Here is a 61,197-nt window from a genome sequence, read left to right as displayed (position 1 = left end):
TATTACGGACACGAACCTGACATGTTGTCCTAATACTTGCATACAAGTGTGCACAATGTGCATTTAATAAAACTAAAAACCAGATAAAACAATAGCAAATAAGTGTCATGATTTTAAATAATAAGAGATAGAGATTGGAGGTAGATAAGGTTGTTAGAGAGACAGAGAGATACAGCGAAAATAAGTTTGTGAGATACAGAGAGGTTAAATATATACATAGAGATAAGAGAAATTTGGGGTTGCCATAAAATGTTATCAAATATGAATGTGAAATCAAAATAAAAAATTAAGATTAGTTATATTATGCATATTTTTCATTCCTAAATAATTCATGTTGATGATTGTATTACCGCAATAATTCTACGAATCAAATAATATTTCATCCATGGACAAATTTGATAGACCCAAAAAATCATCAACACTCTTTTTAACATGTTACAGACTAGCTCTATGTGTGCGTGTGTATTTGAGGTGGGTAAGTGTTATTTTCACTTTTTCTGTGTGTGCATCATTTTTTTTCTTAAAGAAAATTCCGGTCCGGTTTAAAGTTCGGAGTTTTCATATCTAGGTCTTAATGTCAAAGCCAAACCATGACAATTAATTAATTTGAGATGCCAAAGAAAATTAATAATACAAAATAGCCAATGTAGATGAAGGGTTAGAAACATAGTGATGGGCACTAAGAAGGATCATATTTGTAACCAGAGGGTATTATGGCAGTAGAAGTCTATGTTCATAATGGATAGGAGCGTAAAGATTCATACACAGGTTGGCGTGGAAGACGAGGAGAGAGATGCTGAGTGACTTCAACGTTCGTTCAGAGATTCTTCCGTATTTTGAGGTTGTGATAGTCACGTACCTTAAGAGTAGGGGAGGGAAGTCGTGTATATAGATTTCAAAAGTTTTTTTTTAAATAATATAAAAAAAATTTAATTATCAAAATAATTTAAGTTTGAATTTATTTATCAATTTGATGCAGAAATGATAAAATGTCATTTTGAATGACGTTTTATCATGCCACGTTACGGGGGAAAAAAAAAATAGAATAAAAATGCCATTCCAAACGATGTTTTTAAAAACGCCATATCATTTGGCGCTTTTAATTATTCTCCCCCAAAAAGAAAAAAAATAAAAAAAATAGTAAAAAATTTAAATTTTAAATTTTAAATTTATAAAAAAATAAAAATTATTATTTTGATAAAAAAAATTTATCATTTCAAATTAGTATTCTCATTTCAAATTATCTTTTAAAAAAATAAAAAAATAATTATAAAAAAAATTAAAAATATCATAAAAAAGTATTGAAAAGAAATAAAATTATAATTCAAAATATTAAAAAAATAAAAATTTTAATTTTAATTCAAATAAAAATCATCATTTCAAATTACAATCTCCTTTTGAAATTAATTTTTTTAAAAATATCATAAAAAAATTAAAAAATTATTAAAAAAATAAGAAAAAATAAAAATTATAATTTTGAATAAATTTTTAAAAATAAAAATTTTAATTTTAATTAAAATAAAAAATAAATTTAAATTATTTTTTTCATTTAATTTTAATTAAATTTTAATTTTAATTCAAATAAAAACCATCATTTCAAATTACTTTTCTCATTTCAAAATATCTTTTTAAAAAAATATCAGAAAAAAATTATTGAAAAAAAATAAAAATATTATAAAAAAATTTAAAAGAAATATAAATTATAATTCTAAATTTAAGGAACGCCCGGGGGGGTGGGTGGGGGTGGGGGCACAATATTTTTTTTTTCAACAACTCCGTACAAAAATCAATCACGGTGCATGCGGTGCCCATGATGCACAAAATATTCCTCTAAATTCAAGGTATGTGCAGCGGACAGTAAAATTTTTTTGAGAAATTATTTATGCATCGCATCCAGTAACACTGCTCTGGCTGATTGGATTGCACAATCATTATTTTTTAATATATATTTTATATTTATAATTTATATTTTTATTTAAAATTTTAAATAATAATTTTTTTAAAAAAAATTTATGATAATTTGTAATCATATATTATAATATTTTATGATTATGATATTTTATGATTAGATTATAATTTTTTATATAAAATATCATAATTTTTTAAAAAAATATTAAAAAAATATTTTAATTATTCAAAATTTATGATGCTTTTCAATACGTATTTAATGCATGTAGTTTTATTTTTTTATTTAAAATTTTGAACGATGAAAATATCTTTCTCTTTCTGAAAAAATTATGACATTATGTGATCTCGTGATATCGTACGATCAAATTATGACTTTTTACACAGGATGTCATAATTTTTCTTCTAAAAATTATAAAGAATGAAGAGCATTTTCATTATTAAAAATTTATAAAATTTTTAAATGATAAAAATATCCCTCCTTCCTTACGACATCCTGATTGGGCCACGTAACTATTACTTTCCAATACACATTTAATGTATGCAGTTCTACTTTTTTATTTAAAATTTTGAATAATAAAAATATCCATTCTCTTCTAAAAATATTATGATATCTTATAGTCAAATTATAATTTTCTATACAGAAAGTAATAATTTGACTGCAAGATGTCATAATATAGCCACTGGATGTCACAATTTTTTTCAGAAGAGAAGAAATATTTTCGTCATTCAAAAATTTAAATTAAAAAAAAATTATAAATATTAAATATATATTAGAAAATGATAGCTATATAGCTCAATCAGATGGGATGATATATTTTTTTTTATGCCGATTGTGGTATACAAAGAATTTTTTAAATTTTTTTAACCTATAAAATTTAAGTAATACGTGACAGGCAGTAGAAAACTCCCCCCTTTTTTTTTTTTTTATTGGGGGGGGGGGGGTGTTGGTGGCGGAGTTAATTTATTTGATTAGCTTCCGTGGGTTGAAACAATTCAAAAGATGTGATTATTTCAAAATTATAATCTCCTTTTCAATGCTTTTTATAATATTTTTAATTTTTTTTATAATTATTTTTTTAATTTTTTTAAAAGATAATTTGAAATGAGGATACTAATTTGAAATGATAATTTTTTTTATCAAAATAATAATTTTTATTTTTTTTATAAATTTAAAATTTTAATTTTAAATTTTTTACTATTTTTTTTATTTTTTTTCTTTTTGGGGGGAATAATTAAAAGCGCGAAATGATATGGCGTATTTAAAAACGCCGTTTGGAATGGCGTTTTTTTAGAATGACGTTTTTAAAAACATCCTTTCAAACGGCGTTTCTTTTTTTTTTTTTTTCCCACCTAATCCACGTGAAAAATGGGGCCTAGTCCACGTGAAAAATGGGGGGAATAGGAAGGTGACGCGGCATGATAAAATGCCATTCAAAATAATATTTTATCATTTCTGCATCAAATCGATAAATAAGTTCCAACTTAAATTATTTTGATAATTAAATTTTTTTTTTATATTATTTAGAAAAAAGCTCTAGATTTCAACCAGTAGTGTACGGTGGATTACCAAATTTAGGCTATAAAATATTTTAGATCCTCAAAAGAGGTAGTTTCCTTGTCCTAGGAGATGAAATGTTTTAGATTAAATTAAGATGATTACTTTCCTTGCAGAGGCAGCGGTCAACGAAGCCTTCTCCTCTGTTTTCTGTTTTCCTGCTTGATGACCCAAAACAAAAGCAAAACTAGCCTTTTTTATCATTTTCCACTACATGGCAGAAAAATATGGCAACTCAAAGGCCGAAGAGAGACAATGAACATATTCGTGATCCAAAGAACAATAATGTGGCTATGCACAACTTAGCAAATACCTGAGGCTTAGACTGGACCAAGTTTGTGTCTTAGCGAGTCCTATCAGAACTCTTGTAACACTGAAAATTACTACAACCAACCATAATATTAATGAGCAAAAAGAAAGAGAAAATGCATACAAAGGAAATCATGTATGCTTCCCAGAAAAAAGTGAGATCCTATATAAGAAAGAGTCGAGTACTTCACATTTGACAAGTTTTTTTTGACGGGATATATTTGACAAGTTGTGTACACTTTGAATAGCCTGTTTTAATGATACGTAAGAGAGAATGATACAGACAGATATATGCACACACCACAAAATTCTCCTGTATGAAGGCAGGGTGAGAATACAGCAAAAAACTAGCGCAGGCCGACAGGTGTAACACAGAGCAGATTACGAGTGGCTTGAGAGATGGAACTTCATCGAGTCCCCGATGGTGTGACAAATGAGGGTGCCGAGAAGGCAGGCTTCATACGATAATGCTGTGGACTTCAACTACCTTGAGCAGATGGAGTTCCTGATGCCTGATCAGGCCCTTGGTTCGAAGCCTTGGCCTTGAGAAGGTACGAGCGTGCCACTTCTAACATCAGACTCACCTCTTTCTTGTACTGTCCATAGAAAAAGAACAAAGACAACAAAGTATGAAACCAACTGTCATTTAGATGCATGCATAAAATGCTACATCATGTAATTAGGTTATTTTTCATACACCACACTACATGGTTTTATAAAACAATATGGTATATAACTACCCTAGAACATCAGAATCTCCAGTTAGGACTTATCACATTGAATTTGAATAGCATCATATAATAACAGACACATGGAAGTATCAAAAGCATTAACAAATCACAGCTACTTTGCCATTTGCTAATGTCCCCAGTAATATGATGAAGCATCATATTAAATTGTTAATCAAGGTTATGATTATTTCTGAATGCCTCCAAGTTAAGAGCATAAAAGGTCCAGCTAGCATATTCCGGTATTCTGAAGCACTTGTTAGCATGTACATGTGAAAAGATATGCAAGATAAAATGGCAATAAAGAATCAATAAATATAATGTTGGGACCAAGTGTGTTCAAGGATATGATATAGCATGTGCAACAGAAGAGAAGGCACAGAATGGGGCACACACAATAATAAAGAAAAAAAGTAAATAGTGAATTTTAAATAAAAGAAGGGTGGTCGACCCTCCCGATTTTCATAAAGAATAATAATAAACAAAAAAATTCTTGACATATGGTATTTGAAACGCTGGCTCCATCTGAAAATCAAGGAACGGCAACCAAGGCTTGGCCGATGAAGGAATTGCAACTGAGGCTTGGCTTATCATATAGTATCTGTCCCTTTGACATATATCCAGGTTTTTTGGAACTTAAGGTTGCAGAACAGCATTTGCTGCTTCAACTAGGGTGCAACATGGCCTCCTTCTGGGGGGGCTCGAGCCATCAGTGAGATATTATTCTGGAAGAGCTAGAATTCTAACCTTGTGTCAAGACCTACGGGCCAAGGGACAGTCTCAGGTAGACAGTTTCTATGGGGCATAGGCCTCCCAAAAGATAACGGAATAGGTAGAAAGAATCCCTTTTCGAACAAGAGACTAATGGAACGACCTGGGGACTCTGAAAGCGCTGTGAGGCTCAAAATGGCATGCTCCTAGCAGCAAGGGTAGTGTAAGGATGGCATAATTTGTATGAGATAGCTGTGCACAACAAGGAGATAAACCCTGAAGACTAGGGCCAAAATGAGCTAAATAGGAAGGTAAAGATGGGGCCACTTAACCTGATAAAAGAGTATTAAGATAATGCATAGCTATATCACGTGTTTGAATTCACTCATACCAGCCGTTTGACCTTACTGAGGTGTGGGCAGGTGGGCTTTTGTTGTATCCAGCATAATTGGCTTCAGTTGAATTTAAAAAAAAAAACAAAAAATAAAAAAAATTAAAAAAAAATAGGGGATGGCTACCATTTGAATAACCACAGCTTTAGGAATAAATGGTCGTGATTTCTTATGTATAAGAGAAGGCCTTCGCAGGCTGCACTATTTAGAAAGAATGGAGTTTTGTAAGCAACACTATGATTTCACATGTCAGAGAGTTGTGAGCTGATTCTATCAATAAAAAAATGGATGTCCTTAAAGGTCATATGCATTTACTCAAATACTCTATTTACATGTGACAAAATAAAACAGATTGCACAACTTCAAAACTAGTACACACAAAACAGATAGACAATGAACTGCTTTGTTGATGAACCCATCAATGCTAGTTATGAGAACAAAATAACTGTCATAAATAGGGATGGAAGAACGCCCATGTGTTGGTATAAAACAATAAATATACTGATATATTTGTCAGAAAATTGTGTTTATGGATCTTTTAAAAGAGATTTTGGAAAATCAAGGTATTAATGTGCATACATAAAAAAAATACTCAGGTATTTAAGGCAAAAGTGAAAGTATATTGAATTTTTTTGAAACAATTCAAGAAAGCTTTAAGACATCAGGAAGCATAGGGAAGAGTAGAAGTGAGGTGACGTCAACATGGCCACCTAAAGTGGAAAGTTCCTGCAACTTGAGCGACCATGTCTATGATCAGGTGTTCATGTTTGCTGGTGGAAGGTTCCTGCAACTTCAGTGCCATGACATGGGCAGGTGTTCATGTCTGCCCTGTTGAACAGGGTAAATCTACTACAGTCCACAACATATCTTATTCTGCTGGTACTCAAACACAACCAATGAGAATAGAACTAGCACAGAATATGTTGGAAGGAAAGTGGACAGGAGAAATGAAAATGCAAAAGAAAACCTCATCGACAGATTCAGTCTTTATCTTAGACTGCATAATGCACCATTTCTTAAAATGAGCACCTGCAAAATATCCGAATTTTGTTTGAATTCTTTGAATCAGAAGCAGATAATGCTAGCATAGAAATGAGCAAGACCAATGTCTAAAACTGGAAGAATACAGAAGCAGATAGACAACAAGGGAAAAGGGAGTAAAAGATTGAATAAATAACTCACCAGCTCTTATATCAAGCGTACAAGAAGACTCAGAGTTTGTTTTCAACGACCATCTGCAATGTACCTGGTGATTTTAATAACATCATTCTCCTGAAAAAAATAGTCTTCCACCTCATTTTACATATGTACAAAATTACAAAAAAACCTTATAATAGATCAAGATGAATAGAATGAATAGACAGAAAGCAGCCACACAAGTCTTCAAGCCATCTAGATGATGCAACACATAGTGGACATTACAGCTCAGTACAAATGCAAGTGAGCAGGATAAAAACTCATCAAAATCCATATAATTATACCGTTTGACGAAGAATAAAACAGAAATTTTTGTTTAATACCTCAAAGCAGGAACCGAATGGAACATCATGTGCCTGTTGCACAGTCTCAAAAACCTGATACATAGAAATATTGTGAATTAAATGAAAAATATGCATCAGAGGAGATTCCAGGAGCAAAAGGCAATGAAGAATTTCAACAAGTCACAATAATATAATGGAAAACATCTTCCACATCTGGTTTTTGAGTCAACAAATCACACTAAGGTTGTTTTATCTGATGAAAGAACTCACCAAGCTTGTTTTATCAGATGAAAGAACTGCATGCTGCCACTCCGTCATGGCTGTGTCTGGAGGACACATGGGACTATGACATAATGATCTGAAGGTTATTTTTCTGACTTGACCATCATATTCACCAGCAGCATGCCATTGGCCGAACTGTACAGAACACAAATGTGATGGTGATTATAAAGAACTAGGAATAAACTAATACTATGGTCTCATCTAAGCTATTCCACATAGAACATCACTTCCATTTCTCGTCTTTGGACAGATGAAAAGTGGCATCACTACTACTTTCCCCTTTTTATATTATAGTACTTTATTTATTTTTATTTTATAGAGCATTTTTATACTATATTTTATAGAGTACAGAGAAACCGATAATAATAGTACACAAACAAAACATAAACAAACATGCAACTAGCCATGAAATTGCCAGAGCATACAATAAAACAGGCGTTAGGAAGATGACATAACATATCCGTACATTTCTGTGTCAGCAGAGTGGCCCCCCTTGTGAGGGGCATCCCACATTGGAGTCATATAATCGTATACGATGTATTTGCCCACAGGACATGTGGAATGAGGGAAAAGATGATAACACCACCACTTTTCCACAATAGCACTACATAGAAAGCATCATTTCTGCTCAGAATATAAGGATACATGCCTTCATCTAACCAAAAGTCATCACCAATTGGGTTACAACACTGAATGGCAAGCTCAAGCAATTGCATGAAGCTTGCCATGCACATGCGCGCGCGCGCGCGCGCGCACACACAAGAACAAAAAGGAAACAAAGAAAAATTACAAGCCAATCATGTAACAGCAATCTATATCAATGAGAACACAGTCAAAAGCTAATGAACTTGAGACAGAAGACTTAAAGGACCATAATGAGAGTGATAATCATCACATGCCAACACATTACATTGAGATTTGTATCCTTTCGTGCACTCCGATATTCCTCAATAAACTTTGAGTCATCACTCAATAGCACATTAAAAAAGTGCTCAGCTGTGCATGGAAAATTATCCTGGGATAAGATTAGTGAACTAATTAGTTAAAAATTAATAAATTTCTGAAATCAAGCATCTCTTGTGGATGATGAGTCTGATGCATACGTTGAATATGCCAACTAGAACTTCTTCTTTGATGAAAGATTGGAACTTTCCTGTCTGGACAACATCATATTCTAGAATTTCAATCTGTTTTCTACTACCTCTGACAGAGCTACTGTGTGCACGTAATGCTGACTGTGCCGACTCCTGCATTTCCCAATGAATAAGTGTTAAAATTTCTCTGTTCAAGTACTACATATGTAAAGAATCTCAAATAAAAAAGAACTAAAAGTCAGAAGACACAATCATAGTTCAGGGCTCACAAATCTAAACCAATTGTGCAGGTACCATATGAAAAGCAAACAGAATATAACAGAATCTGCCAGATATAAAACTGATGCAGGAAATCTTGTTACAGGAGTGAGCACAGAGCATCTTTCAGAGACATGTTCAGGTTGACCTGGATATAACAAACCCGATCAACACAACAAGGCTGAAGGCAAGATCATGCCACTGGATTATTTCATTTCAGGATATCGAGACTTAACAGAATGAGGGTTAAAACCTAACTATGCATAAATACTGGTCTTTATTAATGGACCAATTGGGAAGAATGCAGGCATAACCAGGGAGAAAAAGGAGGTGCAATGATGTATCTGAATTCTAGAACATTCCCAATAAAATATCGGGTAAGAAATAAAGACCAGACCTATAAAAGATAATTAAAACCAAACTTGGATCATAAAAAGCAGCAACCTCTGTTGGAACCCAAAAGGAGAATATCCTCAAGCTTCTTAGATACATACATGTCATAGAACACAAATGAAATTTAATTTCAACAGTCAAAATTAAAGATAAATTTATTGAATAATACTGAAAGAAATTTATACATTGAATTAGAGCAATGACAGCAGGATCATTAAAGTTGCAATAAAATACTAATAGAAATTTATAAAGTGCATCAGAATAATAATTGCAAGAATATTTAAAATTAATATTGACATTCCAGTAAAAAGATTCAAAAGCTGATAATTATCTACCAGTTTTCCAAGCCATGACATAATATGGTAATATCAAGTAAAAAATAATCTAATTCATGATAAGAATTTAATGAAGTCTCTGTATATAGAGTATAATAAACACACCAACAAAGTAATTTAGTGCCTGCTACTTGGGAGAAAAAAAATAGTGGTCTAATAGTAATAGAAAGACAAAACACTAGACCAATTTCTAAGAACACCTGCTTCTCAGCTTCTAACATTGCACGGAAGTTCTTTGCTTGGCATTGCAAAATTCTCAGCGTATGATTTCTGTTCCAAAAAGACGCGAATTTGTACCTAACTCTTCCTGTAAAGCAGAATAGGAAAACACAATGCATTTAACATCTCAAACTGGATTGTGGAAGAATTTGTCCAAAGCAGAGTGCACTACCAGCTGTTTCAGCAGCTATTTTCATAAGACCATTTTTTTTTCAAAAAAAATGCATACTTGTTTATTTAAACACAGATTAGCTAGTGAATGAGAGTGATAAAAAGGACTAACATATATGCTATACATGGTTTCTTTTCTTTCACTCTGATCACAAAATTGATTAATTATTGAAATATATATTTCAAGTTATGCAAGGTTTTTGCACCACTATACATACTAGTTTGTGAACATTGATGCATGTGCAATCACACTAGAATGAATGAATTTTTAAAACAAACATTCACAGAAGAAAGAATTGAAATTTCCAAATGTGGCTATCAGAACTCTCACATCATTAAGAGGCTAAAAGAAAAGACATCTATGCATAAATAAGAGCATGCAATCAATGTGCGAACTCTAATTGTACTCAGATGCAAGTCCAAAATAAGGCACAATAATTGGAGGAAGATTGTTTTTGAATGCACAGACAAGAATTTCCAAGCCTGACGGTAGAATCAATATGCAAGCGTCTCACAGTAGTACTAGTACTAGTACAACACCTGTGATGCAAAGTAGCGAACCCCATATCTGATGGGCACATACCATCCAATGTGGGGTTGTGCACCTTAAGATATGGAATATTCATTTTCAGAAATTCATACTCCATGGTGTATTTCTTGTTCATACGGCCAACAGTTTATATATGTACACTAAATAAGTATTTTTCCTTAGTTATATGTCACATTATAGTTTGTACTTTGTACCTTGAATTTTAAGATTGTCACACACTTCTTCATGTGTGAGAAACAGTTATGCAATGTTAGTTTGTGTTAAAAATAATTTAAAATTATTAAGTGCAAATGGCAATTAGAATTTACTACAGGTATTGGGATAATTTATAATGCCAATCAAAGCATTTTTGGCTTGGCATGGCCCAGATTTGGTAGGCTTGAGCAGGAATTTCGGCCCACCTGACCAGGCTCAAGCCAAGAATTTCAAGCCCATGGAAATTTGGGCTGAGTCGGGCTCAAAACTAGACAGGCCTTGCACAAAAATTTATAAATACAATAAAATATATTACTTACATTTATAGTGTTACAAAATATATAAATATATTAGTTTTAAATATAAAAAAACATAATACAGAGCTACCTTTCCCTTTTCTAGTCCATCTCTTAATTTCCCCACCTCCTTCCACATCGGTCCATCTCCCTCAGTTCGACCTCCCACCTCCTCCCTCCTCTTCCTCACCCACTCTCTTTCCTCATGGATTTGGAGTATTAGAGATCCTGTTAAGTCTCAGCCTCTCTCTCTCCCACTCTCTCCCCACCTTAACGGAAACCAGGTGCTGCTCCTCCCCCTCCTCTAGGTATGTCATCTCTCTCTCTCTCTCTCTCCACCCATCTCCTTAGCCCACCTTAGTGGAAACCAGGTGCTGCTCCTCCCCCTCCTCTAGGTATGTTCTCTCTCTCTCTCTCTCTCTCTCCCCCCCCCCTTAGCCAATGGCCCATCCTTTTCTCTACCTTCCCACATCTCTCCATTGTGGCCATTGGACTCACCCAAGAATGTAGGCCCTAGGTTGGGAAAGGCCAAGTTCATTCTAGCATGTTGGCCTTTGATATAAACTTCAAACCAGGCTTGAACCCGACCTGACCAGATGAATGATCTAGTTCCAACCATAGATAAGGTATAACATGTTATGCATGCTATACTGACCCTTAACTGGCAGATGGATTTGGGGTGTGACATAACAACAAAAGGCAATACTTTGGTCCTTATTCAATGGTTTAAGCCAAGGCCCATAAAATTGGTACTAGGAAAAATACCAGTAAGTTACCAGTATGATCGATATGGTATGTTATGCACCTCATACTTAGACTAGCTCTCAACATCTTTTTTCACTCTTAACCATGGTATCGCCCAAAACCGTGTGGCACAGGTTGGTACAAGGTAGTATAGAGCAGTTCCGTATAGCTTAGACTAGTACAAACTGTTTCAGTTCACATACTAAACTGAACTCAATAGGATGTTGGTACATTGCAATAATACAGTCAATAGAGTTGGTACAGAAAAACCTTGGTTTAAACTCATGGAACATTAGTGATTTTGAACAAGTACTATGGTCGCATTATGTTATGGTTATGATTGTATAACTAAAAAAAAAAAAGCAAAAGAATCAGTATGGGATGGTTATTAACTTGAAGTGGGATGGTTATTGCTGCAATAGCATGGAAAAACTGATGATTGTTGTGAAATATGGGTGGCGATCAGGTCGGATCGGGTCAGATACAAAATAGATCAAAAGTTTGTCAACACAAACCTAGCCTATTTATTAAATAGGTCAAAAATCTAGACTTCAATCAGACTATTTCATTAACTATGTAACTTGTCCTAAACTATAATGGGTGGAATCAAGTTAGACCGGTTAAATGGTTAAGCATTCCCATCCCCATGGACAGCGGAATTGTCCCGAACTGCCCGCTTTAGAGCATGCCGAACTGCCCGCTTTAGAGCATGCCGAACTATACGAACGGTCGATTGAGAAGGGTCCAGCATCCGAAATGAGATACTAGCGAGGATGGGGGGAGGAGAAGGAAAGAGAGAAAAATAGAGAGAAGGGAGAGTGAAGGAGGGGGAAAGGCCAGGGAGGCCATCAAAGGGCCACCAAGGCTATCGGAGCTCTGCCCTCCTTTGGAGAGAGAGAGAGAGAGAGAGAGAGAGAGAGGAGGCGGGGAGGCCGACAATGGCTAAGGAGGCCCTCGGATGATAGGATCTCCCTCCCTGCCCTCCTTCGGATCAAAACAAGGGCGAGTCGCCCCTGTTTTGATCAACCTTTTATTTTTTTGCTGACGTCATTTAAGTGAAATAGCAAGTTACGAAATAGTAAGAAAGGATTAACATGAACAATCTAGCAAGTTGTGCACCATGTGTGTGGTGTCCGTAATGAAAGTCCTGATCGGATTGAAATAGCTAAGAATTGCTTCTTGCAGGCAACCTAAGGGAAGGAAAAAATAAAAAAGCCTTCTCTAGCGAATAACACTATATAATGTACTTAAGCATTTCTTTCCCTCAATTTCGCAAACACCTTATCTTAGCAATATTTCTTCAGCCAATTATTTTGTTAGGTCCACCACAAATTCTACGTTTCTAGGTTGAGTAGGTTCTACACTTGTTGTGGTGCACTAATTCCTTTTCATTAATCAAACTTCGACATATCTGTTTTAATAATTAAGTTTGTGAACTTTGAACCACCTATAGTAAATATTGTATTTTACCACAAAAAGCAACCAAGGATTTTTTGTTAATATTCGTGTTGTAGGATTTCCCTCCCATACTACTTTAGAAATAAAAATATATCATGCTTCTAGTGTGTTTTTTTCCCATTTTTTGAAATTACTAAAACATATCTACGGAGATAGAAAGTAATTTAAGAGGTAAAATTGATATATTTTGTGCAATTATTGCCGAATCATTTACAGTTTCCAGACATGTCCTCAAAAAACAACCAAACACCAACTTAATATCAAGAGAAAATTATTTGTTAATTGCAATTACCACTGTAATTCTATATAATGTAACAAACCTATTATAAGCATCTTATTATATGAGACGTAAAATAGGACATGGAAGCAGATTCACAATATTACATATAACACTGACCATCTGGGCTTCCAAGAGGAACACCATGCCCTCCAGCACCCATGCGAAGAATTATCATAATTGCAGGGTTGATAAATGCGTGTTGGCTTTGCCCTATCTGCATTGCGAATAAAAAATGCAAATTAATGCACTCATATCAATAAGCATATGATAAAATTTTGATACGAAACTAAGAAGTAAGCAGAAAGAACATAATCAACAAACCTCATGGATATCTCCTAAGGGAATAACCACCTATCAAATAAAATAAATTGCTATTAGTGAAGCAATCTATGGAAACCACTCTATGAATATATGACTACAACTCAATGCAAGTGATTTCTTTTTCTAGAAAAATTTTCCATCATTGGCAAGAAAACTTTTTTTCTGCCAAAACAATTTTAAAGAAATAAACAAGTACAGTGGAAACAAGCAAATAATTGATAAAGCATTAACAATCATTATAAAGTGTGCTGAAAAAGGGAAAGCCATTCTTCTAACCCATATGCGATAGCCTTTTAAGGACACCGTATAGTTACAATTAACTGATTTCATAACTTCATGAAAATATTTAAAGATGCAATTTCAGTGCTATTCAAAAAACATTGTTTTTATTAGTGTGACATTTCGATAAAAAAAAGAATATCGAATGCCACGACTTCTAGAAAAATATTTCGAATGCCATAACTTCTAAAATCAAATTTAAGATTAAAATAAGGAAAGCTTCATTACAGACCAGTATGAATGCACATTTTTTGTCAAAAGCAATGGATAAGTCATATTACTAGTTGCTAAGAGGCTTCATGAATATTTATTCACTTATTGTCATTCTCCATCATTTGTTTCTGACTCCTCAATAACCAAATCAGAAATGACAGGTTCATAAATATATATTTTTTTTAAAGTGCCATGAAGGATCTACTTGACAACAGCAAAACAGTCACTTGCATGGGTTAGAATTTTAAGTACACCAGAGACGTAGGATCATCATTATGACTTCAAGCAGAGTCCAAGATATACATCCCCATTAATTGTGGATCAGAACACAATGTCAAAGGAGGTCAGACTGGCTGCATGCATCAGTCCTGAAAGCATGAGGATCAGCATTTTGGTGCAACAGAGAGTTCAGATCATGAAATCAGGAAAGGATCATAGCATATTTCGTCCATGTCCAATCCTTAAGAACAACAACAACATGCTTTAGACCTATAATCATCATTCAGTTTCTGGTATTTCAAGCTGATCTAGCCAACACATTAGTTTCTCTTGCAGCCGAACATTTTGGAAAAAAGATGGAGCTATATTGTTGTGCAACTAAGGAAATTAGATTCTCGTAGTATTAGCTGCCAGGATGAGTTTTTACGCACCATTTTTGTGATGGGTCCCGTAGTGTTTTTAAAGGTGTCCTGACCTAGGTACATAGGCATAGGGGTGCAATTGGGATTGGGCTCACCCCCAACCTACCTACACAACCCGCTCACTTGGTGGGGCTGGAATGAGGTCTTATAAATTTAGGCTAGCCTTGGGCTCACAAATCCATCCTAACCGCAGGTTGGGTTGGGTTCAGGTTGAGCTTATATCCAACCATATTTGACCTTAATCTAATCCAAGGTTTGCGATCTCAAAATCCGGATCCATACCGGTATCATGTTGGTTTGGTGTTGGTATGCGGGGTGGGGGTCAATTCAAACATACTGAACCTTGTGCGGAGTATAGGCTTGGTATCGGTACAGTAAGGTATACTCAGTTTAGGGAGGCCTGCACCAGTACTACAAACCTTGATCCAACCCAAATCTGGCCAATTTGAACCAATCCAATATAGTTCATGTATATGCTTTCACTTCATACTTATGTTTCATATAAGTTAGTTATATATTGTCATATCTCTAGTCTTGTTAAATATGTGTAAATATACCATTGAAATTCAAGAACAGGTGAAGTCTCAGCCCAACAAATATCAATCCGGCAAAAATGTTACAAACCTATCCCCCATCCTAAAACTCCTACTCATTCCAATCTAAGGCAACTAACGTTCCCAACGTAACCCAACCTGGTAAAGCTTTTGTTGGTAGAGCTTTTGCTAGTAGAGCTTTTAATAAAAAGCAGTTTACTATTTTGTTACTACATTTATAAAGTGCTGTGAAACTTGAACATCTGTTTGGTAACTAAAATGAGAATGTGCTTTGAGTACAAGAAAATGACAACAAAGGACATTGCATAATGCTTTCAACTTTTTAATTCTTTCATACTATCAAGAATTGTTATTATAAACTATTCTTAATTTATAAATTATTTATGTTGAATAAAATTTTAAATCCCATGGGACGGAAGTGTCATAATATCTCTATGGAACAGGACGCCCCGCTGTCCCATCCTATCCCGTGCCAGTAGTTGTTCTGGTCATGCATCCGATAGATATCCTTCATATCTCTCTCTTTCTTCTTTTCTTTCTTTCTTTCTTTTTCTTTTCTTCTACCTTTCTATCTTTCCTTTTTTCTTTTTCTTATCCCTTCCTTTCTTTCTTTTTTTCCTTTTTCTTCTTCTTTCTTTTTTCTTTCTTCCTTCTGTCGTTTCTTTCTTTTTCTTTTCCCTTCCTTTCTTTCTTTCATTTTTCTTCTTCTTTCTTTTCAATTTTTACTTTTCATTTTCTTCTTCTTCTTTCCTATCACTTTTTACGTTTCAACTTCTTTTCTTTCTTTCTTTCCTCTTTCATCTTCTTTCCCTGCATGGATGGGTTTCAGAGTCCTGAATCTATCTTAATCCCATTTTCTCACAGGAATAAAATGGGATGGCTAGGACCGCTCTCCATCCCACCAGAACATAAAACCTTGTTTTAAATAGTATAATATTAAAATAGTATGATAATGTGGTATAATAATATAATATTACACCATTAAAATATGATTATTATGATATAATAATGATAGTACCAATGCATCATCAAAATATTAGTAAAACATAATATAATATAACGTAATGTAATGTAAATATAATGTATCTATCATCAGTTAATAATTATAATATATATTTATAAAGTATTACATTTATTATTATTATTGCATATATTTATGAAATATAAATGTGATATTATTATTTTAGTATATTATTATAATAGTATTATATTATAATATTATTCTTATATTAATATAATATGGTGAAAATATTGTTAATATACACTTTATATTTTTTATTTAACTCTAAATATTAGAATAACCAATGTAACAACTACAAAGTCTGGGGGTATTTTAGTCATACAAATGGCTTCCTAGCAAATTTCAGAAAGCACTTTTGGAAATACCAAATTGGAGTTTTTCCCAACTAGATGTTTTATAGCTTTTGGGAGGATCGGAAAGCTATTCCAGATTTTTTACCAAACACCGTCGTATCATCTAGAAGTGCTTTTAGCCCCTCCAAGAGCAATCCCAAATGGGGCCTTTAGCTTAAAATACATTTGGATTAAACAAATCCCAAACTGAGATCCGCTTGCCCTTGACCCAACCCACTAGAGTTTGCTGCCCTACCTATGAGCCTAGGCATTTTAATCAGCTAGCCCACCTAGACCTAAGCTACTTAGCATTCCCACCTTTCCCAAGTTCCCCATATTGCACGTTATCTCTTGTTGGCTGTTTGTCTTTTCGTTTCTTTCCAGTTACTAACCAGGAAACAATGTGCCACTGACCTAGCAACTATGGTAGGAGGCTTACCGACCCCATATGGTGCCATGAACAGCAGAAAGCAGCACAGATGACATGGTAGCCACTAGTTGTGCGAAGTATGTTATCCTTCTTTCTCCTGCTCCTTTTCTTCTAGTTCTCCTTCTTATTCCTCTTCTTCCTGTTGTTGTAGATGTCAATTCTAGTGCCCTATTTCTCCATCCCCCTTTTCTTGACTTTTCCCCTGTTTTCTGCTAGCTTCTCCTCCTGCTACATGCCAACTGCCCATCTAAATTATTTTTTGCTGTATTTCCTAAAAAAATGCAAGCAGGGACCTGTTCCTATGGTTTTTCCCCAATTTTCCCTTTTTCCCTGATCAATGCACTTTTCTAGCAATCCGACTCACACTAGCGACTGGCAGCCAGCTTCTCCTCCTAATCTTCATTCTTTTTCTCCTCCTCCAATCACTTACGCTTCTATCTGTAGTCTGTAGACAGAGATATGATGTTGAAAACAATCAAATTTTAGTTTCTATAGACATTTTGTTTTCATTATAGACTTAGAGTTTAGAACTTTTGGTTTTACTTTGCATTGCTGAAGAGGTATCCTATTTTGTGGCATGTATTTTCCGAACTACTCACTATGATTAATACTTCTAAATCTTTTTGAAAACCATGACTATGATCCATGCTCATTTTGTGTTGGGTCATTACAACTGACCATTTTGGGTTACATGGTTGGCTGATATTTGCTACCAGCTACAATATTATGTGCCTATGTTATGCTATCTCAAACTTATTATCAATGAAATCATGTCATCTATGTTTTCCATCAATATTTTATTATCTTTTCTAAAATTTGATGACATTTGGATTGTTTTGAAATTGAAAAACAGATTTCATGCACCATACATCCTGTGAAAGGGGTTTGTTTAAAAACATATTCCCTATACATAAGCATGGCTTGTATCTTTTGCAGCTTTCTAGGCTTTTCCTCCCTAGGTAGCCATCTAATTGGCTATGCACCCACCTAGGCCTTACAAGGGGTCCATCAGCTGGCCCTTCTTACGCTATTTCAAGTTTAACATATTCGTTTTTTCTCAGTCAAGGACTAAAATTTGGCAAGTGCAGGGTGTCAGCTAGTAGTAAATGGGTACTGTATGCTGGTTTCAAGAAGAAATTGAAGAGAAGAATGAAGTCAGCTTTCACCCCCCCCCCCTCCACAACAAAATCCCCTGACAATGTTATTTCTTTCATCTCCTAACTCTCCTATCCATCCCCATTTAATCTCTCACCCGAGTACTGTTTTCTCTCATGTGCTAATTTATTACATTTCTGCCATTTCTTTGTTTCTGATCATATTATAGAGATTGAAATTAGTTTTTTTAAACTTTCAACGAATTGGTACTCTTTCACCTCATAAGATCCACTCTTTTTTTCAGTGCTTAAATGCCAATGACATAAGTATACAAAACCTGGACTCACAATCAACAATTAACCACTATCATAGTCCCACATTGACTAATAGAAGGGATGCCACATGGGTTTATTAGCTTAGGCCAGTCCTCCTCTCAACAGCTTAAGTTTTTAAGCTGTGAGCCAGTGACAAATGGTATCAGAGCCAGACTCATTGTGCATTACCACCTTTATTAGTCATGTGGGCCCCTCATTGGGTGATTCCAAGGTTGTGGAGAACACATTAGGGTCAAGTAGCACTCAGGCCATGAGTGGACCCCTATCTCTCAACTAGGAGCCAAACGTGATGAGAGCATCACAAGATTGGGTAGAGGAGAGTATCTTTAGTCCTACATTGACTAATAAAATGGGTGCCACATGGGTTTATTAGCTTGGGCAAATCCTCCTCTCAAAAGCTTAAACATCTCCACTCACCTAGTCAACCCTAGATCCCTTTAGTGAGGACAGATGCTCCTATTAATACCTCATAATGTTTTCTGACCCTTAAACATTTGTAATCACTAAAACAATAAATTGTCTTGTTTCCTGCGATTGGGCAGCTAAGTGAATTCAGCACTCATACCTAGTTTACATAATCCTTTAGGTCCAACTACACATGCATAGGCCATCCCTAACTTGTCCTACGTCAATGAGATTTCTCTGTTGCATCCTCCAATTGACACCATTGCTGCTTCAAGTAGCAGTAACTCCTGCTTGATTTACTAATTTTTCAGTTTTAAGTTGCATAATTTTTTCCTGGTGTTACATTTTGAATATTTTATGTTACATCCCTCTCCATCATCTTTAGGCATTAGAGGAACCCCATATTCCTCTCCTAGAATCCAGGACAAAGCTGAAACAACATTATTCCTAAAGAAGCCATCTGTAATATGGAAAAAAGAATACCCTCGGTCCGAAGAGTTAATCCAGTTGGAATAAAAATTTCAGCCAAACAAAAATTGAAATAAGAATGTCTATTCCACTTTATCTTATTCTCAAATCAAATGCAGCGTTAGTGTTTCAAGACTACTTATTGCCATCCCACTCTTCGAGTGTTTCAAAATTTTCATGAAACCATGCTACCTTGAAGAGAAAACACTGAAGGCACATCTACAGTACATCAATCACAAACTTCAATTCAAATCAGAACTTCGTTAGCTATCTTGCAGGATATATGAAATAAAACTAAGAGTTATTCACAAAAGGATTGGCACAAGGTAGTTTTGGTCATCAATTTGACCAAACATCTTCAAAATTCACACAAAGCATATTCCTCTGCTAGCATGAAATAACCTTTCCATTGAACCCTAAAACCAACACAAACAATAATACTACATTCAAATAGTCATCCTTGTTGTCCTAATCTAACAACATATCCACATGAAACATATGGCAAGAGGCCTTAAATGCATAAAACAAATGAACTGATTTATATCCATAGTAAGAAAATAGTAAAACAAAGGATTAATGCTGAACATATAATTAGACTATTTACACTAAAAAAATTCACCTATTTCAAAGGAATTTCATATTGCTCTCCATAGATGATAATAAACTATAAAAAAATTTAAAGCAAGCAACTAATTTTACATTTAGATGAAAATAATATAAGGTAAAAATTAGAGGAACTTTCTCAATGTTGGTTTGTTGCGCTCATGCGAAATTTAGTTTTGCACTGGAAAACATTTCACATGATTCAGGAGACATAATAGTCTAACCTGCCAAATCCACAACCGAAAACTGTATGCCACCAAATATGTATGATATCAACATGAAGCAATTCTCACAAAAGAAAAAAAAAAAAAAAGAGAAAAATTTTAAAACTAAACTAATCGATAAACCAAATCAAATGTGATCAAGTTGACTCAACATGGGTCATCCCATAGTTATATAGATATTTGTTTTAAGATTAATACAAGAACAAATGCATCTGAAACAAGTAGTAAACCTTACAGATAGGTAGAAGAAGCTAACCTTTATTTGCTTAGAAAATACATTAGAATGGAAGCAAATGTGCCATGCAGAGACATACATGCGCCCATGGTACAAAAAGGACCTCTCAAGCGCACATGAATAAGTATGATCAGCAACCTGAAACAATACAACCCTAACTAGATCACCAGTTATAACGGGCTGCAATTTCTGAACACTAAACTATATACATGGATCGCATGCACATAAGTGAGCTCAATTTTCATGATATAGGGGAACTTACCTCATCTGGAGGAAGATCAAATATGGTCTGTAACGGCCCAGGCTTTTGATGAACCACTGTAGGGCCTTGTTTATCTAAAGAAATCCTTCTTCGAGCATCAGCACCAGCAAAGCCATTTAAAGCCCTAGATATCAGATTTTTTTGGGAAAAAGGATAAAAAATAGACACTCTTTGACTTTGCTTTTGACTAAGATACAAGATTTTTAAAAAAATAATACAAAGTACATATTTCAAAAAACCAAAAAGAAAAATAGAATTAATGAGAATCTCACACCTAGCAATGTGATCCAGACAGCATGAGGAAAAAAACATCAAGTGGATTTTAGTAAAGCATCTGGATCCACCTTTCTGTATCTGTGGTCAATCTATCTTAACATGTTATTCGAATTTGTAGTCAAAAGCACAGCACATAATGCTGCAGAGGCCTCACTTCTACGTAACAAAAGAAAAAAAGAACTTCCATGGGCTGACACAAAACCAATGGTGATACTACGCATTCATAACTAGTGATGCCAGGAACATCTTAAGCATGATTGGAGCTTGATTGATCATGACCCTTTTAATTTATTGTTTTTGATCACTGAAAGACCTTATTGGAAGGATTTAACTAGATGGAGGTTTTTTGCAAATCTGATAAGTTGCCACGAGGCAATTGAAATTGATTCTTAACAAGCAAGAGATAGGGAGGTTCACTGAGAAGGAAGAAAAGAAAAAATGGGCTTATTTGTGGCAAAAGGCATTCAATCAAAGGTACTACTAAATATGGAAAGAATCTACAATCAAGTATTCAATCAAAAATCACACTTCTCCAGCCAAGGATGATCACCAACCAAGGATTTCAACATTATGGATGATGATGCGCATAAGGATGATACGTTAACAAATATTCAAGACAATGGAGAATTTCAAGTTCTAAAAGCATTTGCACAGATGTTCTTCTTCCTTTATTCATCTTTTTTCATTCCTTTCTCAACTTCTTAATCTACTGGATTTTCCCATGTTATGGGCTGAAGAAGCTATTAAACCTGGAGAAAGGTGTAAGTTCAAATAATGAATGGGTGGTTCTTGATGAATGAAAGAAATGAAATAAAAATGTTTTTCTCTATTCTCTGTGGTCTGATTCCATATATTAAGCACGAGGCTTGCAAAAACCTAGAAGCGAGGCCTAGATTCATAAAGGTGTGGCTGGTGGGGCACTAGGTGTCATTGTTCCTATAAGTCATTTATTGTGTTTCTATTTTATGAACTAGACTCTAACTTCAAAATTTCTCTTTCTTGACCCTTTTTTCTCTCCAATCACTGGTTCTTCTTTTTGGTCTAATATATCATTTTTTTTCCAGAAGCTCACAAATCTTAGTAAATGACCTCTTCTACACATGGAAATATATTTTTCACCTCACATAACTGAGGACCATAAATCTTAGTACCCACCTTCTCCAACCTGCTCTTAATCCCCCACCCCCTCCAAAAAAAAAAAAAAAAACTCTCTTCCTTGTTCTCCTTCCCCTCCTCTTCCCTTTTCCTCTAATCTCACCTTCTCCTTCCCTTCCTCATCCTTCCCTTCACCTCCATCTTCTCCACCCCCTCACACTCCACCTTGGTCGCCTCTTTCTTCTCCTCGCCCCTTGTTTGAGACACTACACAATGTACCAGCTGCCCACATACTGCATCTGCTATCTAGAAAGTTGAAAAAAAAAGATGATAATATTCATGGCATTCTAGGATTTTGAAATGCAGAATGCTACACATCAACCTTGCTGTATTGGATGGATCATGCAATGACACAACCAAATGATACCAATAGATGAACACAGATGATACAGTGGTATGAAGCCTCAGACTGTGTCCAAACCTACTAATACAATACGAATCATAGATATGACATAGGACCATCACTTTAAACCTTGATAATACAATATATGGCATATACCACAATACATGCAGAACTACTAAGTCATGATAACTTGTGGCTCCATGAACATAATCTCAGTGAACTTTGCCACATATATAATCACTTCATTCAGTCTAAAAAATTGTTCACATTCTCAGGGTACAGCTTCAGTCTTTTAGAACCAACTACATGGCCACAGTTACTTGGGGGCTAGTGGATCAGAGGGCATAACTTCAGCATACTGTAGTCCATGAACAAAGCCAGCGATTGGTAGGCTTAATATATAACTTTTCGTGTGCTTACCCTGCAAGCCTTCAGTCTGTCATAATCAACTTATGCCATCTTTAACTTTACAAAGAATACTACAAAGCTCAGTCAAAAGACTCAACACCTTGTCATTATTATTCAAAGTTGCATTCAGTAGATGGAACTATGTCAATTAACCCCATATGTTCAACATGGCAATGAACCACAAGCATCAAGAGAAATTGTTCGCGAATATCCAAGAAATACAGGATTGATATGAAATGCGAGCAGATATAGAAATATGATAAACTGCACAAGATGGATCAAGTATCTTGAACAGAGAAGAGCTTGTGCATATTGACAAAATTAGTCATTAGCATCTATGGAACTTCAAACATAACACAACAAGTATAGGAGTGCAACCGTAAAGCACTCCAGTTGCCCAAAACCACCAGCCAAGGCATAATCCCCAGCCCAACAGCCTCCACGCACACACACTCACAGATAAACCCCTCCATGTACAAAAAAATATAAAAAATAAATATCAGTAATAAAATCTACAGTTGTGTCTCTGAAATTCTTGTTTTCCTCTTTGGCCAAAAGCACGATAAGAATAATTATGTGTGTATAAATAGCACATTAAGGCTTCTAGAATTAAGCAGGTTACATGAGCAAAAGAATTTATTGACTAGAATTCAGGTGAAATACTTTCATACTATATAGAAAACGAATAAAATGCTAGCGAAAGGGAAACAGCCAGTAGGCCAAAGCCAAAACAAGAAATCACCTGGAAGTACTTGCAGGAAGCTTTATTGTTTTAATATGTAGACAAACCTGGAAAAAAACATCCTTTAAGTTCACAATAAACCATGCAAAGCCCCAAGCACATGATATAGTTTATGTATCAATTGTCAAGTAATCATACCTGTCCTGACGTGCTATCCAAAGTGTACCAGATGACTCCAGTTTGGCCTTCACTTTCAACTGGAACTGTTACAGACCCAAGAACTGTGCTTTTCCATATTATGTCCCAGTCATATATTGTCACGTTAATCTACAAAAAATAATTGAAAATAAAATCCAATATGATTAGAATAGCAAAAAAATACACTGAAAAGTAAACAACTAAATAATATGTGTACCAAACTGAACATGCATGTCATCTGTGTGGACACGGATCTTGAGGGTTGTGTAAGCAAATAAGACACAATTATAGCATAATATAATGCATGTAAATGTACTCCGCATATATGTCATCAATGTACCAGAATGTTAAATAACCAATTATTTCTGTAAGCATCAGGGTGAAATTTGTGTCAATTTACGACAAAATTTTGGGTAAGTCTTGTTCATTTCTACATATCACGGAGCATGCATGTTGATAATCATTGTATTTTTCAGTCATCTATTAACATGTAATTATATAATTCCAAGTATTTTTTAAGGAAAAAAATTAGCTGTAGATGACACTATGTTGTACTACTAACTTGTTGACAAGAAACGTAAAAATAGCATGGTTGTTTAATTAGATCAGCCAGTAAAAAGTGTGAGTGCAACTGACAGTCCTTACCTGCACATGCATGTGAATATACAAAGCAAAAACCATAATAGGACAGAGTACAGACTGAAACATATGAAAGGCATATCAAGACATCCTTTCCTAATTTAGCCCAAGTTTTTAATTGGTTAGTTCACTTTTCAAATCTACTTGGTGTGGGTCTTGGCATTGTACTATTCCAAGGTAAGCTTGACATTATGTATAACAAGGTTTCAAATATCACTAGAACGGGATGGTGCTAAACAAGATTTGCTGAACCGATACCGCCGGCCGTATCAATTGGCTAGCGGTACGGTTCGGTATGATTTTTACTGTGCTGAACCGAGGCGAACCGATGAAGGAAACAGGAGCCGATCTAGAGAAGAAAAAGAGAGAAAGAGAGAAGAATAGAGAGAGAGAAGGAGGAAGAAAGAAAAGGAGGGAGGGGAAGGAGGGGACGGGGCCGTCGGACAGCGTCCGGCTGGCTACGATGGTCGCCCGATGGCGCAGTCCGCGCGGGTGTGAAACAGGGGCATCGGCCCCTATTTCACAGGTTTTTTTAAAAAACCCATGAACAGGTGAAGTCGGCAACCAGTTGTCGACTTCACTATTTTTTTTTTTAAAATCGTAAAGTCAGCAACTAGGTTGCCAACTTCACGTCTTTAAATCAAAAAAAAAAAAAAAACTCCACGAGTCTTGTGTTGTTTTGAAGGAGACGGACCGACGGAGCTGCGGAGACCCTCCTCCTGCTTGATCGCCCTTAGGCCCATCGACGTGGGCTCACCGGCCATCGAGGGCCTCGTGATGGAGGCGACATCCGTCCGGTAAGTCGTCCCCACCCCCCCAAGCACTATCTCTCTCTTCCTCGCTCTATTGAAAGTCCTATCGGACGATATGGGGCTCGAAACCCTCCAACAGCCGCAGCGGACCACCGCCGGCCTCCAAGGCTCCCGCCTCCTTCCCTCTCCTCCTCTCTCTCTCTTTCTCACTTTTCCTCTCTTTCCCTCCTGGTACCGTTGGTGTACCGAATTTATCAGCCAAACCGTGCCGATTTCCTGCAGTTCGATACAATACAGGGTGTACCGATCGGTTCGGCACAGTACGGAAAACCCTGGTGCTAAAGGTACCATACCATTTTGCAGGCTTCTGTCACCAGTACATAGTGTGGTGAGATGGGGCTACATCACATGCCTTGTGTCAATACCAATACTGTACCATTTTGGCAAAAAAATGGTACTATATCTGGTACTGGTATTTAAAACCTTGTTCTATAACACAATTATCATGACAGTAAGTTGGTTTGTGACCATGGTTTGTATTTCAACTAGGACTAGAATAACCCTAGCCCATTTCAAGCATGCTTCTCAATTAATAAGGCTTATAATACATATGGAATAATGAGCTTAAAGCTACAGTCCTAATGATGTTAACCAATAAAAAGCATTGTAAAGATTCTGGCCATGAAAAGACAATCACAAGTAGCAGTTTTCAACCAATTATCTCATAAATCACAAAAAAGAAACCTCAGTTTCTTTAAAATAAAATTCTCAATGAACATCCAAACTCTAACATTAGATCATGAGACATTATAAAATTTACTATTTAACTAAACTGGTAGATACATACATCTCTCGATCAATTCATCTTGAATAGGAGATTTGACAATCAAACCCCCATATCCCCGAGGCAAATATGGGCATGAGATCACTATCTCATCAGGGCATGTGGTCAATAGATATAGATGGCAAAACCTATGCCCAATTATGGAGAAAGTAAGACATTAAATAACAAGTGCAAAATGCAGAAACTTCAACTGCACAACTAGGTATGGATAAATACTATGAATTAAAAGCATCTTAAGTAAAATATTAGCTTATAAAAGTTAAAATATGTACACAATAAAAAGCAATTGTATAATTTAACACTTACATCTAAACTATAAACTAAAATCCCATCAAGAACTTGACAATAGAATGACAAAATAGAAGAAAAACAAGGAAAGAACAAAAACAAAGTTAGAGAGAATTGTAGCCTACATGAGCGATCAAAGGCCAAATTGCGAATTCCAGGGTTGAGCTGCAAAGACATTTGATAATGCTCGATCACAATAAAGAGGTCACTCGCAACATGGTACGCTGATTTAATAGATGCACTAATGAGATGATGATATAATGCAGAAAAAATGCCACTCTTTTGTAACTAGGCACCATATGGTAACAAAACCTCAAAGTTTAAATTACAAAGGTGATGGTTAAACCACTAAGATGGAACAAGGACAAAGAAAGAATGCAAAGTAAAAAAAAAAATTGCTAGACACAAGCTAGACTTACCAAATAACAAATCTAACTAAGGATAATTATGGTAAGTAAACTAGCAATAATATAGGCTAGGAAGGCAAAAGCAATGCGAGGACCTGTGTGGCATGTGTTTAGTCCCAAATTAGGTGTGCACCAAGGATATCTTGGGTTCTTATACAAGGCCAAAGAATCCAAATAATATCTATTGGCTAGTCTTTTTTGGTGAGATCATAGATCGTTACAAATGATATCAGAGTGGGCCCAACCAACGGCCTATTAGGACTAGTGAACCCTACAACATGGGCCCTTTTAGAGCTAATCACAGGCTGATCATGTCGTTTTTATAATTGGATTTAACTAGATTGGATCCTTAGCCTGGCAAGGATGCCAAGGCTCAAACAATGGGAGTATGTAAGGACACGTGTGGGCCTTTTTTTAAGTCCAAAATCAGGTGTGATGGGTATATTTTGGCTACTTATACAAGGCCAAGGAACCAAAATAATAACTTCCTGGCTTGCCTTTTTGGATGAAGTCCACCTCCCCACCTGACCCCCCACCCCCCAACCAAAAAAGAAAAAGCACTACAGGCACCTCTTCTTTATTCCCTCTACTTCCCTTCCAACTACTTAAGCAATCTTATTTCCATCTCCCCCATGAAAACCCTCCACCCCTGTTCCTTAAGACAGATTCTGTCTCCCTCTTCATTCCCTCCCAACTTATGTCTATCTCCCTCTGTGGCTCCATACCTACCTGACCAAGCCCTCCATCTTCTTTACAGACATGTAGTTCCAGAAGCCCATCTTCACCAACTTGGGGTATCACCACATTAACCCCCATCAGTTGGAAGCTATAGAAACATTATGATCCATGTCAACTCCCTCCATGTCTCCATCCCTTATTCACCTTCAAATACCAACACCATCTCCTCCATCCTTGGCATCATTTATATTCTCCTTGAGAAGGTTCACCATGCACCATCTATGACCCTAAGTCCCTTAGCCTCTATTCCTTTGACTCATCCAACCTCCTCACAAGTCTGACTTTAAATCTTACCTTGTCATTAGCACCATCAAAACTACCATCCAGCTAGAACTTCCACCATGCTGACCACAACATTAACCCCAATAATACCCAGTTAACAGACCACTTGCAAAATCCCCAAAGCGTAAAAGAGGCAGGCCAAGAAAAGGGAAGGGACAAGGATTAGGATTTAACCCACTTATAAGAACACCAAATCCAAAAGTCCAACCCATTCATGATTGGGTCCATATATGGTCAAGCAAACTATGCCAAACATAATATTTACCTAGTCTGCTTTCTTCATAATAAACTCAAGCAAGTTGGCAAGTTCCAGTTGAGAATTACCAACATTGCAAGCACAAACATGCAACCATATGCAACGTCACTTGGACAGTTCAAAACTTGGATTTGACATGCCTGGAAACCTAACTATTTTATGATACTCCTTGACACCTCAAATTACCAAATCATAATTATTACATTACCTGTCAACTTTTGACACTTACACCTAGAAATTTACAAGTCTATAACATTTGGCTAATTCTATCGAAACAGAATGTAATTTGTTTAACAAATTACTCATTGCATAAACAAACACATCTACGTAGTATGGGAATTCCTTGTGTCCAATATTTTGAGGTTTCCTATGTCTAGAAATTATGGACACTCCCCCATGTCTTGTCTCCAAGTAACATTCTCTACATGTATTAGAAATACACAAGCTCTTCTAAAAATCAAATGGGATCCTCAATCAGTCAGCCACTCCAAGGCATGCCTCCTCGAGTGGGTAGTTCTACCTGTCTAGTTCACCACTATCTTGAAGATAAATTAAAATAAAAAACATTGGGTCTAGTAGTCTCATTACTTGCATCATCATAGACCAGACAATTAAAACCAATGGCTAACACCATAAAGCAATCATGCATAATCTCTTGAGGTTTCCAAAGCAAGGTTTCAAAAACCGGGTCCAAGCCCATTATCAACCATGGACTAGGCCAATACAATATCAAGATTCAAGATACTTGGGACGACATGACATCTTGATCACTAGGCCGCCTTGTAATTTTTAATGGTTATTAAAAGGTCTTTAAGGTTTGTTTAGGTCATAATTTAGGATTATAGGATGTTTATGAGCCCATAATTGGACTATGGTGCCATTACCATTATCTACACGGCTACATCAATTTGGCATTTTATCCCCTTTTTATATGTTTGTTTAAAATATAAATGCTACATAGATCCATGGAGTAAACATTTTAAAGAAGTTGTAAACACCTTAAAGAGAGCAAACAAACAACATCCAACTCACTTCTAGTTCCTTCTAGAATTATGTAGGCCTCATAAACATCAACATAGATAAAACCCCAAGTAAGATGCCAGCTGGATATTGTTTTGCACCCGACTGCTCATACTATTGTTGACATTGTCCCGAGCAGTAGGTTTGATATCGGCCCAACCATCCCAGCTCCAGGAAATAGATGGCACCAATATACTCTGATTTCAAAATGTAATGCCCATAAGAAGGCCAGAGCTATGGAAGAATGTACTCCCAGATTATGTCCATATTTGTGGGTCATACGTCGAAGTGAAGTCAAAAAGCCCACTTTGGGTGTTTAACTCGTTGATAGATCTGACACATAAGAACACAAGCATCAATCAAATCCTAACATGTTCAAGAGGCACACATGACGTGTGATATCCTCGATATCATTGGATGGGTTGCATGCTCCAACAATCTCAAGCTCGCTTTGATCTAATGGTTCACATGCCCAGGCAACTTTGGATCCTTGTTGATCCACTCACCATGCGACAACATTAGTCAGTGGTTTGCATGCTCAAACTATAGTATATCTCCTCCAAAATAAACTCAACATTGCCTCATGTAAAAAATCTCAAGTCCCCTTGGATATGGCAGGTCACATGCCCCACAACCAATGGCGAATCCAGGAATTTTACTTTGTGGGGTCCATATAATAAAAGAAGCAATGGAGCGGCGGGGAGAGAAAGAAGAAAGAAAAATAATGTTGAGAAATTTGTATATTGTGTATATTATTGATTGATTACAGATAATACAATATATAGATGAGAGATTAACCATTCTAATGGTTCAAATCCTTATATTTAAGAAAATAAATCAAAAAAATAATTACAAGATTACACAAGGAAAGAATCAGAAATTTAAAATTCAAAAAGAGATATTCTGGGAGAGAATATCAAAGATATTCAAGGAGAAAATATCGGCTCTATCCAACATGGTAAAGAGATATTCTGGGAGAGAATATCGGCTCTATCCAACATGGTAAAGAAATATTCTGAAAGAGAATATTGGAGATATTCAAGAAGAGATTATTGGCTCTATCCAACACTCCACCTCAAGTTGGAGAGTGGGTGTTTTCCATTCCCAGCTTCCATGTGATTTCTTGAAATCGTGCTGTAGGCAGCCCCTTAGTTAGTATATCAACTAGCTGATTACTTGAAGACTCATAGAGAATTGTAATTAGACCATTCTCCAATTTTCTTTTATGAAATGCCTATCTATCTCAATGTGTTTAGTCCGATCATGCTGAACTAAATTATGAGCAATACTAATGGCTGACTTATTGTCACAATATAGTTTCATGGGTCTTCTCTTCCGATTCTGAGATCACTTAGAATTATTTTCAACCATAAGAGTTCACAAATTCCATATGCCATTGCTCTAAATTATGCCTATGCAATGGATCTAGCAACCACCAATTGTTTCTTACTTCTCCATGTTATTAGGTTACCGCCTAGGAACATACAATAACCTGTGGTAGATCTCCTATCAATCAATGACCCTACAAAGTCTGCATCAATATAAGCTTCCATTGTTAACTCACTACCCTTCTTGAATAGAATTTCTCTTCCAGGTGTAGCTTTAAGATATTGAAGAATCTTATAAACTGCATTTAGATGCTCTACTTTCGGATCATGCATAAACTAACTAACTAACCCAACTGCATAAGCAACATCTGGCCTCATATGAGATAGATAAATATGTCTTCGCACAAGTCTTTGATATCTGCTCTTATCAATTGTCCTCCTTCCTTTTTGCATAGCTTATGATTCGGGTCAATTGGAATGCTCGATGCTTTAATCCCAAGTTTTTCTGTTTCTTTAAGTAAATCAAGCACATATTTTCGTTGGGATACAAATATCCCTTGTTTGGAGTAGGCCACTTTAATTCCAAGGAAGTACTTAAGCTTTCCGAGATCATTTATTTCAAATTCTTACTTCAATTGCCTTTTCAAGCATTCTCTTTCGACTATATCATCTCCTGTTACAATAATGTCATCCACGTAGACTAAAAGAGCATGAGCTTATCCTCTTTCGAATGTTTAGTAAATAAAGTGCGGTCTCCTTGACTTTGCTTATACCCCATCCTTAACACAACTCCTGTAAACCTTCCAAACCAAGCTCTCGAGGACTGCTTCAATCTATAAAGAGCCTTTTTTAAGCGACAAATCTTGTTCGGACCAAAGTTCATGTCAAATCCATGTGGTGGCTCCATAAATACTTTCTCTTGCAAATCTCCATATAGAAATGCATTCTTCACATCAAAGTACTGCAAATCCTAGTCGAAGTAGGCTGCCAATGACAACAAGACCCTTACTGTATTCATCTTTGCCACAGAAGCAAACGGCTCTTGATAATCTACTCCATAAGTCTGTATATAATCCTTTGCGACTAGCCTTGCCTTATACCTCTCCAATGTCTCATCAACTTTGTACTTTAAGGTATAAACCCATCTATCTCCCCATTGCTTTCTTCCCTTTAGGCTGAGGAACCATTTTCCATGTCCCATTCTTCTCAAGTGCACTCATTTCTTTCTTCATGGCATTTACCCAATTCCTATCATTTAATACCTCATGTACAGTTTTTGGAACGTCAATAGAATCCAGGGAGGCAAGAAAACTTTTGTGCTGTGAGGATAATCTATAAGAAGACACAAACTGAGATATGAAATGTTGAGTACATTTTCTGATCCCTTTTCTCAAGGTAATAGGTAAATTAAGATCATACAAATTAGAATTACTTGTAGAGAAAGAGTGAGAGGTTTCTGTACCTTGTATCAGGTAGAATTCTTGAATTTGCTTCTGATCCAAAATGGGCTTCTCTCTTTTGGTGTAGACCTGTTTCGGAGATGGTCTGGAAGTCGAATGGAGATGGGATCGCTCTATTGCTGATCTTATCGAGCGGTCTGCTGCTGATCTTGTTGAACCAAAACAAGTGATGGTTCAACAGGTGAAGATGGGACAATAGGAGATAAAACAGTCACAGGTTGAACAGATTCAAATGAAGGCTGGATAGATTCGGATGATAGAGATTGAACAGATTCAAATGAAGGATGAATAGATTCGTATGGTGCAGAGTCAAGAAAAAACTGTCACATGCCCTCATCTTCTCTCTGCACAATTTTCTCCTCCTAAAGATGAGGATCTAAAGATAAAAAGAAGGGTTCTACTCAAGGATTCTCCGTACCGATACCGGACGGCGTGCCGGTGCCGAACCGGTATGGTATCGGTACCGTACCATACCGACACACGGTACGCCAAGACTATCGGTCCGATATCGGTACATAATTTTTTTTTCGATTTTCAATTTTTTTGGGGGTTTTTGAAGTTAATAATTGATAAATACAACCTCAAAATGGTATTATTTTGCATATTATTGACATATTTGGATTCAATTTGGAGTTAAGTTGCGGTACAAAGACTCTTGATCCAAAATTTCAAACATATATTTATTTACATCATATTTCAACTATGTCATCTTAAAACTAAAAAAATATATATATAAAATATGCATTAAAATGTATCTAAATATTTAAGTACAAAGCGCAATAACTGATATACGAACCTTAAGATGTACTCTGCATTTAATTTCTTGTCGAGTGTCTATGACACTCGTAGATGTCTGGATCATCAACATAGTCTGAATGGACATCAGTCAACCCTCTAGCCAAGCTGCACCGTACTCTCAAATATTCATCATCCCATAAGGCATCCTCTCTGGATTGTAAGACATTTCAGACCTCTCGCTAAAACTCTGACTCTGAAAAATATCCTCAGGATGATGGTACGCTTGTGGAGGAACCCATCCAAATATGCCAGTAGCAAAATCTGATCCGTAAGATGCTCCACATTGCACAGGTAGTAACCACTAGAAGATGATGTCTCGGATGCACCATATGCATATGGATCATAAGGTGGCTGTGGATAATAGGATCTATAATACGAAGATGATCCAGATACATCCATGGATCCTACTCTACGTGCAAGATCGTCCGTAGCTGCATCATGTGCTGGACGATCTCTAGGAGCCCGTCGTCTATATGAAATCGGCTTCCCATGATCTCTATCGACTCGTCCACCATGATCCCTATCCTGTGTGATATGCGTAAACTGAGACTCACCGATGAATCGAATATCATCCTGTGGCTGTCTCATAAACGGTGGTCTCCTGTCCTTCAGTTCCTCCCTGATCATCAGATCCATGGCTACTACTACCAATATCATCATCACTCTCCCTAGTATCCATATTTGAACCAGATAGCTTCTGTACTCCGAGAGTGGTGCACGTACAACTGTCTTTTTCTTTCCTCCCCTTATGCCCCTCTGTGACTGAGTTTCCTGTGATTGGGAGGATGGATGCCTTTTTGCTGGCTGCCGGGAGGATCGTCCATACATCTCTCGCTCGAATCTCTGAAAAGATGTATCGGACGACTCATGTGATGAATGAGTCCCTTGTGTTCCCTCAGGCTGTGGCTGATCAGCTGGAACCCTATGTGAATATTTTTTCTGCCCATTGCCCTGGATCCACCCTGATCTCCCTCGCCACTACACTGACTGGTCGTGGAGGAGATCCTAGCTCATCAAGCTCTGGCTCCTGCTGCTGACCTGCAAGCCATCCGATGATCGGATCGTCATCCTCGTCGGCATAATCATCCAGCATCGGATCAGTGTACTTCAACTGAACTTTCTCCTGAATACATTTTAGTCTCAACCTCAGATTGTAGTGAACATATACAAGATCGTCGAGGCATTTTTGTGTCAGACGATTTCTCTGTTTGCTGTGGATAAGGACGAAAGTGGACCAATTACGCTCACAGCCACTAGCAGAGACCATCTAAGAAAGAATACGGACAGCTATATGTTTCAAATTTTCTGCTGACGTTCCAAAATAAATCCATCATTCAGCTACAAAAGCAAAATTACATATCAAATTTGATGATATTATTAAGCAAAATTACATATCAATCTATATTGCTCATTATTGATATGTAATTTATCTGGATTCATCTGCTTTTTGCTTACGACAGCTGATGGGACTCCAAAACTGTCTGATCCCTCTCTAAACTGTTTCGTCTGAAACAAAATATATTTATTATTTATAAATATATCAAATCGAATTTAGTTGAATAATTACATCTGTTTTAAACTAGCATACCTCTTGCAGACACAACGACGCGATTTCTGGATCGAGCACCATCTTATATATGACATTACGAAGAGCAGCAAGAAATTCGTTGTCCATATCTATCCTCGAATAGTATACTGAAATCTCGGATTCAAGTAATAAGCTGCAGATAAATTTCAAGACTGATTAAGTACACTTTTATTTTCATGCTTCGAAAAAATATTTTTAAACATTCTTGAATCCAAACTTACCAGCTAGATGCAAATCTCTGCCCATCTAATAGTCTCAACAGTGTTCAATGATGTTAATGAATTCTTGAGCATGCTTGGGATCACTCTTACTGATATATTTCTTTGCCCTCTCCATCATGTAATATAAGAAGCTCACATGGGGTATCTTTCACTGTCCACAGCGTGAAGCACCTCATATAAAGGCTTGATAGCCTTCACTACCTTCTCAGCCCGCTGCCAAAATGACTGACTCATCACCAAGTTCTCCACATGACTTCCATCAGTGCCGGCCCTCGCATATCTGCTCTCCTGCCACTCAGCATTGACAAACATCTGACGTAGGGCTGCTATCTTCTGAAGAAGACTATCAAGTGCTATGTAGTTGGTAGCAAACCGTGTGATACCCAGTCGTAAGATCTTTCCCCAGTATACGTCCACATCAATGAAAGAATCCATGTATGGTTGTAGATGAATCTAGTAATGATCTGAGCAATCTCCACTACCTGCTGCACCCTGCGAATCTTCTTGATATCCATCAATATAAAATCAATGCAATGTACAGCACATGGGATCCAGTATATCTGCGATCGCTGCTCCATCAGCAACTCTCCGGCAGCCTTATATTGTGATCCGTTATCTGTGATGATCTGCACGACATGCTGCTCACCGATTGAATCAATCACCTCCTCCATCAGACCAAGGATATATGTGGCATCGTGCATCTTATCTGAAGTATCAATTGATTTGTGAAAAAATATTTTTTCATCACAGTATGTCAAAAAATTAATGATGCTCCGTCTAGTAGGACCTGTCAACCATCACACATCACTGTCAGACCGTATGTAGGCCATTTATTTTTGTAAAAAGCAATCCATCTCTGCAGATTCTCTTGTTGCTGTCAAGAAGCTGACCATAGATGTTCTTAGGTCCTGGAGCATCTACACCCTGACCGGCAGCCTCTATGGCTGAAATAGCAGATCGGTATTAAAGATTGGCTGTTGCATTTGCTGGAATATGGCTGAAATGAAACCATGATCCAATAGCTCTCCACATATCCTTCTTATCTTTTTTCAGTATACTGTCAATTCTCTACTACTTTGAATCCTTGTTGGGCAAAGCAAGTGGATTCAAATCCTGAATGCTGGCTCCTCCTGGAATATCTCTGGAGGATCTCTTCCTACTGCCAAAAGCTCCCAACAAAGAAACATGCTGCGTCTGCTCCCTCTATCACTAGGCTCTCTGACTGAGGTAGTCCTCTTAACTCGAATTCTCCCCACCAATCGCTGATCCAGATCCTGATTCGTAGCATGATGGTCCGAATCGCTCTCTGTACCAGACCATCTCCTGCTGGTACTGATCCGCCAAGCTCGTCTGAATGGCAGCCTCAATCTGTGCCCCTCATCATCTGGAACAGAAGCCTCCTCTGACTCTCTAGAGTGATAAGAATGTGGCTCTACAGCTCAACGGTCTACTTCGTCTTTTTCTGCTTTGCCCTTTCCTTCGCTGCTTTCAAATCAACAAAGTATTTTTCATCAATTGTCGGACTTCTTGCGGATATTTCCAACACATGGACATATCAGGATAACCACCAGCCAGATGCTACTTTAACCTAGTAACTCCTCCTCCCTTGAACTCTGTGTTGCACCATTTGCATCTCCAATGATGCCGAACTGAGAGTATCTCACCATGATCCCAACCAATGTCACGCTCTGGATCTTTCTTCTTACTCATTTCTGCAGGTATAACAAAATACTAATTATTTCAAATTAACTGTAATATAACACTAATTACATATATTTTTTATTTGATAATATTTTTTACTATTTAAATATTTACAAAAAAATTTCAAAAAATCTCAAGTTAGATTCAAATATTTCAATTATTTTGAATCATTCTAAATATTATTCTTAATTTCAAAACTAACACTGATTTTTTATTTTTTATTTTTTTAATAATTTTTATATAAATAAATATATACTATAAAATAGCTGATTAATTAAAGTGAAGAACTCATGCTCTAAATTTTTTTCTTATAAATATATGCAAGTATAACAAAACACGATAGTTTAATGATAATTAAAATAATTATATATAATTTTAAAATAATTTTAATAATTATTTTAAAATTTATAAATTCAAAATAAATATGTTATATGCTTCAAATAATATTTTTAAATTAACTAAAATATAACATATTTATATATATTTTTTTATTTTATAATTAAATTTTTAATTTAAATAGTTAAAAAATAATTTTTTAATTTCAAATATTTGAAAAAAATTTAAAATTAGATTTAAGTAGCTTGAATCATTCTAAACATGATTCTCAAACTCTGATTTTTTTCTAAAATTTATTTTTTATTAATTTTTAAATGAATAAATATATAAAAATATTTAAAAAATATATAATTAATGAAAATTAACAATTTTGGTGTCATCGTATAGATCTTTCAAAGATCTATCACGTATAATTAAATCATATCAAAATCATAAGATTTTGACATGATTTTCTCTTATTTTCATTCTTTCTCATTCTTATCCTAGTTTTAACAATAAAAATAAAAAAAATATTTACTAAAAAATAACACATTATCTTACCTCCGATCAAAGATCAGCCTCTCCTCGAACCACTTCTGTAATTTGACGGATTTTTTTCTTTTTTTCTAATTTTTCGGAGGTCTCAACGGTTTCGTTGAGACCATACGCTTCGGGAGTTCTCTGAAACTTCTCAGAGAACTCTAATGTCTCTCAGCCATTTAAAAACTCTCCGACCCCACCTCCTCCCTCTCCCCACTTTTTCCACGTGTGGGATGTCGCACGGTTCGGTTCACATCGAACCGATACCGAACTGACCATACCACCCGATTTTGGACGTATGGATGCGAACCGGACCGAACCGGGCGGTTCGATGCAGTTCGGAGGGATTTTTCGAAAAAAAGGTCCAAACCGGACCGGTAAGGCACCGGTCCGACTCGGTATGCCACGTACCGGACGGTTCGTCCGATACGGCGAACCATGGTTCTACTTCATTAATGTCACATCCATTAAGATGAAAATTTTTTGATTTGAGGGTGATAATATTTGTAGCCCTTTTTGCTATTTGAATAGCCTATAAAAATGCACTTCATCGCTCTAGGATAAAGTTTACTTCTGAATTATTTGTGAATGTGGACAAACATTGCGCATCTGAACACCTTAGATGGAAGATTACTTGTGACATGAATTTTTGGATAAAATTCAGACAATTTTTGTATCGAACTCTTATTTCCTAAGGTACGAAAAGGTATGTCATTTATGAGATGAGCAACTGTCAAAATAGCTTCTCCCTAAAATCCTTTAGGGACATGAGTTTGGAATGACAGAAAACGCGTAACATTAAGTAGATGCCTATTTTTGTATTCAGCTATCCCATTTTGTTAGGGTGTGTCCACACATAAGGATGCATGTAAGATTCCCTCTCGTTGGAAAAAGGCAGTAAGAGTTTGATTAAAATATTTCTTAGCATTATTTGTTCTAATTCTCTTTATTCCAACACCAAACTGAGTATTAATTATTTTATGAAAGTTTAAAAAGATGTTTGTCGCCTTTGATTTTTTTCTCATTAGAAACAACCAAGTTGTTCGGGTACAATCATCAATAAATATCACAAACAATTTTGCCCCAGTTATATTAGGAATTTTTGAAGGTCCCCAAACACCTGAATGAATCAAAGACAAGAGCTCAACAGACTTTATTGAACTTAAAGGAAAGGGCACTTTATGGTGCTTGGCAAGTACACAAACATCACAATGAAGTTTTCAACAGAAACATTTTCAAACAATGGTGGAAACATAAACTTAAGTAAACTAAAAGGAGGATGACCATAACGATAGCGCTGAATCCAAATTTCTGATTTATTTGAAGTGACAAGATTATTGGTAAGGGCATCTTGTGAATGAGATAGCATCAGTCGATTTTCTTTCTCTATGATTCCCTTCATGTCTTCTAGATAGTAGAGCCATTCTTTTCTCTAGCAACTCCAATCGTCCTCCCCGTAGTTCGGTTCTAAAACACACAATGAGTGTCAAAGAAAGTGATTAGGTAGTTCAAATTTTTTGTGATTTGATGAATGGAGATCAGGTTGGCAGACAATTTGGGAACATATAAGACATTTTGCAATGGGAGAGAGGGTGTTAGTCAGATATTTCCTTGACCAGCAACTGTGATTGGTGATCCATTGACCAATGTTATTTTGTGGATTCCAGGGCTCGATTTATAAGTAACAAATTTTGTAGGGCTATAGGTCATATGGTCTGTTGCCCCTAAATCAACAATTCATGAGTTTGAATGTACTGTATCTAAGGCATTAATAGAATCAGAAATAAGGCACTTACCATCCTAAACAAGTGAGCATGTACTAGAAGATTTAGAAAGGGATTCGTATAAACCTCGTAGCTTTTCAATTTCTTCTTTATTAAAGACTCGGACATCATTATCAGTGGAAATCGAAACCTCTTAAGAGCCTCCATCTTGGTTTGCTAAGTGAGCCTGGCTTCTTTGTCCCTTAAAGCCTCCCATTCGACTCAAGACTTGTTCCTTTCCGTGCATTTAAAATATGTTTCTCTTGCATGCTGTGGCTTTTTGCAATATGTGCACCAAAGGCCACCTTTATTGGACCCTTTATTAGCTTGTTGTTTCTGATTTCCTGCATGTTTATTTCCACCATCAGTTGTCTTTGTAGAGAGCAATGCTAATCCTCCAATAGGTCATGACTCAAGCATCACCATTCTTCTATTTTCCTCAGCCCAAACAATAAAGAATACCTCATTAAGAGATGGCAGTCCCTCCTTGCCTAAAATTTGGACTCTTACTAGATCAAACTCAACATTCAAACCTACTAAGAACTCAAAAATCCTATATTTTCAACAAAATTCAGGAGTGTTTATGTATCATCAACATATTTCATTTTTAGACCCTAATAGTGGTCAATTCCAGCCATAGACCATTTAATAGATTATAGTACTCCGTAACAGAGAGAGTACCTTGTTTAGTGGCCAAGATTTGATCCTCAATTCAAAAAGCATTGCTGCATCCTGCTTCTTTGAGTGTGTCTGCCTGACTGTTTCCCAAATATCTTTGGCAGTTGAAAGAAACATACAGTTTCTGCTAATTTCAAATAACATCGAATTCCACAACCATAACATGATCATGGAATCTTCTTCATCCCATGCTTGAAACTTTGGATCCTCTTGGCTAGAATCCATACCATTCAGATGACTTAGCTTGTCTTTTCCCTTCAGAAATGCCTTCACTATTTGTGACCATTGGTGGTAATTCTTCCCATCGAGGCGATAAGAAGAATTCATACTCTGAAGTTTCTCACTCGATCCATTAGGAGGATGATCGAAGGTAGACCCAATTGGATTGGAAGTGTTGGAAACTTCTGACATCTTCTACCATGGATTGAAAAATAAATCACCAAACCAAAGGATTTGTGTACTTAACAATGAAGGTCAAGCACACAAAAGAATAGATTGACTATGAACAAGCCAAATCTCTTTGAAGATAATAAAGGGGTCGACAATAAAGGTCGAGTAGGGCAGTTGACTACTCGGCAATGAAGGCTGACAATAGCGATCAGCAATGAAGGCCATTTATGATGAGTAGGTTAGGATGATGATCCCACTCTTTGAAGATAATAAAGGGGAAGACAATAAAGGTCGACCAGGGCAGTCGACTACTCGGCAATGAAGGCTGACAATAGCGATCAGCAATGAAGGCCATTTATGATGAGTAGGTTAGGATGATGAGCCCACTCTAATACCATGTTGAGAAATCTGTATATTGTGTATATTGCTGATTGATTATAGATAATACAATATATAAATGAGAGATTAACCATTCAATGGTTCAAATCTCCATATTTAAGAAAATAAATCAAAAGAAATAATTACATATTACATAAGGAAAGAATCAAAAATTTAGAATTCAAAAAGAGATATTATGGGAGAGAATATCGAAGATATTCAAGGAGAGAATATCGGCTCTATCCAATATAGTAAAGGGATATTCTGGAGAGAATATTGGAGATATTCAAGAAAAAAATATCAGCTCTATCCAACATGGTAAAGAGATAATCTGGGAGAGAATATTGGAGATATTCACGAAGAGAATATCGACTCTATCCAATAAATAATAATAATAAAATATTATTTTTTTGAAAATAATAAAATATATAAAAAAATGATAATGTGTAATACCTTAAATACCCATATAATAAAATATTATCAAGAAGCACCATAGCAAAATCCTAGATGTTATAAAATATTAAAATTATAATGACAAACCAAAAATTATTCTAATCATATATATTTGATATGAGTGAAAAAAAAGGAGAAGACAGAAAAAACTAAAAGAATGTTACAAAAAAAAGAAGCTAAAAGAGGCATACCTAATTTAGATTGAGAAAAGAAATAAGAGCATACAGTTTTCTATTGCATTTGGATTGATTAGGGTATAAAAAATAAATTGATGTGGAGTTTAAATGTAAGGAATGGACAATGGAACCATGGGGTTAGGGTGGGGCATTAAAAGATAAATAGAAAGTAATAAATAAAGAAAAAAAAATAAGAGAAAAGGGGAAAGGTCAAAGTGGCATGAGAGAGGAAGATAGAGGTGGGATATGTGAGTCACTAAAGAGAGAGAGTGTAGATCATAATTATTCTTTTCATCTTTTGATGTGATCCTTTTAGAATATAAAAAATAAATTAATGTGGGATTTAAATATAAGAGGTGGATGAATGGGGTTGGGGTGGGATATTAAAAGATAAATAAAGAAGTAATTAATAGAGAAAAAGAAAGAAGAAGAAAGAGGGAGAGAGATTAAAGTGGTGTGAGAGAAGAGAGAGAAAGAGAGAGGTAGGACATATGAGTCATTAAAATAAGAGAATATAGATCATAATTACTCTTTTGATATAACCTTTTTTATCCTTTATTTCTTCAAAATTTTATATGAGATATGGAGTCAATTCATAAAATTAGTAGGGCCAATTTGGTCTTTTCCTATTAGTATATATATATATATGCCTAATATTGTAAGGTCGATTTTGTTTTTTTTCGCTAGTCAATATGGCTTTTCCTACTAGCAATCTAGTGTGTGTGTATATATATATGGGGTCAATTTTTTTTGTGGGGTCAATTGACCCCACATTTTCTCTCTTGCATCCACCAATGCCCCAACCTTGGATCCGCTTTGATACACTCGCCTTGCGACATCATTAGTCAATGGATCGCATGATCAAACAATATTATATCTCCTCCAAAATGACCTTAACTTTGCCTCATGTCTATTACTAGTCGCATGCTCTTGATCCTAGGTCGCATGGCCAAACTATGCCTCATAGGTAAATGGATTGAAAATCTATGACATTATTCTTGTTGCCAGTATCCTAAAATGATCTAGATATGCCAAGATCCAGGGTTCAAGAATCTTACTTGTCGTCCCATATTAATAAGTTGTCAACAGCTTCTACTAGATCAACTAGCACAGCAAACTTTAACTTGGACCTCTTGCTCCCAACCTGACCAACTCTCTAGCGGACACCATAAAAGCCTTGCTGGCCTGGTTAACACCACCTCTCTTGAGGCCCAACTAGCCCTTGTCTCCTGACTGGCCCTAGCTCCTTGGCTCTTTCTCGTGCCCTAACTAACCATCGATGCCTGAGTGCCACACCTACAGCCAAATACCTGAACTCTGAAGCATCCTCTTTATATGACATGATATCATGTACCAACCACCTTTAGTCAGCTTGACCTGCAAGCAAAATCTACTCTACCCCATCATCCATGTCATGCACCCTTGCTTGTGCTAGGAATTCAAATGGCCTTGAAGGATTCCTTGGCTCATCCATCTCTATCTACAAAGCAAAAAGGCAAAAAAAAAGCTCAAGTGCCTTTTTCTTTCCCATCTCAACTAGTACCAATTGGTACCGACATACCAATACTTGTTGGTTCCAACCGTTACCAACAAGGGCGACCCAATTTTACTTGTACTTGGGTCTTCGAGGTAGTAGTATTAAATCACTTTGATGAAAAGGTAATACTAAATCAACTAAAACTATGTGGTTCACCGTCTCGATAGCAGACCTCATATTAGTACCATGCACGTACAGTGTCTATGCAACTGATATGGAGGTTAGTTCGATACCAACAAAGTTTTAAATTCCATAGGACAGATCTATCCTGGTTTTTCCATGGAATGAGATCCCTCCCCATCCCAACACTTGGGATAGGGGACATCCCAATCGAAACTAGGACAGGGCGAGACGGTTCTATCCCGATATATAGGATGGTACCCCATCCCTGTGTTCCATGGGACGTCTTGCTGGGACCTAAATCCTTGATACCAACACATACATTACGCTCAGCATGAGGCGATATGCATTCATACAATGAATCATCACTAAAACTAATAGCTACATGAAAAATTATATACTATATATTCTTCATCAATCTTTAGCTAGGCTTCAGTTTAGGCTTCGAGCTAGGCTATAGGCTTGAAGCTTCGGACTAAGCCCAGGCCAAGCCAAGGGCTAGCTGGAACCCATCCAAAATTTATTCGCGCCATGAATTTTAGGACCAAACCTGATCCAAATCATTTTGGGTCAGGCCCAAAGCCTGGCCCAGTCAGCCATGAGCCCATTCCTAGCACTAATTGGGACAAATCGGTACATTCCATGATTTAATTTCTCACTTCTAAAAAACTAAAGCAAGATACCACACTCTTTGAGACTTCTTAATGCATCTCTTTTCCCATTTAGTTCTCTTCGCCTAAATCACATCATTTAAGATAGCTTGGAAGGAAACAAGGCTTAAGTTTTGGTTGTCAAAAAGTAGTTTATTAGGGAAATAGGTCTTCAAGTGTATCATTGTGAACTATTTACATATTCTAAGCTGCATATATCTTCATCGAAGTATGCATGTACAAGGCAACCTATGATGATATAGGCATCATGAGCCACAATATGAACCTTACCTGTTCAGAAAATAGCCAGTGGATTCTGTCTCAGATCAATGAGCAATGAACTATGTCATGATTAGTACGTCACAGAAAGTTGTGCAATAAAACTTTGTTGGTTCATTGAAGGATGGAAAATTGCTGAATATGAGGATGAGCAAAAGAATACAATTATATTTATGTTTGACATTATATAAATAGCATCCCAAGTGTGATATGATTATTTCTTGATGCACGACCACATTCAGTGCTTCTTACACTACCATATATTGAGGATATCATAAATTATGTGTCAAGTATACCATGCAAAACACTTCATGATGCATTAACATAACATGAAATAATGTGTATGCACTGCTAGACACAACATACAAGGCAAGAAAAGATTAGCACATTATGAAATTACAATCTTCTGGCACTTTATTATAGCATCAACAAAGTCAGGAGTTAAAATTAATTGTCCCAATAGAACATAAAATGGGTGAAATTAACACTCATGAATTATGGGAGACAAACCGTTTAATAAAAATGGTGAAGAGCAAATTCAAAAATCCTTCAGACAATGTTTCCATTTCATCATATAATGTTATCTAATGACCTATTTCTAGTGGTCTAAATAAACAAACTAATATGAATTAGGCATACTCGGACATGAAATAACCTGAACAGGAAGAACATCAACAATAAAATCGAACTCCTCACCCCACATTGGGTTTCTTGAGCCCAGCACCATGGAGCTGCATGAAGATGATGATAGCAAAGATTGTATTTAGGTGCACATTCCAGAATAATTTTTAGACTCTTTAACAAAAAAAAAAAAAAAAAAGGCCAACAAGAAGGTACCCATGACATTGTATTTCATTGAAACTTGATCAAATTATATCACCAGAATACATAAGCCTATTGCACTTCTGAGCTCCATAGTATCAGAAATGCAAAATAAATTTAAGTGGTAGAAACACATCAAAAAGGAAAAGAACACCTCAACAAACTAGAGAATGAAAGTGTAAAAACTAAAAATAAATAAACGACCATCATACCTCATAATGCTCAAAAGATCGAACATGGACACAAAACAGAGCAATGGTTTATTAGCTTATCATGATATATCAAAAAAATGGTAGTTTGTGTACCAAGTGCATGACCATCATGGGCAAGGGATATGGACGATTGTTGGAGCATGTTTTTGTTTTTCTCCCAGCCATTCACAGATCCACATTAAGCTGCTCTGCTACTTGCTCCTTAAGTGTAATAGAGTAGACCATTTCATGAGAAAAGTGGGCTATCTGCCAAAGAATCATTAGTAAATTTATACACCAAACAAGAAACTATTTGTCTGGGGCAACCGTGCAACAGAAAAACTTAGATATTTTATCAAAGAAAGGAAGACAATGATGCCCCAGATCAGGTTACATGGTGGTGGTGCATTCATAACAACTTTTCTTCCCCATCTTTCCAGACATATATCATTTTCTGCAGACCCACTTTTGTCCTCGCTAATACTGCAGTGCAGGGTATGCTACTCCAATACTTGTTCCATTATTTAACGGTGTCAAAATGAGGGATCAGCTTAACCTTGTAATAACCACAATCTCCACTATTTAACTTAATCATCGCCCACACTCTATGTAAAGGTAGCTCCAAAGAAATACCAACACTAAACATGGCAACAGAAAATCCTAGGCACCTTTTTATCCATCAACTGCTTAAAAATTCACGGGGTGAGAACGGGTCATTCAAACATTTTTCCTCCATATCTAATGACCAATCAAGATCACTCGGTAATGACTAAGTACCAAATATTTAGCAAAGAAGGTGCTGCAAATTCAATCTTTTAAAAGAGTAATTTAAGGGTGCTTTTCTAGTAAAAATAAACAGTTCGAAGAATTTACAAACATACCCAGTGGACAGAATTAACTCAAGACAAACTAGCCCCTAGTGTAAAGTATTTCAAATATCATCAATGGAAAAAAAAGGTTGATATAGTCACCTAAACCGCTTTTGTTCACCACAAGTAATTATTGCATAAGGATCTGATGTGCCATTCAAATTTGCACCAATTAGGTTCTTGGCAGCCAACAATTCCAACTGAAATAAGGAAAAAAAAAAAAACTGACCATCACAACAGAATCAAATAAATAGTATAATTGTATGATCTATGTACCACAACAAAATCTAAATTAAATGGAGAAAGCAAGTCGTGATATTTGCAGACTCCAGAGATCAAAAGCTCTTTCTCATCCATGAGATTAGCATTACCCAACATGAAATACCTTGATCAAATATGCAGAAATGCCTCGAGAATCTCCATTAAATTGGCTCAACTACAAAATAAGTGGAAAACTGCATGTCAAACAAATGGAAGAATTATTTCATGGAACAGAAAATGAGTAAAGTTACCAATTGAGTCCATAAAACTCCTTTTTTTTTTTTTTTACATCAAAAACGATAAAGCTCAGATAAAAACATATACGAATATGACCTCAAATTAACATCAAGTTGTAGAAACAAAATAAGGTAAAACAACGAAACAAGACACATACATCCACTTAAGCCCTTGAGAGGTGAGCTAACAACAGTGAATATAAAACATGTTCATAAATCATAATCTACTTAAAGCTACAACAGGAAGTTAATAAATGCAAGAACTTAGCACTGCAAAATTCAGAAAGTTTTAAAAACTTATTTAATATTCAAGCAAGTGCCAAAAGGAAAACAATTTAAAAATAAGCACATGACCACTCCCTCCCAACCACTGACCAATAACACATGCATACATACATATGTAAATGCCTAGTGTGCACAATTATATAAACATGTGTGCATATGTACATGCATACACAGAATCAGATGGACAGACATACAGATCAATTTATAACAAAAAATTGCAGTTCAAAACACTCATAGAACTCAATTTAAGCTTATAATGATATGGTAAATATCTTTAAGTTTATAATGGTATGGTAACTTCTCCAACATCGACTGCTGTTACAAAGCCTCCATTTGGACCATTATTGTTTCAAACTTTTTCCTTTCTTTCTTCCCATCAACTACCTCAAGAATGCATTAACAAAGTTTAATCGTGATTACTGGACTAGAACAGCAAATACTTTAGCTGTGAAATTAATACCTGACTGTAACGGCTCCTTATACACCAGAGTAAAGACGGGACTTAGACGACTGCAGTCAATGAAATTCCGACTTTTGCAAGTAGCAATGTAAGAAAACAATGACATAAGCAGTTGTACACTTATCATATGCTTCATCTGTTCATCATATCTTTTTCCATTTTCCTTTGGACAGTATGCATGTCTACATATATATTTGGTAAACTACTGAGCTTCCACAATGTTTGAACACTGCTGTAAAATATTACACGAGAGTTAAAAATATAAAAATAACCAATGACCACATAGAAATAGAAAAATTCCAGATCAGTTTAAGAACGCTAAGTAGAAACAGATTGTGAACACCAGAGCATCATGGTCATTGTCTTGATAACCAAACTGTTCCTAACACGAGTGCCTCAAAGGCACCAAAGAATCAACATTTCGGCATCGCCTGGGGAGATAATACAAGAGAGATATTGTCCTCCAATAAAATGGATTAGTTACATATCAATCCACTAGTTGCCCCGAACTTATAATATCCGCATCTCCTGAGAGCTCTGTACATGCCCCTCTCTTGAATCAAGACATTGAGGTAGAATGGGTTAAGCAGATGACCTTTAAAATAGTTCTAAATAGAAAGGAGTTGATGCTCTTCAAAACTGTAAGCCTCCAGCATGCCTTCTCTTATTATCATGAGTGTAGCAAAAAGGAAGGGTTGGGCATAAAAATTAAAGGATGGACTCCTCCATCTCAAATGCACCAGAAACAACCAAGGAAACACTCTGCTGTGGAACCTCACTACACAAAAATGTTTTAACAATTTAAATGCAACCTTGCTAGCTAGTAATCCAATAATGCACTGAACAAAAACACTACAGTATTGGTTTTCGATTTATTCTAATGCCAGTGCAATAGAGAAAATAGTCAGCTTCCCTAATTTCAGCACAATAATTAATCATGAAGTTCATCATAAAGAATCATGCTGCAGAAGCAATCAGAAAATGCTGTTACAATACTCTATGTATGGTCTATCAGGAATTCGGGATTTTATGTAGGAAAACCAACAGCACATCCTGCACCTTAATTTCATATTAGTTTGAACTGGGACATTCTGTCAGGCCTATCAAAATTCTGAGTATGCATTGCCCAGAAACATCCCCTTGACATCCCTAACTTGACATGTTAGTTGTATGTGGAAAAATGGCTGTGGTAATACATATATGCATTATGTGCACGCTTGTGGTATAAAAGGAAGGAATACATCCCAATGTAATCACATAGATTACGATGTTGCTGCTCACAATAAATTAGTACAAGTGTCATGCCCAATCCAACAGTTGCACAACAAAAATACCAAAAAAATTATTGACTAGACAAACGCTTTACATAAAAATTACCCCATCAACAAATTGACTTGATGTAGATGATGATGACAATAATAATAAATGTTAGGAGTAATTTAGAATGGATCGATGATGTATGAAGATTCAAGTCCATTATGACCATCAGGTCCATCTCAGCACCTCTCAAGCGGCCTAATTGTTGTGGTTTGCCCGACCCCTAATCGGCAAATATCTGTCCCGATCCTTGGTCGGAGGCTATTCTGTCCGATCCTTCGTCATCATGTTCTTGATCCGACTTTTGATCTAAAAGAGCTAGTCGGAGTGCACACCTTAAGCAGTGCAGTCGCATGATTGATTATGACTCGTCCAACTCCTAGTTGGCCGGCAACTGGCTCCGAGCTCTAGTCGGCACACCACACTCTCTAATCTCTCTTCGGAAGCAAATTGACCAGTCTCAAGTTCAAAAGGCAGACACCAACTAACCACAGCTGTTAATCCTATCTGGGTGCAATCGCCTAATCTTGAGAATTTTGCAAGTGCAACCGCTTGATCCTGAGAATCCAACCAAATAACCGTACCAAATTCGGCCAGCCTATCTTTCAAGAATGGTTACACAGCCGTCTCCTCTATAAATACTCAAACTCCGAGAACTCAGGTAAGTAATCCATCTCACAGAGCTAAAAACTCTGCTTTTCTGTTTGTGCGTTCTGATTTGAGCGTCGGAGGATCCTCGCCGAAGCACAATCCTCCAGTTCGAATTTTTTTGCAGTTTGCTCCAGCACTGCACCTCCTTGTCTTCCGACGTCAATCAGAAACAAGCCGCAACAGATAGAGGAAGGGTGGCTCAGCAACTTTTCCTTCTCGAAAATGGGGAGCTCGGAGGCAGTGTGAACTCCTCGCCATCTTCATCTTCATCTTCATAGTCCAAAAGGCGAGATCAAGCTCCGGATGCTCCTCCTCTATCAACTTTCGGCAATCGATCCAGCCTTCTTTGTGAGTCTGATGAAAAATCTTCTTACTGAAGGCCAAATGACTGTCATGGTATTCTTCAGACGCCTTAAATACCTCAACCGCTCGAGCCATCTCCTCAGCGAAGGCAGATGATGCCTTGAATTCCTCGATGGAGGAGCACTTGGCATCTTGAATGCACTCTTCAGTCCTTCTCTCCATCTCTTTATCCCTCTTCAGGACGAGGGCGAGATCGGACTCCACCTGCCCGAGGGCCCCCTGGAGATGCTTGGCCTCAGCCTCTAGTTCCTTAATTTTCATCCGAGCTATCTGGGCATCCATCTCGGCTTTCTTCTCGGCCTCTCGCACTTGTGCCTCCCTGGCCGAGCTGTCTGACAGGTTGACAAGAACTTGGAGCAGCTACATTTCAAATCGACTAAGTCAGAGAAAATATGATGATTAAAAAAGAAAAGAGAGGTAATAGGATAAATGCTATACCTGATGGCCAACGATCAAGGACAGCTTTCTCAGACTGGAAACGCTCATCTTGTCTATCTGCTCCATCTCTCCAGAATAACAGAGTTTTCGACAATTTTTCGGACTGCCTTCTAGTCTTAAAAAAATAGACCCTCCAGAATGTCGTCGGGAAAGGCCTCACCATCATCGGCCTTCTTAGAAGATCTTGCTCGAGCAGAGATCTTGGAAGGCTGAGGTCGCTCGACGATCCCTTCTCGAGAGTTGGTGGTCAGGGTAGGAGTAGGTACAGGTGTCGCCAAAACTATTTCGACCTCGAAAGAAAGTGCTTGGTCGGTAGTAACAGACTCTGGCTGAACTCGCAGATTTCAACTTTTTCTTCCTCTCGATCCGAATGGCTCGAGTCCTCTTCTGTGGAAGAGAGGTCTTCGTAATATCCTTTGTCGAAGGTTCTATTTCTACAGTTGTTCAACAAAGTTAGAGAGCTATATAAATATATATATAAAAAAAAAGAAAGCATAAACGACCCCACTCACTCCTAGATTCGCTAGAGGAAAGCCCTGTCGAGAAAAAAAATTCATCAGACAAAAGCTCATCCAGATGAGGAGCGTTGCGATCCAGGAGATCCCTAAGCCCTTTCTTTTTCTCGACACTCAACTCTACGGACTTCAAGGATGAAGCTTCTATCCGATCCTAGTCCAAAAGCTCCCATCATCTATCAAAGCACAAGAAACAAAAAAGAAACGGCTCTTCCATCCATGAATGGACGAGGGAGCGTCAGAGACCAGGGAAGTGACACCCCTTTGAGAGGAAACATACAACCAATCGATGTATGGATGTTTCTTCAGTATGAAGAGAGCTCGAAAAAGAGGAATCGAAGGTCAGACTTCCATCCGAGAGCAAAGAACAAGAAACCCTATGATATATTTAAAGAAATTTTGGGATACAGCACAGAAAGCAATCCCTTAGAACCTAAAAGCTCAAAGATGAAGGAAAAAATGAAAAATCTAAGACCTATCCGAAGATTTTCCTTGTACACCGCTAATCGGACTGGAGGTGGACTGTGAACTCGAGCAACGGAATCAGGAAGTTCAAGATAGAATTCGTCTGGAATAGAGTATTGGGCTCGGAGCAACTCCAGGTCACTTAAGGTCAACTCAGATTGGATCTCACCGGATCCGATCAAAGGGTTGGTTTTGAACTTAGGGTTTTTTGGATCCTTCGTTTTCTCTCACACAGATCTCTCACTCACAGAGCTTTCGGAACCCGCCATGGAGACAGAAACCTAAAGGACAATGAAAAGAAGAAAAATCTAGAAGAAGGTAAGAGGGACTTACCTTCGAGTAAAGGATCAAGAGGAAACGACTATCTTTCGAGAGCCCTTCACATGATGGAGAAGAGAGAGACGATGGGAAAAAAGCCCTTCACACGGTGGAGAAGGAAGAAAAACTGGCTATGGAAGCTTTGAAGCAAAAAAGTGGCAAAGGAAGAAAATTTTTGCAGGAGTCAGCAGGATAAGGGGAAATAAAACAAAAGAAGCCGCCTCTTTAAATAAAAGGACACACGTCTAGGGATAGCAAAATCGATCCGACCTGATGGGTATGCACCATGCCCAAATCCAGTCAAACTCAAAAAATAGGATTTGACCGGGTTTGGGTAAAACCCGAAAACTGTAGCACGGATATGGGTAGGGTATGGGTAGTGCTGTTTTCTACCCAAACCCGAATGCGAATCCGATCTGAACCTACAGGTATGGGTAATACCCGAATCTATATCCGAATATATATGTTTATAATTCTATTTTGGTAATTCTATTTCGGTTGATAATATGCAGTTTATATTTCTATGTTGAATTATAATTCTATTTCTATGTTTGATTTTTATAAATTTGGATTATAAATTATGTTCTATGTTGAATTGGTAATTCTGTTTTGGTTGATAATATGCATAAAATTATTTTGATTGTTTATTTTTTTGGATATGGGATGGATATGGGACGGATATGATTGGGTATGAAAAAATGATTACCCGTGGGTATCTCCGAACACATTAGGTATCGAGATGGATATTTTTTTCTTATCCGATCGAGTATCGGATAGGATTTGGGTATAGGGTATTAAGTTTGAGTTTGAGGATGGGTGGTACATTATCTGATCCAAACCCTACCTATTGCCATCCCTACACAGGTCTCTCGGAGGACATCAAGTCGGAACGAATTCCTAAAATGAACCACGCGTCAAGCTTTCATTAGTTCAAAACTGGCCGACAGTCACCATATTTAATGCGTCTCAGCGGAGAAGAGTGGCGTCTGCGTACATTTCGAAAATTTCATCATTAGTTCGATAATTTTTTCATCTGAAAAATCACGCACAGACATTTGATTTAAAAAAAGCTCTTCACATCTCCGGCCATTCAAAATACCAAAATAAATACTCCCATAGCCCGACCAGAGCTTGGACTAGGGAGTAGGGGATATCTGTTAAGAGTAATTTGGAATGGATCGATGATGTATGAAAATTCAAGCCTATTATGACCCATCGGGTCTATATCAGCGCATCTCAAGCGGCCTAATTATTGTGGTTTGTCCGATCTCTAATCGACAAATATCTATCCCGACCCTTGGTCGGAGGCTATTCTGTCCGACCCTTCATCAACATATTCTTGATCTGACTTCTGATCTAAAAGAGCTAGTCGGAGTACACACCTTAAGCAATGCAGTCACATGATTGATTATGACTCGTCCAACTCCTAATCGGCCGGCAACTGGCTCCGAGCCTTAGTCGGCACACCACACTCTCTAATCTCTCCTCGAAAACAGATTGATCAGGCTCAGATTCAAAGGCAGGCACTAACTGATTACAGCTATCAATCCTATCTGGGTGCAACCGTCTGATCCTGAGAATCTTGTAGATGCAATCGCTTGATCTTGAGAATCACAACCAAATAATCGTACCAGATTCGATCAGCCTATCTTCCAAAAATGGTTACACAACCGTCTCCTCTATAAATACTCAAACTCCAAGGACCCAAGTAAGTAATCCATCTCAGAGAGCTAAAAACTCTGCTTCTTTGTTTGCGCATTCTGACTTGAGCGTCGGAGGGTCCTCGCCAGAGCACAATTCTCCGATCCGGACTTTTTTTCAGATTGCTCCAGCGCTGCACCTCCTTGTCTTCTGGCGTCAACCAGAAACAAGCCGCAATAATAAATATGCTAAGAATTTTTTCAGCCAAAGTTTATCATCTCAATACCAGACCTCATATTGCTACCATGCCAGTACAATGTTGGTATGCCTAGCACAGGTCTAGTTCAAAACTTGGTACCACCCCCCCCCCCCCAGTTCAATGTATGGTATATCTGGTACAAAGCAATATGCACTGGTACGGCTAACCTTTAGCATATATTAACCATCTACTCAAAAGAAAAGGAAAAGGCATCATCTTTACAAACCTTTACAAACCAAGTCAGCCTGGATTTGTCTACCCTCCATTACCTCAGTCCTTAGTTATTTCCAGTATTCCAACTTTATTATCTTTTTCTATGTTAAATAAGTCATTTTTCCTTTTTGCTTCTCAATTTCTCAGTCCTTGCCCAAAATTATGTTATTACCCATCCTTTCTAAATAAAACTTGTCCCAGTTAGAATAGGAAATAAAAATTTCAAAAGTCTTGCAGTTATGTCCTCACTACCTTTTGGTGACTGACACAGTGCCAATTGTAAAGAATCATAAACAAGCATTTTGAAGATAAATTACAAGGCATTTATCTCATTTCCGAAAGCTATATGCATTCTGTGTCATAGTAGAGTTGTTTGATTTACATCACACTGTAACTGATGGTTGCTGATCAATATCACCAATGCTGACATATAACATGTTTTCCCAGTATCATCCAACAAAGATTGGGGGGAGATCAATGTGAACTGGAATATTTTGTGCCATATGTGTCTACTCAATAACCTTTGTGGTAAACTCCATCCACCCAAGTACAGGTATTCAGATGGTACCAAAAATTTGTATATATCCAACAGTATAATCAAGAAAATGGAAAATTGCAGCTAAATAAACAAAAGCACTAGGAAAGCCTATTCCATGTCATTGTTTTAATGAATCTAACAGTTAAAAAACTCAAAATTTGCCTTTTCTCTTTAAAAAGAAAGCCTTGGAATTTTCAACCATGACTGTTGACTCTCCTAATCATCTTGTACCGATGGCACCACCAAATTCACAGGATACTAAATAATCTGGATGTCCAAAAATTGTTGTTTTCTCGATCAAATACCCGACTTGAATTCCAAGTTCCTCGAAAATTGATATTTCCAAAAAGGGAAAAAAAAGAAAGAAAAAGCAAATCCAAAAAACTAACCTTTTCCTTATCCTCAAGAAGACGCTTGTTCGCCGTTAGAGGCTCGTCGCCGCCAGACAAACGATTGACCTCAATCCCCGGGCCACCGGAGGAGAACCGCTCGAAGACGGTGTGGACGGCGATCACGAAAAGCGCCACGGCGACGGTGACCTCGATCTCCCACCGCGAGGGAATGAAAAAACTGATGGAGATGCCCACCATTGCCGCCGAGAGAACCGATGCACACTATGATCTAGGGTTTCTTCTGGGCCGCTTCAATAGTTCCGCTGGCCGAGAGGGTCCATGCGAGAAGATGGGAGGAATAAGAGAGCGCGGCCATCGAGAGTGAGAGAGGGGTCAAACGAGTTGGTTGGAGGGAGACGGCCAAAGGCGGTGTTATTTATTTGGGATCGGGATAGAGAACTGTCACTGGTGGATCAGAGTCGTGGTTCCCAAACTACCCTTCTCGTTAATGAACAGTTGAAGTGGCATCCCGGCGATCAGAGATTTTTTTATTATTTTATTATTAATTTTAAAATAATTTATAAAAATAATATTTTTTAAAAAATATTTACGGAAGTACTATCTGAGAAAAAAATTATTCTACCATAAAATGACTTTAAATACCAACTGATCCACTCTTACACCATGTAAATCAGCAGAAGCGATCTCTTTTGCAGAGCAACTTTGTGAGTCGCCCTGCCAAAAGGTGACTCACAAAGTTTCTCTCCACCCCTAAAAATATATTATATGATTATAATATATTATATACTATTATATTTTATTATTATATATTATATAATTATAATATAATATTATATATTATAATATCATATATAGTATCATATAATATCATATATTATATAATTATTTTATCATATATTTTATTATTATATTATTATTTATGATATTATATTATAGAATAATAGTATAATATATTATTTTATTATTATAATATTATATCATATAATATTATGTTATTATATATTATAATATATTATAGATATTAATAGGTAATATATTATAATATATCATACTTTATTATGATATTATTATAGTATTATATCAATTTGTAATATAATATATGATGTTATTTTACTGTTATACATTATAATAATATAATAGATATGATATTAATTATTATATTATATCAATATTTTATATTAATATAATAAAATATATATTATATGATATAATTATATATAATATTATATTATATTATATTATTATATATTATTATATTATTATAATATATTAGAAATGTTGGACAATCCCAAACACTAACCATATAACCTGTATGAAGATCAATAATTAATTTTTTGTGCAACTAGCATAAATTGTAATATGTGCTTTCAGATGAAAAAAATTGATAACATTAATTTCAAAATAGTGTAACCCAATAGTTGATTACAAAATTTTTTTAGCAAAAAAAATGTACAAATATCATAACTATCGAGAAGTGTATATATCAAGAAACTAGGCCTCCTGCGCGTCCATTCTCGTAAATGCGTGTTATCTCTAACTGCTGGCGCGATGGTTCAGGTGCGGTATCGATCAGTGGAGAGGGAGGTGGAGGCTCGCTCACTCTCTGTGATAAAGATGTATCATCTACGGAGAGTCGAAGTCCAAAAAGCTAAGATATTAGATGTGCTGGGCATATAAAGAAGTACTCTGATCATTCGCCGATGGCATAGTCTGAAATCGTCTATCCTCTAAGATAACTCGCATAGTATCAACAAGGCCGTCCATAATATCGGCAAGTACTCGATCCTTGCATCTAACAGTGACCGAATGGAATCCGCTTCTTGCCATATGGTATAGCGACGTGATCATCTAAAACTGTCGGTATGAAAAGAAAAAAAATATTATTCATAAGTATACTAATAACAACATAACAAAATGAGATAAAAATAAAATGTACTTACGATCATGTCCATCATGCCACCCGAAGCATGGAACCTCATCTCAAGACACTCACTCATCAATGGCGAGATGAATCACCTAGTGATGCTCATGTACCACTGCAGATATAGATCATAATAATCCATCATGGGAAACATGGGTGGACCAGCCACAATCAAATCCTTCCACCACTCCCATGCGTCAATATACTTCCGATGCTCTCAAACCCAATCATGACGATATCGCCCTCATCGATCCAAATGGTAGAGAGCATTTTGAGTGTCACATAATGGAGGGATATGCTGATGCATGCCAAACTGTTGCATCACGCACTCCGAACAATAGATCTTCACGATGTTGAAGCAAATGAGAGGTGCGCGTATCCTCCATATATGCTGATCTAATCAACATATCTCGAGCAATACGGCAATATCTCTGATGTGTAAGGCACCCACAGTATCTGATCATCACGCTGCTGATCTAGCTGATTTCTATAATATATGACTGTGTACGGCACCAGATTGCTAGCATCAATCAGTCGAGTCCTTCACCTGTCCAAAACAAAGCCACTATGTTATTATGTGAAAACATGCAGTCATTTATTATATAAAATCAGTACTACCGGTTATATACCTACATCCTAGTAGATCAGCCTGATCATACTGTACGCTACCAAATGGACCCTCAAAACCAGCATCATCCACATCTAACAGGATATCCTGCTACATCACCTCCCGCTGTCGGTTGGTGAGCTCGTACTCTGAGAAGCACCCGATTGGCCGTCCGACATATAAATGCTCCCAGACCCAAAGCTGAAGCGACACCAATGGCCCTACTATCTCACGTGCATCTGGTCTGCTGGCTCTACAGAGCTCACGATACAAGAAGGCTAACGTAGTACTGCCCCAACTCCACTACCCACATGCATCGAGATCACGTAGCAGGGGTAAGTACAATAACTGCACATAAAAATCAGACTTATCGATGAACATATGCCCATCGATAAGATAAAGAATAAATGTCCATGAATGCCTCCATACGGTCTCATCTCTGCATCATCCGACAAGTGGTGGAACGTATCGCGAAGCCAGTGAAATCTCAATGAAGACCCGACAATATCGTCTTTGACGGTCTAATCCCAAGCAACTCCTTACAGTGATCTGACCAAATGATCTATGTAGTACCGATTATAGCAGGCCCATGTACTCATAATCCAAGGAGAACACAACGTTATGCAGCGTGATCGTCACCTCTCTGATGCGGAGGTGAAAAGTGTGAGTCTCCTGACGCCATCGCTCTATCATGGCTATAATGAGGGTCTAATCAAGTTATATGTCACAAACTCTAAAAACTCCATAAAAATCAGCCACATGAAGATACTCTACAATCCTCTGATATGACCGCTAGGCACGCATCGTGGTGGAGCCTCTGTGTTTGTAGTACAGGAGCCCCATATCCTCCCCAGAATATATACTATCACTACGGTGTCGAGTTTGAAGATAGAGTACGGTAGGGTCAATAGGCTCTGGATGCATGTTAGAGTCTGAACTAGCCATGTTTGAGGTGCAAAATGTAAAGATAAGTGTACGACAAAGATAGTAAGAATATTAAATAGCCAATATTAATAACATGATCATTTCGTATATTTTTTCAAGCATTTATATAATATGATTACTTAATCAAAATAGTTTAAAAAGAACACAAGCATTACATAAAGATAGACCATATGAAAAGTAAAGATAAATTAGTACTGTTGAGGACATCTAAGCCGATTATGCCCTATCTCCTTGCACAATCCACACCGTACAATATTTTGACGCTCCATTGCATTCATATCATTTCGAATCCTCCTTGATTGTGGATGCCCATTTCCTTGTCTTCTTGTGGATGGGTATAGTATCAGTCTTGGTGCAGTCCACTCAGGCCAATAATATGGATTCTCTGAAGGATGGAAGGTAAATGCATAGACTGCTCATAATGTGCAATAGTATAACAGTCATCAACGAACTGCTTTCAGTCTAAGTTCTCGCTGGTATAAACAACAAACAGATGGGAGCATGGATAATGCAGTAACTGCCACTTCCAACATGTACATATGCATGCTCCTAAGTCGATTTTTGTATATAATCAAGTTCATCAGGACTGTAATGCCTTCATCTCAACTGAATCTCATACAAACCGGTTGGTTATTGTACTTAATCACATAATGCTCCCTAAACTTCAGCTGCTGTCCATTTAACTTTTGTTTAATCTTATTTGTGAATATCCTGCCAGCCTTCCTTTTCGTGCTGCAATTGCACATCTGATACTGAACCACTTCGACAAGCATTCGAAGAAAAGACGAACAAGAGCGGTAATGGACAATGATCGAGCCCCCTTCAACACTTATTGAAGCTTTCAGATAGATTGATATTCATTTTTCATACCTACATCCACCTATGTCATGCACTAGCACCCATTTACTCAGATCATCAAGTGGATATATTTTCAGATATTGAAAGCAATTGGGTCATGTTCTTTCAATGTATTGCATGCTTCGATCAAACTTTCAGGATTGATTTTGCTTTGCAGTTTGATGAAAATAAGCTAAAAATACAGCATCATGAAATCGATCATTTAGGTTAGCCTCAATATGTCTAAGAATAATCTATGATACCCATATGGTGTTATCCATCCAACAGATTGATCTGAAATAGCAGCTAATATTCCTTTATGCTGGTCTAAAATTATGCCAATCTCCATACGATCACGTGCCACATAATAGCACAAATGCTATAAAAATCATGACTAACTACTATGATTCTGCCTTCACAAATGCAAATGCTAGAGGATAGATACTCCCATTTTCATCCCTTCCCATAGCTATCATGAGAGTATCCTTATATCGATCGTATAGATACGTTACATCGATACTAATCAGTGGATGATAGAACTGGAACCCTGAATGCATAGACCAAATGTCCATAAAACTTGATGGAACACCTTTATGTTTGTCTCTATTATAAGAAATTTTGCAAAATCTATCACGATCCCTTCATTGGCATAATGAACTGTAGCTAGCCAAGGATCTAATGCATTATAGGACTCTGTCCAATCTCTAAAAGCTCTCCATAACAAGTTGTTTAGTTATCCAATCTTTCTGCATGATGCCTCACACTGCCATGCATCACGTATATAAGCCTAGCAAACTATATAGATATAGATATCTCTGCTCTAATTGATCCTCTAATGACATCGGTAATATGTGTGCATCAAGCTATGGATGATCTCGCATCACATCTATATTCAAGCATATGTGTGGCCTTTATATACTGTAATCTTCCATCACTGTGTCTTGGTCTGAAGGAATGCATGGAGATGCCAACTACAAATATCAGACTGTTTACACATGATGCTTCATTTAACTCTATCTGACTCGATGACTTTGAAAGGATGGTGGGTGCGAATAGCACATTGTTTCACGACACGTTGGACTTATTCTTTCGACCCAAATACCATTCCTTTTCTTAAATCTTTATTCCCATCAAATAATGGATATTCTGGCAAAGCTCCATCAGATCCATCAACTAGCCCGAATTCAAAATAAGGGGTGCCTTATGTGATGGGATATCCTCTTTTGTACTAATTCTCCACTATCACTGCCATCAGACTCTGCATCATCATCCTCATCTTCATCATCAGTAGGATTAGATCATAACTAACAGGGCTTATTTTCAAATAAAGTTGTCTCCGCCATTACAGTTCCAATCCTCTTAGTTCGATACGTGTTGTATGTGGCTGATTAAGTGTTACAGGATCGTAAGATTCATTCTACGTGCTCAACGGTAGCTGCCACATAACTAGGACCAGCACCCGTATTATCAAATACGATGTTATATGAATATTGATATGCAGACTTTATACCTACTATGCACTGAAGACTACTAGTCATGGATGCTGCTGGTCCACCAATGGTATATACAGGGGTGCCTTTGTACTGATATCCAGTTTCATCAATCATTGGAGCTATATCAGGTAGAGAACCACCCATCTCCGACTGCACAAGTGGGGCAAATACAGTCTGAGACACACTAACATGCTGTTCACCACCGTCCGAAACTCCTACCACTGCGGTTCAATAAAAATTTCAACCGCTTGAAAAACCTCCTTGATGGGATGCCCAAGATGATGTTCGTGTTCTGATCATCTTCAATAGGTACAGTTAAATACTGTCCAATGATATGCATCAAAAATCTACATAATAGAAAAACTCCACAGTGATTGGAGTTTCATTCGGTGACAGCATAGTAGACTCGCACAAGTTCTAGGTATATTACGTTATGGTTCATCGTGGTCATCTGGATTCTTCCACTATTATAATATGCACCATTAGCATTATGACAGATCTTTTCATCCTAGTGAAAGATAACAGTGATAAGACTTGGATCCATTTTGTTGAAAATTATTGTGAGAAGTAACTGCATGAACATATAAATAGATGTTCACTAGGAGGAAGTACTTAATATTTTCAATGACTTACATAATAAATGCATCCTATTGCTGTCTACTAGGTAAAGTTAGGTTCTATCTTATTCAAAAATTGTATTAATTTCATAGGTAATTATAGTAATCAATCGATACGCAATAGAGGTTAAAAAATTTTTGACAGTATTTCTCCTTAATTCTCTCCACACGGCTGAAAATATATGAGGAGAACTAAAGAAAAATACTGTCCGAAATTTCTTTTGACCCCTATTGCGCATCAGTTGATTACCATAATTATCAATAAAATTAATTATAATTTTTAAACTGTCTAAATTGGACAATCAATTGATCAATATTTATAATTCTTCCATCTGTCTAAAATATTATAACTGTATAGATATTTTAGAGTATGTACATTAATCAAAAGATGGGTCTATGGTTCCATATAATGCAAAATTTTTAAAAAATATAGGCTTAATGGTTGGGCCATGAATTTCATGGGATTTTGGGCCCAACCAACTAAATAATTTCAAATAAAAATTATTTTAATAATTTATTTATAAATAAACATTATATTTACGTTAAATTACTTTCCTGCTGTACAAATTATCTTCTGTTATAAAATTATAAATAAATATTATAAAAATAAATTTATAATTCAAATAAAAAAATAAATCATAAAAATTAAAAAAATAAAAAAATTATCCTTAGTCGGTGGCAGTACGGGGAGGTACATCGGGGAGGAGGAGGGAACCGAGGATCGAGCAGGGAGGGGCCAGGGTTCTCATGTCGAGAGGAGGGAGGGCCACCGGAGAGGAGGGGGACGGCCGCAGGAGACTGAGGCAAGGGTGTTTGTGCCGGGGATCGAGAGGAATGGTGGGGGCGTTTGCGCCAGGGACTGAGAGGAGTGGTGGGGTTCGCACGGGGAGGAGCTCGGGATCGAGAGAGAGAGATCGCATGGGGAGGAGGGGGATCGAGCGACGAGAATCGCACGAGGAGGAGGGGGGACCGAATGGGAGAGATCGTGACCAAGAGGGAGAGATCACGCGGAGAGGAGGGGACCGAGAGGAAGAGATCGTGCGGGGAGGAGGGGGGATCGAGTGTCGCAGGGAGGAGGGGGGATCGAGTGTCGCAGGGAAGAGGGGGGACCGACCGTCGGAGTGTCACAGAGAGGAGGGGGG

General features: G+C 36.8%; 1 protein-coding gene across 1 annotated transcript; it reads right to left on the bottom strand.

Moving 5' to 3' along the window:
* Positions 1 to 3,940: 3,940 nt before the first annotated feature.
* LOC105049834 (BAG-associated GRAM protein 1) lies at positions 3,941 to 54,032 on the bottom strand. The gene is given in 19 exon segments (XM_073262175.1): positions 3,941 to 4,368; positions 6,571 to 6,632; positions 6,786 to 6,849; positions 7,124 to 7,177; positions 7,355 to 7,501; positions 8,277 to 8,381; positions 8,470 to 8,613; positions 9,647 to 9,753; positions 13,477 to 13,573; positions 13,681 to 13,710; positions 20,537 to 20,653; positions 20,778 to 20,901; positions 23,702 to 23,748; positions 23,840 to 23,968; positions 44,096 to 44,171; positions 45,425 to 45,522; positions 45,708 to 45,747; positions 45,749 to 45,777; positions 53,672 to 54,032. Coding segments are annotated over 19 exon segments (1,788 nt in total). The 5' UTR covers positions 53,873 to 54,032; the 3' UTR covers positions 3,941 to 4,251.
* Between the last annotated feature and the right edge of the window lie 7,165 nt (positions 54,033 to 61,197).

The sequence above is a fragment of the Elaeis guineensis genome, chromosome 8 (assembly GCF_000442705.2).
Source record: "Elaeis guineensis isolate ETL-2024a chromosome 8, EG11, whole genome shotgun sequence".
In the NCBI taxonomy this organism is placed as follows: domain Eukaryota; kingdom Viridiplantae; phylum Streptophyta; class Magnoliopsida; order Arecales; family Arecaceae; genus Elaeis; species Elaeis guineensis.
The sequence above is the reverse complement of the archived record's forward strand: the minus strand, read 5'-3'. Positions and strand labels throughout refer to the sequence as shown.